General features: G+C 37.6%; 3 protein-coding genes across 5 annotated transcripts; 1 reads left to right on the top strand and 2 right to left on the bottom strand.

The window, feature by feature from the left end:
• Positions 1 to 11,120: 11,120 nt before the first annotated feature.
• Topors (TOP1 binding arginine/serine rich protein, E3 ubiquitin ligase) lies at positions 11,121 to 21,663 on the bottom strand. Of its 2 annotated transcripts, XM_015492462.2 has the most exons (3): positions 21,475 to 21,663; positions 19,848 to 20,042; positions 11,121 to 14,651 (listed from the first exon to the last, which is right to left on the bottom strand). In XM_015492462.2, exons 1-3 carry the CDS (start codon positions 21,475 to 21,477, stop codon positions 11,721 to 11,723), a joined length of 3,129 nt encoding a protein of 1,042 aa, XP_015347948.1. In that variant the 5' UTR covers positions 21,478 to 21,663; the 3' UTR covers positions 11,121 to 11,720. The 2 variants fall into 2 exon arrangements, with proteins under 2 accessions (XP_015347948.1, XP_048639476.1); XM_048783519.1 differs by lacking the exon at positions 19,848 to 20,042.
• On the top strand, positions 21,339 to 22,221 carry Smim27 (small integral membrane protein 27). Of its 2 annotated transcripts, none has more exons than XM_048783520.1 (2): positions 21,339 to 21,520; positions 21,856 to 22,221. In XM_048783520.1, the coding sequence occupies exons 1-2, from the start codon at positions 21,476 to 21,478 to the stop codon at positions 21,976 to 21,978; spliced, it is 168 nt and encodes a 55-aa protein (XP_048639477.1). In that variant the 5' UTR covers positions 21,339 to 21,475; the 3' UTR covers positions 21,979 to 22,221. The 2 variants fall into 2 exon arrangements, 1 of the variants encoding a protein (XP_048639477.1); XR_007340710.1 differs by lacking the exon at positions 21,339 to 21,520 and adding an exon at positions 21,669 to 21,765 and having other exon boundaries at positions 21,856 to 22,071.
• Positions 22,222 to 23,477: 1,256 nt separating this feature from the next.
• Positions 23,478 to 35,617, bottom strand: Ndufb6 (NADH:ubiquinone oxidoreductase subunit B6). Its single transcript, XM_015492461.2, has 4 exons — positions 35,313 to 35,617; positions 33,340 to 33,432; positions 26,821 to 26,865; positions 23,478 to 23,654 (listed from the first exon to the last, which is right to left on the bottom strand). Exons 1-4 carry the CDS (start codon positions 35,490 to 35,492, stop codon positions 23,586 to 23,588), a joined length of 387 nt encoding a protein of 128 aa, XP_015347947.1. The 5' UTR covers positions 35,493 to 35,617; the 3' UTR covers positions 23,478 to 23,585.
• Positions 35,618 to 63,547: the final 27,930 nt, after the last annotated feature.

Genomic DNA, 63,547 nt, shown 5'->3' with positions numbered 1-63,547 from the left:
GGGGGGGGCCTTAGATGAAAAGCCAAATAAATTATTCTCATATAATGCAATTCCTATATTTCAAGAGCCTAATTCCCTCCAACTTCTGCTTTTTTACTTTTCTTCAGTATCTTAAAGTGGTTGTTGTTTATATTTGTCCACATTTATAACTGTTACCCATACAAGCTATATCTGGGTTTGGATTTTTAACTGGGAAAAAGAAATCAGACCCCAAACTTCGTTTTTTAAAAAGACATGTCTCCTTCTATGTTTCCAGTGTGAAATAACATACACTTGAATGACAATGAATTTATTAAACATCACTTATAATATATATCTGAAAGAACTCAAGTCCCCAAATGGAATCATTAGGCTGATTCATAGGTAAAATTTGACAAAGGCCAGGAAAGAAGAGGGGTGTCACAGAATGGTAAGACTTAGACCTTCTCTTAACATGGGCATTAATTTATTCAATACATTTACAGAAATATCTACTATGTGTCAGATAACTGTGAAAAGCATGTAACATACAGAGATAAATGGAAAGAGTCTCTTAGGAGATTCTAGAGTGATTAAGGGATGAAGACAATAAAGATATTAAAACACATTTACTTAGGTAACTGCCAAATGTGAAGTGATATGGAGAAAACTATTTTGTATAGTGGTAAAGGAGTACCTTTCTGAGCAGGACACATTTTAACTGAGCCCTTAAGAATGAAATGGAAGCCAGGCGTGGTGGCGCAAGTCTGTAATCCCATTGGCTCAGGAGGCTGAGGTAGGAGGATCACAAATTCAAAGCCAGCCTCAGCAAAAGCAAAGCACTAAGCAACTCAGTGAGACCCTGTCTCTAAATACAAAATAGGGCTGGGGATGTGGCTCAGTGGTTGAGCGCCCCCCAAGTTCAATCCTGGGTACCAACTATCCCTGCCCCTCCAAAAAAGAGATGGAACAGGCTATTCAAAAAAAAAAAAAAAAAAACAGGGCAAGGAGGGTGCCAGACAGAGAGAGTGCCCAAATGGGTTTTTAAAAAAACGAAGAGATATCTGTATCCGGAACTTTGAGAACATGGAGTAAATGGTACACAGAGGAAATGAAAAGGTAAGCCAGGCCTTGAAGGGAAGGAATGAAGTCCAGTGGGAACACATTGCAGGGTTAAGCAAGACAGAAATCAGACTACATGTTTCAAAAGACTTCTCTGGCTCCTATCCAGAAGGAGTAGATCAGTTGGAAGGTGACTCAAAAGTAAAATATGACGAGGACATAGATAAGGACAGTGGCAGCAGGGACTATAAACAGTAAATTGTTTGCGATATATTTTAGTGATTGGATAGAAAGTAAAAGGAAAAAATACAGGATACACTCAGGTATCTGGTTTGAGAATGGTACCACCATGACTAACATGGAGATGGGTATAGAGCTTACTGTGTTCTAGTGTGGGACACAGACAGGTAGGTGTTAGATAGTAATAAGTTCAGTGAGCAGAAATAAAACAGGATAATGGAATTAGTAATAATGGAGGCTACTAGTTGGTCAGAGAAGACACAATGAAGAGGGGAAGCAAGTCTTTTGGGTAAAGAGCATTCTGCTCACAAGGAACAGAAAAGAACAAAGGCCCAGAGGCAGGAGGAAACTGGGACTGTTTAAAAAAAAAAAAAGGAGGTATGTAGGATTGCTAGAGTGGAATGAATTAGGGGAGAGAGAGAGAAGTGGCTAAGGCTGGTTACAGAGGCCTTACAGACTGTGATGAGGACTTTGGTTTTAATCCTAAATATAATGGGAAATCACTGCAGGATTTTGAGAGGAAGAACAACATGATTCGACTCATATTTTTAAAGGATCACTGTGGTGATTGGAGGAAAACAAACTCGGGTGGACAAGGGTGTAAGAAGACTGGATAAGCAGCACTTGCACCAAATGAGAGATGGTGGCATTTTGGACAAGGACGGTAGGTAGTAATGGTTATGGTGAATTTGCAAAATATGAAATCCTAAAACCCCATACAATTTATTGATCAGTTAGACAGATGTAGGATAAGAGAGAAGAGTCACAACTCCCGTTTGTTTAGCCTGAGCAGTTGTATGAGTGGTGTGATGTCATTAGCATGGGAAGAGTGGAGAGGCAGCATTGGAGGAAGAAATTGAAAATATGCACACTAGCTTGCTGATAAAAATGGTCTATAGGCAGTGCTTCTCAAGCATTAATGTGCACCATCACCTACACATCTGTTAAAGTGCAGGTGCAGATCCAGTAAGGTCTGAGACTCTATATTTCTAAGCTCCTAGTGATACTGATGCTGCCAGTCAACAGACCTCACTCTGGGAAGAAAGTCATTGAAAAATAAGGTAAAGGTGGGGGCAAAAAGAATAACTTTAAAATTGAAATGCTTACTAAATTGAGGGTAAGTGAAATTCAAATATGAAGGGATTCATTTAGAAGACTTCTCCAGCTATAGCCTATAAGCCATCAGCATCAGAACCCTGGAAACATGTTGGAAAAGTAAATTCTTGGCATCTAATATCTTCTGAACCAAAAACTCCAGGAGTGGAGACCAAAAAATATATTTCAATAAACCCATCAGTTGACTTTGAAGTAAGCTAATGTTTGAGAACCAGAGATAAAGAGAAAGAAAATTGAGTAGAGAGAAAATGGATACTGTGGTCCATCATGAAAGTAATTCTTCAGTTTTCCAATATTTATACCTTTTTATGATGTAACGTTGTAGTTCCTCATATATGCAACAGAGACTTCCCCCCACCTCTCCTTGAATCTATTCTCTTTTTTAATATTTATTTTAGTTGTAGTTGGACACTACCTTTATTTCACTTACTTTTATGTGGTGCTGAGGATCAAACTCAGGATCTTGCACGTGCAAGGCGAGTGCTCTACTACTAAGTCACAACCCCAGACCTTGAATCTATTCTCACCTCAAGACTTTACTAAAGGCAATAGAAGGTAGAAGGGAAGGTGTTTATTCTGAACCTAGGTTTCAGGAGACGTGCAATTCTGCTCTCGCGCGAGTGGACTCCTATGATCACCATGTAAAACAGCTCAGAATAATTTGCTCAAAGACGAGAAAACATGGAGACCAGTACCCCTAACTGAGGCCACCTTAGATCGGAAGACTCACACTTATCTAAAGACACTTGAGAATGTTAGTCAAGACCAACCAGACAGGGAGGTTTCTAACAAATGGGAAATATTGTTTTGTTCCCCCCGTCCTTTCTTTTTGGTACCAGAGATTGAACCCAGGGGCACATAACCATTAAGCCACATCCCTAGCCCTTTTTAATATTTTATTTAGAGATGGGGCCTCACCAAATTGCTGAGACTGGCTTTGAATTTGAGATCTTCCTGCTTCAGACTCCAAAGCCGCTGGGATTAAAGGCATGCCTGGAGAGGTACTGTTTTTGGCAAACAGGGTTTGTGTTTGAGCCTAGCACTGACCAGAAATGCCCAGCTAATTAGTGAAAGTAGGTGGTAGAAATGGGAAGTTTAATGAGGAAAAGGTGTGAAAGACCCAATATAACAACTGCAATGAGAAACAACACCTGAAAAAAACTTGCCTACTTACGTATCATACTGTAAGAGGACAAATAGATGAGGATGGTCGGAACCTGAAGTTAAGAGAATAATTCTATAAAATGAGCCCAATGTATTGAACCTCCACATGCTTTCTGTGCCAAAAAGCAATCTGCCTGCAGTCCTGCTGGGCCTGAAGGGACAAGAAATGTCACATTCTTCAACAAACTGAGGCAGGGGGAAAAGGTCTGGCAGTCAGTGTAGATAATGAATGATGGGGGTTAAGATGAGGGCCTGGTATCAAAGACAAGACAGTAGGGGTGTCTAACCTCAGGGATTGCACTTACCAGTACAAGGAGTTGCAGCTCCTTCCTGCCCTTAGGCAAGTACACAGAGAAGAAAGAGAAGGTAAAAGAGCAAGACACACCCACTCCATCAGCAGCCAGCTCTGGGCCCCCTTGACAAGGAGAAGTCTGCTACTTTGTCCCTCTCTTAAATAAAACTTGCTTCCTAAACTTGCCTCAGCATTTCTCAGGTGTTTAATTTTCAACACCACAGGAATGAAGACCTGACCCTTATCTCTAAGACCAATAGCAACAAAAAATTGAGACTGATGGCTGCTTTTATGGCAACACCAATCTACAGTTACTGATTTCCTTCAGGAACACATGGCAGGATGCACAGAGGCACAATGGGAGAGTTGGGCTCATCCAGAATAAGGCTTGCTACTTCAAGTAGCACAAGGAAACTTCAGCTTGCATGCCAAATCTAGTAAGTGGCTTGTTTTTGTACAGACCACTTCTTTATTTTTATTTATTTATTTATTGTAATAGGAATTTAACCAGAGGCACACTACCACTAAGCTACATCTCCAGCCATTATAATTTTATTTTTAAAAAATTGAAACAGGTCTTGCCCAGGCTGGCCTCAAACTTGGAATCCCCCTGCTTCAGACTCCCAAGTAGCTGGGATTAGAGGTATATACCACCACACCTCGTCTTTTGTGGCTATTTAAATTCAAACTAAATAAAATATAAAGTTCAGTTTGTCATTTTTACAAGGTATATTTCAAGTGCTCGATAGTAGTTACTATATTGGACAACACAGCTTGAGGCACCCAAGTCTCAAACTGAATCCATTTCCCTTTCCAATCTATCCCTATTCTGTATTTCCTACCTTGGATATTGATGTCTTCATGCACCAAACTCTCACCATCGTTTGGTCATCCTAGACTAACTCTTCCTCACAGCCCATGTCCAACTAAATGTCGCCCAAATCTTGTCTAATCTACCTCAGAAATCTCTTGAATCCATCTTTTTCTCTGGATCTCTATTGTCACAGGCTCTTCTGACTTCTAGTTTTGAGCTACTTCAAAGAGGTTCTTTAGTGGTCTTTTAGCAAGACTTTACTGGCTCCAAATTTTCTTCTTCATTAATGCTAGTTGTTTCTTAGGAACAAATCTAATTGTTTCACTCACACCTTTAAAATTCCTTTTGGTGGGCTGGGGCTGTAGCTCAGTGGTAGAGCACTGGCCTGGCATGTGCAAGGCCCTGGGTTTAATTTCCAGTAACATAAAATAAAATAAAATTCCCATAGGTTCCATCCTACTCACCCTTTATATCCCTAGGATTTATTATAGTCTTGGATTATAAGTACCCAATGTTTGATGAGCAAATACATTTTACAGGTAGAAAAGCAAAGACCTTCTAAGAGAGATATTTACCTATTTAAAATGAAGATGGTCATGCAGATAAGCAGCCTCCTCCAGGCAAATACTATAACATGTCTTGTTTTACTCCCTTGTGTGTATACAGAAATATATCACTCAGTGTTCTAGAGCAATCATAGATGCAGATTCTACAGGGAGGAATTTAGACAAATCTTAGTCTCACTTGAATTCCATTTACCTGTTTTATTAGTCAGATCCAATGGTATTTACCACCCCCCAATATCCTTGTAGGGAAAGCAGAAAAGAATTTACTAATTTTTGTTACATTATAACACCCAATCTTACCATACTTTTTTTTTTTTTAAAGCAAGTCTTTTTTTGGTTTGTTTTGTACCAGGGATTGAACCCAGAGGCACTTAACTACTAAGCCACATCCCCAGCCCTTTTTATTATTTATTTTGAGGCAAGGTCTTGCTAGGTTACATAAAGCCTCCCTAAATTGTGAGGATGGCTTTGAACTTGCAATCCTCCTGCCTCACCCCTCCCCTACACCGCACCTGACACTTACTGTACTTTTTAAGATAACCATATCCTGCTTGCTATTTTCCATACCTATGTGGCTCCGGTATTGACTAAAAAACCCAGGATGATTAAGTAATCGTTTATTATTACTCAATTTTAATTACTTGTGTGCACATGCCAACTGCTGTAAAGAAACACATATAAAGAATAGAATTTAATCTATGTGACTCAACTAGGTTTTTCCCCCCTCCTCTCTTGCCATCACTGAGGGTTATTCATTTAGAGGACACTTAACGACCTTGCAGATCATTACCTTCAATTCCAATCACCTTTGCCTCCACCCATTTCATCTCAGCCACACTTCCAAGTTAAGCACACTAGAGTTAAGCACGCTGAAACATTTTTTGTCATCTTATTCTTGTCCCTATACCTACTTGAATCTCACTGGAAAACAAATCCCTTGATATTTCTCTGTTCTCCAAGAATACAGGTCACCTCTTATTTCACCTCCTGCCCTATTGCAACCCAACACCAGGATGCATCAGTTCAGCTGCTCTCCACAGTATTTTCCACATCTCTTGCCCATGTGTTTACTGCTCATATCCAGCCGAACTTTACAGATAAACCCATCTCCATATGAATATGGAATGTGGACTACATCTCAAAACAATTCCTGTTTCTACTCCCAGTATTGAATATTACACCAAGCCAAGGAAAAAAAAATCTGTTTCCCAGATTTAAATATCCCCACCAGAGAAGCCTCAACACACTAATCAGCAAATCTTTCTCCATGCTCTGTAAGGGGTTTTTTATTCGTCTCAAGCCCAATTTTACTCCCCACACATCATTCATTCTTGGATGGCATTCTTCCTAATACAGAGGCTTTATGGCATATACTACCTATCTTAGTACATCTACCCACAAATATCTGTCCATTTTCACCTCCTTCTGCCATTTGAGAGTATGACTTGCCTCTGCTTCTATCCATTACTTCACTCACCCATGTTTTGGATGTTTTTCCATACAGAGCTTTGATTCATCCCTTTCTGCTCCTTTATTTTCAACATGTCTGGCTCCAGGGGTCTTTTTTCCAAAAAAAAAAAAAAAAAAAAAAGACCCATTTTAAATTTAAAACAACACAAACCTTCCTTTGAGCTTATACTCCTCTAGTTTCAACTCTATACTCTTCCTTTCTCAGCTAGGCCTCCAGGAATAGTTCTTTTTCCTCAACACTCCACTTAGTTTTGCATTCTTCTATAAAATAAACTCACTCTTCTACTGAAATTGCTCTCATGACTGACTTCCTCAGGCCAGCTGGATGATATAATAATCTGATTTCTTCATATTTCTAACTTCAACTCCCTCATTAATATTTCTGAACATACAAAAGAACTTCATGATACTCCTCTGCCCCAAATTCTTCCCTCTTACAGAATCAAATGAAATCTTTGTAGGTGCTCAATACTTTGTTTAGACTACTACTAACTTTCATCTCACATCCTATTCACACTTCATTCCAGCAATTCTTAAATATTGTATTGTCCCAACTACATCACATGTTCACAAATCTGTGGTATTGCAGAACTGTCCCCCAAGCTGGAATGTAAAATTCCTCCTCTGCCTACTGTAGGCCTTGCAATGTTCTTGAATTCAAGATCCAATGCTATTTTGCCAATTTAGACTTTGCTGCTGCCTCTGGGCAGACTTAGTTCACTATGTTGAGCTTTAATGCACTTTATAGATAAGGCCACTGATGCATCTAGCAATTCTCTGTACTTGAACTCACCAATGAGGCCAGAGTCCTATCTTATATCACTCCACAATGCCTAGCATCTATTGTGCAGTGTCTAGTATGTAGTTAAGGTTTTTATGAAATGGTTTAATAATGTAAATATATGGTTATGAAAAAACAAATATTGCAGAGAAGTGTTAGTTGATTTTGGAAAAACTTAAGACACAATTTAAGAAACTTTCTTTAAAAGTGCTGGATGGCTAGGGAGACAAAGTAATTTTCGGGTAATTACAAAAGAATGAACAAGGTGTTCAGTGGTGGAAATGAACACAGTGTAATCTAAGGAGAATAGAGGTAAAAGTTAAAAAAAATTATTTAAACAACCTTTAAAAGTCAAGCAGAGATTTGGACAGTTTTCTCTTCAAGCAAGAAGGTACACTTTAAGGATGGCAAGGTTCTTGTTAATCTAAATTGATCACTGATAACAGTATGTAGGAATTATAGTAGAGCTTTTTGAATAAATTTGGGAAACAAGATTGTCCTCAGAGGTGAACTATAAAGTCCACAAGTAATGGATAAAAGCAGAGTGCCCCTCAAGTTCCTTAAAGAAATGCTTGACTTCAGAGAAGGTAAACAATGAGACTGGAATATTCTTGTTATACCAGAAAACTGAATGCTTAAAAAATGCTGGAATATATTCAAAGTACACAGAAGCCAGTTTGAAGATGCTCTCGCTGGCTAACTACAGGAAAATTTGAGCACTGACATAAGTAAGAACAAAATAATGAATACAACCCATTGCATAAAATAAGGATCCATAGGTCCACACTAGATAAACAAAGGGAAAACTACTTACAGAAAAAAATGCCACCTAGTAAGTATAAAACAAAATGTGGAGTTAGAAAAATCACCATTTTTAAAACCATCACAGTAAAAAATTGATTCAGCCAAGAAGCATCGAGAATGGTAAAATTTAGATAAGGGTAAATTTACATAAGCAACAGCATGCTTACATGATTTCAAAGAATCTCCCTACAAATTAATTACAAAGGAAAAAAAATCTGACAGTGGAGATACTGTACAACATAACCATATGATCAAAATTAATATCACAAGGGACAAACAGGTGCCTCCAGATGATATTGATACAATACCATGTATATAGTATTCTAGCCCTAAATACACAATCTGAATGTAATTGTAAATAAAATCAGAAACTGGGGGATATTCTATAAAATCTAGTGTCAAATGTTGTATGAAAGGCAAAGGCTAAAAAAGAACTAAATTTCAGATTAAGGAAAACAAAAAATAAAATCCCAGATTGGAGCCTTCTGGGGGAGGGGCACATAAATTTCAATCTCAATGACATCTACATTATTATAGCAATTTGATCAGTTAACATTTCACCTTGATTTCGGTATAACAAACTTAGTTACAAACAGATCTTTCAATGCTCTGAATGATACCACAAAAGAATTCTACTTCCCACTCCTTACTCCGATGGTTAGAGATTGGGGCTGGGGATAATCCAAACTAGATCAAACTTGGGTTCCAGCAATCTAAGTGCCTTCTGAAAAACTTATAAAGTCCAGAGATGTGGTACTAAAGGTTTAGTGTTGTCAACACCCAAAATGACAGAGGACTGAAATTACTCTTCATAAGGGAAGAATTTCCAACAAGTCCCTGCACCTTTGTACACACTACTCCTACTAGAGAATGGATGGGCTAATGAAGCCCTTGGACTGGCTAACCCAGAGAGCTGAGGAAGTAGAACTTAAAACTAGGTAGTAACAAGTTTTTGTGTTTGTGAACTCATCATTAGTGAGTAAGCACAAAAGGCTTGGTTGCATTTCTCTTAGAACAATCAAAATGAAATCAAGTTACAAAAACTACTGAAAACCTGAGATAAAATATTAGACACCAAATTCAGATGAAAATAATATGCTACTAGGTTGAAGTTTATAGATAGTGAAGCTTCCTGAAAGTAGACAGCAGTCTTAGCCTATTTAAAAAATCTCCAGCACCTAAATAGGTAAGAGGCACACCTTGATGTCAGCCAGGAGTTAAGTTCCCAGGAGGAGAAACATGCCATGTATGAAGGTTCTGATATACAGCACAGCACCTCCACAGACCTGAACCAGGCTAGTGTGGCTTGAGGGAGGAAAGGAGGTAAGAGAAACATAATGAAGGATGGATTGGAGCTTGATCAAGCACACAGATTTATAGACCATTACCATGTTGCTGGATTTTTTTTGTCTGCTTTTAATCCTAAGAATAATGGGGAGTTACTAAAGGATTTTAAGTAGGACAATGAAAACCAAACAAAAATTTTTTTAAAGATCTCTTGAATACTTCAAGAATAGATAGGCATGGGAGGGGCTGGGTTTGTGGCTTAGAGGTAGAGCACTCGCCTAGCAAGTGTGAGACCCTGGGTTTCATCCTCAGCACCACATAAAAATAAAGAAAGGTATTGTGTCCAACTACAACTAAAAAATAAATATTAAAAAAAAAAAGGACAGGCGGTCTAGGGTTGTGGCTCAGTGGCCTAGCATGTGGAAGGCACTGGGTTTGATTCTCAGCATCACACATAAAGGTCCATTAACAACTTAAAAAATATTCATAAACTTTTTACAAAAAAGAATAGATGAGGGAAATAGGTGGGTATGGAACAAAAGTAGATACAAGGAGACCCACTATGGCAGAAATCCCTGCTGCTGAAACTGGGATGATAGACACACAATAGAAATATTTAGTAAAAAGATTTGGTGATTTGATGAGAAGGCTGAAAAAGGAATCAAAGATGAGCATTTTGAGCTCGAACACCTTAGCTACAAAGTAATTTTATAATTCAGTTTATTCCTTGATTAACTATAGTCTTCCCATTATTTATCAATGGCTGAGTTAACTAAAAACCTCAACTTAGATTTTTCTAATTTTAAACCATTTTTCCATGCCCTTTAGGATAAACAAATTCTTAACATGGTCTACAAAACCTGCTCCCAAACTGTCCTTTGGCTAACCCTGCCTTCTTTTAGTTCTTGGGATATGCTGGGCTCCTCTTCTAACTTCTGATCATTGCACAGGTTTTCCTTTGTTAACAGAAACTACTCAGTGTCTACTTGTTTTCTAGACTCCAACTATCACTTCCACCTGAGATAAGGTCCCTATTATGTACTTAGAACTTGTTGTAATTTGTAATGTTATATTTACAAATATATTGTCTTAAATCAACAATCTATTATAAGTCCCACAAAGGTAGGAGATATATATGCTTTGCTCTACCACTAAAATCTAATCAAACCCTGCCACACAGCAGACATTCCAATTTCCAATGAAGAATGAATGGCATAGAGCAAGGCAAATTGAAGGCTCAATTTAGATTTAATTCAAGTTCTACTGTTCTCTAGCAATCTTACATTAGGCTAGATGTAGAGCAGTTTTATCTTCTCTAAAACAAGATAAAAAATAACACAAAGTTTGGTTAAAAGCTTTTTTTGTTTCTCTAATAAGCTAAATCCTCCAAAAATGCATTCTGCTGAAGACGGAAAGCAAGATACTCAAAATCAGATTAAGTAACTAAAATACTCATTGAAACTGAGACATCTATAAATGCTGATCATCTATTTTCACCAATTTGACTCCAATAATATATACACACACACACATATTTTACTATTGCATAGGAAAACTCCTGAATTCTTGTTTTAAATGTTACTATTTTATTTTCTTTTGTTGAATACACGTTTTACTGGCAGTCCAGATAAACAAGTATATAAAGGATACTAAATTTTCCTTTTGGCAGAAGTCAAGATAAACTGTAGATTAAAATGCTTCAATTCAGCCTGAAGAAATGTTTTGAATCATACAAATTTTAAGAGGAAAAATAAAGACTGTCCAAAGGGACTCTCCTAGCTTATAACACATTTCCAGAATAACTTTCAAAAAAAAAATTCAAAAATACTCATTGACTACCTTAAAAATATGTCAATACCATATGGCTTTATGAAATAATTTCTAAAATTTACACTTTTTATTTAAAAAGGATCCAAAGTTTTAAATAAACCACTAGCAATATCATTTTCTTTACTTAAAAGTGCTTACCTCTGAGGGTGGGACATACATACTTTTTGAACAAATAATGATTTTTACAAATTAACACACACAAAAAAAATCACTTAAAATATTTTAAAGGGGAAGAGTTTTCACCAAAAGTCATCTTTAAATAGACTGTAATAGATAACAATGTTCCTTTCTATACCATCAAAATCCTCAATGAGATGCTTTGGCAGTTTTAAGACATCAATCTCTATGGAGAGACAATGACATTAATGATGTCCGTGGAGATGGCAATTGCCTTGATGGCTCAGTTTGAATAGATACAACACTACTGGGCTGGTTTTCCAAATCGGAGGCAAAGGTGCTCTCTTCTCTTACATCAAGAGTTTGTTCAACTGAAGTTGGCTGGGGCGGAATATTGTCCACAGTCTTATTGGCATTATTCAAGTTGTTGGTAAGTGTGGTGATATCACACTCCTTGTCCAGGACACCAAATTCATCTTCTATTGTGACTACGTCTTTAGTTTCAAATGGTTCCAAGGAAGGAGCCAAAAACTCATTTTGTAAAGGGTCTTGAGGACAATTATTGTCACATTCTTCCATATCTGCCTTCACTTCAGAATCTTTATCACTATCACTGTCAATAGTAATAACAACTGGGGAACGTGAAATATTATCGCCATGATGTTTCCTATGCTTCTTCTTATGTTTCTTCTTTTTCTTTTTATGATGTTTAGTTGTATCGGTAGCTTTCCCTTCATAGACTATCTCTACACTTAAGCTCCGGGTTCTTCTTTTTCTTTTCTTAGGTTTTGTTTCTCTCTCTGATGATCGGCTGTCTGAAAAGCTGTCACTCTCATTTTTGTAATTTCCATCCAATTTTGATGTAGATTTTTGGTAATGACTGTCCTTTACTTTAGAAGCAAAGTCACGAGATGGTTGAGCAACTTCATTAGTACCCTCCAAATGCCGTGTTTTGTATTTTCGTTTCCCTCCAGGCTTTTCGTTTCTCACCCGGTCAGGCCCTGTAGATGCAGTCCTTGACCTATTACTAGAAAGGCTCCTCGATCTGTGCCTTTCATAATAATAATACTTCCTTTCACTGTGATTATTCTTTTTCCTAGCATTTGTTCTTTCAGAAAAGGACTGAATTCTAAATTCTGGACTTGAAGATTGTCTAGAATAATGGGCTCTGGACAGAGTCCTCCTTCTGTAAGACGATTCATAACCGTCCCTGTCCTTGTTTCTACTGTAATATGTATACTCCCACTTATATCTGCTTCCATAATTATTTCTTAAATAATAGCGATCTCTATTTCTGCTCCGTGATCTTCTTTTGCCATGATCACTGCTACGAGATCTTGATCTGCTTGTGCTTTCACTACTTAGAGAAAGAGTTTGGCTTCTTCTTGACCAACTGCTATCTCTAGTTCTTGATCTCTTTTTGTCTCTTCTTCCTCTAGGTCTGCTACTCTCCCTGCTTCTGGATCGTTTGCTCTTCATTCTTTTCTTCCCATGATGCCTTCTATGATTCCTCTGATCGTGCCCACTTCTACTCTGGGAACGAGAATCCGAACTTCTGGATCTTCCCCTCTTTCTGTGTCTATGGTTATACGGGGAATATACTCTGTCTCCTCTCATAGATGAGCTCAGGTCTCTAGGAGATGACAATGATGTAGATCGTTTCTCTTCCTTCCTTGATTTGATTCTTGTACCAGAATCACAATGACTTTTATTCATTTGCTCATCTTTTCCAAGAATAGAGCGTGGAGATGAACATCTACTAACATCACTATCACCAGTACTGTAAGAGTGCTCTTGTTCTTGTGTCTTCCCTGTTTCTATTTTCTCATAAGAGCCTAACTCCTCAGAATCTGAGGACAGTTCAACAAGTTCTGGCGTCCTCTCAGCTAGTGGTTTAACAAACCCAACAATGACACAATTATCTGAAGAAGAATCACTGTCATTATTTAGGTCTTCATTGGTTTGTACTCCTTGTATCTGAGACGTGGCTCCTTCTGTGATAAGTTCTTCATCTGAACTGTCAGAAGTATTTAAAAGGGAAGACATGGCAACATGTACCTGCTCTGAGCTTGAGTAAGATGGTCCTGGAGTTTCATCATCCCAAGGTGCCTGACTAACAGTGGCTACATTAATATCCAGCTCTTGGGTCTCAGTCTCATCTGGAGATATTGTTATGACTGAAGAATCAGAATGGCTACCTTCTTCATATGATGGAGCAGGGCAATCATAATTAGCATGTTGGTCAAAAGCTGCCATGTTAAAAGGAGATCGAGCAAAACTGATAAACTCATGTATAAAATGCTCAGTTCGATTAAGTAAAAATGGTCTTAAATCAGACACAAATGCCTGACTCTCCAAGTCATAGCGAGTAACATTACTCATGATGATGTGCTGGACAATATTGACTAAAGATCCATGAGCTCCAAAAAGAACTGTAAGTTCACGTTTTAACCAAGGGACTAACCTGTGAAGACAAGCTGGATTCCTACGGAAAAATTCAGCTGAAATATCCCTATAGCGGCCACCATCTTCTATATTTCTAACTCGAGCACCAGCGCGATAGAGAGTTCGTCTAAAATTAATAATATCTTGTTCTTGAATTTTCCGCAAAGGCCTTTCATCTGCAGTAGATTGCCTTAATGAAATCTGTCTCATAAGTTGAGGAATTTCAACACCTCTAGATCTTGATGAAATGCCTAACCCTTCAAACAGCACTCCACTATCTGGTGGAGTAGTTGTTCTTCTATTCATGGTACTACTAGGTGAATAAACAGAAACATTTCTTTCCCTTGTCATTGTTGTTCGGTAGCGAAATCGTCGAACTTCAGGGGTGGCAAAAGAACCATTATATGAAGGTCTTAGGACATACTCCTTGAAGTCATCTTCTGCCCTCACAGAATGAAAAATAGAATCAAAGGGCTGTTTACATAGTGGACATTCAGCTTTGTTTTTTGACCACTCCTGAACACAGCGAAAACAGAACTTGTGTAAGCAGCGATCTAAGTAAGACACATTATCAAATCTATCCAAGCATATAGGACACTTAGAATCAGGAGATGCATCAGCTGGTACTGTCTGTTGCAATTTGCTAGTGCCAGCTTTAGGTGAAAAGTTGTCCATTTTAAATTCTTTAGCAGCTGATGCCATTATCTGTAAAAGGGAAAGAAATATATCAGTAACCAGATAAAGAGTAATGACTACAAAATAAAAACCTTGGAACATACTTCATGAAAACACTCGAGCGGCTTATTTTTATTTTACTATAAGGAGGCATTGTAGCATAATAATATAGTGCTTAAAGCACAAGCCCTGAAAAGGCAGATTTCCAGAATTGAATCCTGTGGCATACTATCAAGTGTTACTATCTCTATGCTTTAATATCATCTGTAGGTCAGTGACAACAGAATTTGCCTAATGGGTTTGTAAAGATGTAAAAGGCCATCAGAAAGGGGGCCTGGTACATAATAAGTGCTCAAAAATACTATGTAACATTTTATTATTCTTTTAAAAAATAATTTGAGAAATAGTTGACATGTACGAAAAGTACAAGAGAAAATATAACAAGTGCTCATGTATCTACTATTCAGATTTAACAACTAACATGTTTTAAAACATCCCTTCCCCTCTTACCCTTCTCTCTGGAAAATAAAAGCAAAACCACCACAGCCTTAAGCTTATTTCATTTTTATGCACAGTTTTATGGCTTTCATATACACATGCCCCTAACATTATATACTACCCATTTATTTTACTTGTGGTAATACTGTATATGTACTTTTTAAAGACAGCTTTAGTGAGCTAATTTAAATAAAATTTATCTATTTAAACTAATTCTATGATTTTCAGTGAAAGATTCACTGAAACAATCTTTTAGTAAGGATTAAGTGAAATAAATATTAAAAACACTCAAGGGCAGTGCCTGGCTCATAGTAACCGCTAAGTAAACATCAGCTGCAGTTATTATACTATCATTACTATTTTGACACTTTTGTTACTACACTATTATGTTCAGTTAATCACTGATTCCTTTCTAAGAACCCTTCCTTAGCCTTTTTTTAAACCCAAAGTCAAACCACCACAACGTATCTTGAAATCATGTTTTCAGTCCCCTTTCCTATTATCTTTGCCCACAGGGATCATAAGGATCTTAAAGATTTGTTTTCTTTAAATTCATCAGTTTATATCAATTCATAAGTTACAAAATAAATTTGCCAGTCTGAAATCTAACATGCATTAATTCTGAACTTGCTATCTATAAATCTTATTTTGCTAAATTCTGCACTTATTATTTTGCATATATTAAATATTAATTTCTTCATGTTTCCCTAGGCCTATTATTCATATTCTTCTGCTCCTCTATCATAGTAAGTTCCATCACTAGCCAAATGCTAAGTTAGTTAAATAACAGAACTGCAATTTTCTAAATAATAAAAACTCATTGCCTGTAACAACTATAAAAAAGAAAAACCTTACAACACTTGTATTAGTGAAAAATTCCACCACGTTTTTCAAGTTAAATTTGCTCATTTAGGGCATCTTTGTTTTCCCAGAATCATAACTTAAAAGGTAATCAATTAATAATGAATAAATGTTCCTTCAAGGGTTCAAATACATCTAATCTTCTATTTTCTGGATTGGAAATACAAAAATCCCTACTGTTTTTCATTATTTACCAGGTCTGGAAAAACAATTATACATATGTAATACTAATTGCGTTTGTCCATTTGTTTTTTATTTGTGGTACTGGGGACCCAGGGTCTCACTATACTAGTTAAGTGCTCAACTACTAAGCTATATCCCCAACCCTTTTCAATATTATTTGTATTCTAAACTTTTTATTGCATACATTTCTCAGCATCTCCTTCTACTTATAATGCTTTTTTAATCCACCTATTGTGGGGAGGGGCATAAAAACATGCAGGATCCAGGGATAGTGTGTATGGCTTAGAGGAAAGAAATAGGCAAAAATAGGAAGGGAACTTAAGGGGTTATCAGATGACCTGGACTAAAGACCAAGTTTCACCTAAAACTAGTTCTGTAAAACAAAGAAATTCACATTAACTCTATATTTTAATTTTACCTTCTGGGTAAGGGGATTATTATATTTGGAAAAAAAGGCTGGTGAATTTCTAATCAATACATTTTATCTTAATTTGTTTCTTTGGAGGGTAGAATTTTAGTATTTACTGAACATTTCTTGTTCACATAAAAACTGCTACCCTGGCTGGGAGGGTGGGGCAAGCCTTTAATCCCAGTGGCTCCGGAGGCTGAGGCAGGAGGATCAAGGAGGATCCCGAATTCAAAGCCAGCAAACAAAAGCAAGGTGCTAAAGCAACTCAATGAGACCCTGCCTCTAAATAAAATACAAAAAAGAGCTGGAGAAATTAGCTCAGTGGTTGAGTGCCACTGAGTTCAATCCCTTGTTACCCTCCACCCTCCAAAAAATATAGTACCCAGAATAAATTAAAGGACATTATTTTTTATTAATTTTTAGTTGTAGTTGGACACAATACCTTTATTTTAGTTATTTATTTTCTTTATGTGGTGCTGAGGATTGAACCTAGTGCCTGGCATCTACTAGGCAAGTACTCTACCATTGAGTCACAACCCCAGCCTGGACATTAATATTAAACTTGAAATTCAAATAGAACAAAATCTTTAAGCCTATCAACCACTTTGACAGCATATGACTAAAGACAGACCAACAACATCCTCCACCATAAGTAAAAAGAGTAACTTAGAGTTCTCGTATTTCTACACAGGAATATCTTTAGCTACAAGGAATGGTATTTGTCAGAAATTATGATAAATGAAGCAGATCAAATATGTCATATTTGAATCATTTCAAATCTGCTGATAATTACCTCTTCCAAATTATCACGAAAGTTAAAATGTTTGTTAAAACAAATCATATATGACCCAAGAACTCCACATCTAGATATTTACCCAAGATAAATAATACATGTCCAAATATTTGCATGTAAATATTCACAGCAGCCTTAGTCATAATAGTTCACAGGTGGAAAGTAAAATGTCCATCAACTGGATTAGAATAATAAAATGTGGTTTATATATAAAATGGATTATTTGGCAATAAAAAGAAATACTGATACATGTTACAAAATGGATGAACCTTTTTTTTATATCAAATGAAAAAAATAATCAGCCACAAAAAACCCACATATGGTATGATATCATTTATATGAAATGTCCAGAATAGGGAAATCTAAAGTGAATGAATGCTGGTAATGAGGTTTCTTTCTGGCATAGTGAAAACTTTCTACAATTAGATTATGATGATAGTTGAACAACTCTAAATAAACTAAAAACTACTGAATTACATGAATAGGCAAAGCTTATGATGGAATATAAGTTATAGCTCAACAAAGGTGTTTAAAAAATAAAATTAAGGCATAAAATTGGTATGGCTAGGACACTGGGAAGTTTGCAGGAGAGATTCTAGATTTAGGTTGTAAAGATGGACCTAATGGTAAACACACTTAAGGCTGCAGGTTTGAGAAAACACCTGTGTAAAGGTTTCTCTAGCACTTTATGAATTAGGAATGCAAATTAATTTCCCCATAGAGGAGATTAATCAGTTCTTCTGATCCCACTTCTTTAAGAGCCTCCCAAATCCAAAATAAAGTTCTCATCTTGAGGATGAACTGATTAAGCCAAACCTTTCCTTTATCAAATCTTTAAATCTGTTTGCTGGTTCTAACAAGGATAAGAACTCTTTATGTTATAATTTGAGGGAATTAAAGGTAAATCAACAGGCATGAGGTATCTAAGGAAAACAGATGGACGAAAAAAACAATTGGGAGGCTAGAATCTAAAGAAGGTCATAGATGTGCTATGAAAATGAAATAAAACTGCTCTGCAAAATTATATTTTATAAAGCCAGACTTTCTATAAAGTCATCTTCTATAGCATTCCTTAAATTATCAGTGGATATAAAACTTACTAATCTGATTACATTTGAATAATTAATGTTAATCCTAAAGCACTTGTCAATGTTGAAAATCAAACCACTTCTTACTTGTATGACATGGAGGAAGTTATTTCTCAAAACCTAAATTATAAACCTAATTTCTGAATTCTAAAATTGCAAAGTAACAGCAACCTTTTCAAACTCACTTGAAAAGGTGGTTGTGTGACGGGATATATTTCCTGTAACACTCAGCACAACTCTTGATACACAGAAAGAACCCAACACTGTTCCCCTATGTTATGTGAAAATAAAAGTTAATTTTGGTAACTGATAAGTGCTCAGAGGACAGTCTATAATAATTAAATAACCATAATATACTTAATAAGATTCACAGGTAGATGAACTAGAAAGACATCCAAAATATTAAAAACAATCTCAGTCTTACTCCTTGTTACTTAAAAAAAAAAAAAAATCTCTGCACCTTTCTGAACTGTATTATCACCAATTTCAAAAGGGTATACAAAATTATACAATTTACTGATCACATCTTACCAAATTTCATTTCAATTCCAGCAATAAAAAAGAAATGCTTGAGAAACCTTTCCCCTCTAAAGCCACTCATTCCAGATAAGCACGGTTGTCTGTGGCCAACAGCAGAGGTTTGGATTTCATGTAATAAAAACAAAGGCCCTCCAAAACAAAAAAGCCTCACCATTATTAGCTTAAGTCCTGGGGAGCTGCTTCTAATTTGTCTTAAATAACTAGGTATATTACCTACTATAAATTCTATTCATTTTTCCTCTGAAGTCATTGTGCACCTCATCTCAGCACTGTTCTCTTCTAGTCTGCGAATGAGGAAAGCTGCAACTAACTGGATTGTTGATGAAATCACAGGCAGACAAGCCCAGCCCAGAATGTGTACCACTGCACAGACAACTCCAATAGTCACCCTGATAGTGGTTTCCTTAGGTTAAGAACTGCCGCTGGCGAGGATAGAACATAGCATCATGTGTTATTACATAACCACCACGAACTAAAACAGTTATTCCCATTATACAGACGGGTTCTGCGGTTTGGGGACTTGGCCAAGGTCACACTCCCTATCAGCGGCAAAGCCACGATTCAGACTCAGCGGTTGTTTGTTTTTTCCCAGAGTCCAAGCTCTTTCCAGTACACCGCTAAGCTCGCGCCCCTCGGGAGCGCTAGTTGGAAACGCAACCCTCACCCGCCCACCCGCACCAATCCACAGGTGCGCAGCAGGAGCCGCCTGCTAGGACCCTTTACCCTGCTGAGGCCCAGACGGCCTAAGGGGCCCGAGGCCGCAACCCCTTGTGCAAGGGCCTCGCTCCAGTGGGGAGCGCCAGCTCGCCCAGCACTTCCGACCCCCGCGCCTCATTGTTCCCGATCTGGCTCACCTCGGAAGATGCCGGCGCAGGCCCGGCTGCGGCGCTGGAAGCAAGCTCCCCACGGCGGAGGAGGCTAGGTCGGTGACGGCAAGATCCACGAAGGCGTACCCGGCGACTTCTCCGCCTACCCTCCGGTGCGGGAGTAGGCGGGGGCGCTTCACCCTCCTCGCGAGACAGCGGAGACCCTGGCTGCTGCTGCGACCCCTGTGACGTAAAATGCTCATCACCAAAAGCAGCTTGGGGGCGGGGCAGAAAGCGAGACCCACTCCCCCAACCCCTGGCGCGTCAAAACACAGCAGCTTCCGTAACGCATGCGCAGTAGACAAGCGCCGGCACTGAGGGCGGGGTTTAACGCATTAAGCCCAAGACACCGCCCTTCCCCCCTGGCTCAGTTCCCCTGGGTTGAGCAACGAGACCCCCTGAGGCACAGATCTGTGTCAAACGATTGATAAATCACTCGAGGTTACTGGGTCACACAATAAATGTTCGCTCCCAGCTTACCCCAAACGCACAATAACTAAATAACATTCAAACTCCACCAAACTCTGGGAGAAGTTACTTAATGATCTCTACCATGTATAAAGGAACTAGTGTTCAACCTCCGATAGCTCAGATAGGAAGTTAACACCGGAATTCGAGTGAGATCCATAACCACAGCCCAACCAGCATTCTTAAAAGTCTTCAGAGAGCTCGATCTGTGGTTTGGGGAAAAATACTTACCCAAACTCTTCCCCAAACGACGTTTTTCTTTCAAAGAACCGCTTTTCCCTTTCCTACTCCCCCAAATCTGGCTTAAAATCCTGTTAAAATGGTATCTAAGCTATACCGTGAAAGAACGCCTGAGCTAAGGCGGCCCACTGCCAAATTCTACCACTCGGGCCTCAAACGCCACCGTCCCCAACATTCTAGAACTGAACTTAAGACTCGGTCTCGCGAGCCAAACTGCGGTACTTTGGGCCTAATAGCTCACACAAGATGTGGTTCTAAGCTCATAACAAACGTTCAACAAACACTTGTTGATTGGTTTGTATATTATGCCTGGTAACACCACATATTTCTTAGAAATACCATTTACATCAACAAGCTTGTGCATTCTCAATCTCAGAGGGTTCAGTTAACAAAGAGGCCAGCAACTCATCTGTTAAATAAAATAAAATGGTGGTATTTCTGTTTGTGTCAAAGAACAACACACGACCTTCTATATTATGTGGTAACAAAGGGGAAACGTTAATTCTTTCAGCGTAGACACCGGTGTAACATTAAAACATGGATTACTTCTCAAACTTTTAAACGCGCACAATGGCACATTTTTCTGAGTCACTACTGCACTACATCTGTAAAGGAAATCAGTTGCGGCATGCCTATCTCTGGCAGCAGAAAAGCAATTTTAAACAGATTTTTCTTCTTTATTTCACCCCCCCTCGCTGAAAGGCGGGCTAACACCGGTCACGTGACCGAGCCCAACTCCGGGCGGAAGAGGACCGCTGGGCCCTTAGGAAGCGCTCCAAGACGCGCGTGGGCGGGCGTTCGCGCCCGGTTGTAAGATGGCTGCTGCCGCCCAGCAGCCACCGCCCCGGAGTTTTCTTTAGAGCCTGAGGCTTCCGCGCATTCCCGCTTACGACCGTCGCCTCCTTACCATGAAGCCAGTGAGTCGCCGCACCCTGGACTGGATTTATTCAGTGGTAGGTCCAGTGACTGGCGGGGCCCTACAGCGTTGACTTCCTGGGCCCGCGGGAGGAAGGCCCCCTATTTCTTCAGCGCTCAGAAACTCTAAAACCCATTCCTGAATTGAGCGTCTCACTCCCTCAACTCGACTCCGCCTCTTCCTGGAGGACACGATCTTCCGCTTCTTACGTAAGAGCTGCTGGGTGTACTCGCCTAGAACTCCCATTTATTAGATTGTTACTATAATTCCCGTTTTCACCTGGTACGTGGTAACTTGACCGGAGCGGGAGTACTACGCTCATTTATATAAATATTTTGCTTTTACTTCCTCTTGTTTTTTTTTTTTTTTCAGTTGCTGCTTGCAGTCGTTTTACTCTCCTGGGGATATGTCATCTATGCCTCAACAGTAGCTGCTCAACGACAGCTAAGGAAAGAATACCCAGACAAAATCTTCGGGATGAATGAAAACTTGTAGTTCTTTTGGATTTAATTCTCTGCAATACAGTTCTTTTCTTCATGCTTATCTGACACCTATGTAGATTTAAAAGTAAAATCCACACTTCCCAGATTTATTTTTGTATAGTTTTTTATAATAAGCACAAACAGGATAATTTTTCAAATAGATCTTATAGCTTTTGAGTGTCAGACCAGAGATTCTCAGGATGGGCAAGAGTGCGACATCTGCATTCGAGGGGAGAAATAAAGAATGTCCATGCGCTTCTGCCTTTTTCAATGCTTTATTCACTCAAATCATTCAATTTCACTCTATAGATTCTTAATCAAGAAAATGACAGTCTTTAATGATGGGTACTGCAATAGACATATAACCAAAGCAAACGATTCTAAGTTAATTCTAAGCACTGCAAACATATGTAATCATGACAGACTTTAATTAAAGACATTCCCCCTGCATGCTAAGCTTAAAATCTCAAGCCTTAGGCCTTAAGTCCAGCAGATGCACACTCACTCAGACTGCAGTGATTAGGTCAGGAACCTCTAAAGTCTTCTCCTGGGGTGAAGCTGACATCTGGTTGAGAGGGTCTTAAGGAGAAGTCAACATTCTCACCAGGGTCAAGATGTGGCTGTAGAATTTGAGCGCAGTGAGGCCCATGCAGAAGATCAGGCAGATAAGGGTTGGGATGTCTGAGTCCTCATCAGGCTCTCTGGCATGTGGGAATATTTGTACATTTGCTCCATCATTTATACTAAATTTGGGGGCTTTTGCTCGTCTTTTGAGTCCCAATCGGCTGATACCAGGTTTCTTAGTGACTTTTTCATTCCAGTGTCAGGACATACAATTTGGTGGTTCCCATCCAATTGACTCTTATCAGGGTGAAGACAAATGATAGTGACTTACAGTTTTATCAGGGTTGTGGAAACTGACTTGTCTTTATCAGGCTATGCCTGACAACAATATTGGAGGGCTCTGTAGGCTGGTGCCTGGTGGGACTTTAGGTTTTTTTTAAATGAAGTTAAAATGGAATTGCTTAGGCTAAGGCCATCCTTACAGAGATAGAATGAGAAGTTTTTCAATCTAGTTTCTAAAATTCTTAATTAAAAATACTCTAGGGGCTGGGTTTGTAGCTCAGTAGCAGAGCTCTTGCTTTTAGCACATGTGAGGCACTGGGTTCCATCCTTAGCACCACATAAAAATAAAATAAAACAGCATGCTGTCCATCTACAACTACAAATTTTTTTTAATCTCTAAAACAAAAATGTGGAATTTGTCTTTATATTTTCTTATTGCAATATTTTACTCTGTTGCATACCCTCACCAAAACTGGAGTAAAGACTATGTAAGGGGGGAAAATCAGTGACTAACTACTTTTCTACATCCTGTTTCTCAAGTCAAAATGGCCAGAAAAAGTAGGTGGAGGCCCAGATTACTTTTTGACATTTCTGGGTTTTACTTATTGTTAAAATTATTCAAAGAATTGCAAGTTGTACAATGTTTTATAAGAAATATGAGGATACTTTTCTGAGAATAAACTTTATTAGTTACTTTTCCAGGAAGTATATTCAGTAAATATGACAATAGGAACAAACTTGGGCTCATAAACCTTTGAAAGTTTTAAGTAGTCATCAGTGATGTTGATCAGGATATTCTTTCATTGGTGGAATTACTTCTCCAGTCTCCAGAATTGTATCACCCTGGGAAAATGAAGAAGCATTTATTAGAAAAATCTAAAGTCTGCAGAAGTGGTAGTTTTATTCTAGTCTATGTTCAGACCTTGCATGGAAAAATTAGCATTCACATTATCTGGTCAAAGAGCACGGGCTTTGAAGTGAGAACCAAGTATGAAGAATCTTGGACCCTCCGTTAACAAGCTGTATAATTTTCAGCAAATTACTTAGCTTCAATTTCAGGTATATGTTTTAGATAACAGATTCTCTTTCAGTCTGACAGTTCCCAAGTGATTGAGTAGAGTAGAATTGTCCCATTCCTCACTCCCACCCTGCCATTTCCTGAGCTGGTGCTGCTCAGAACTGTCATCTGATGAAGAAACAATCTAGTTTTATATTTAAGCCACATATGTTTTGATTACAATTTGTTAGCACAGTAGCACAAAAAATTGGGGCCTTGAGGTCATTTAATGCTGCTATAATGAAAGTCGAGCCACAGTGCACTGGTTTGGCCATTTGGTGCCAAATGCACAGGCACTCAAAGCTAAAAAGATGGAAACAAAAGGCAAGGGCAAACTACTTAGCAAAACATCTCCTATAATAACTTGGAAGCAAAGTGCCTAATGAACTTGAGGTTCTAGGAGAACTTCTTTTCAGAAAAAAGAATATATATATGTATTTGGATACTACTGGCTGCCGTGGGCATGTACTTTAAGAAACATGGGCTTGGGAAAGAAGTGGATGATTTGAGAGGAGAAATAAAGGAGAGAATCTAAAAATTCAGGATCTTGTAGTACTAGAAAATCAAATTGCTTTGGAATTCCTAAATAGTAATGGTTAACAGATTTTGAGCAACAGATGCCATTAAAACTTAGGAAGCAGAGAGATTCAGTCCCATGGCAAAGACCAGAGTGAAGTGAAAATAGCCTTTGAACCATTCTATTTCAGATGACCTCCATATAGAAGCAAACAGATGAGATCTACCAGGTATTTTTCTATGCTTGCTGAATGTTAAGGGAAATGCATGGCCAAAGATGCCAAACATACAGACTACAGAGCCTATGAATGTTTGAAAATAAAACCACCTCTGGCACTCAACCAGCAAGCAGGAGGCATATTTTAAAGGCTCTACAACTGCTAAGGAGGGTGTGCTTCCCAATATCCATTTACAGATGGTCTAGGTTGATAATAAAGAACCCCATGGTTAAAGCCAGGGACCAGGAAAAACAAGGAACAAAGGTGTTCCATCTAGAAGACAAAATCAGTACCTATTCAAGTAACTTAGCACACAGAGGAGCATCTGACTTCTAAGATTTTGGAACCGCCACACCTAGTGACTGCTGTGCTACCCACAATCTACCACTGAACAATGGGTGTGGTTAGGGCAGGAAAGGGATACTTGCCTTTTGGGTTCACTGATCCTCAAATCAAGAAAAATCACATCTGAACCTAACAGATACTTCTGAGAATTATCTGGAGATCATGAATTTGTGCTGGCTACCATGATGGAATAGGACTTTGGGATTTCTCCCTAGGAACTGAGTATGCTGTATATATGTGGAGAAGAAAGTAAAAAGCTATCTGATGACTGCAAGTACAGACTGTGGCAAAGATTCCACCATGTATGAGAGTCAGGGAAATGGCAAAAAAGAAACAAAAATTAATTAAATTAAAAACTACATAGACACTCAGGACAATGGGAATTCTTTCTGGCCAGTAGGATTTGAGAAGTAATGTAAGCTACTTCCAAACTTTTACTTTAAAAATCATCCCCTTAGATATCCAGTGCTTTCTTCCCCTACCACAATCTTGGACATCTCTTTTCCAGAGGCAGAGCTATAAGACTGAGGTGGATTGCCTGATCCACACTCATTTGTGATGACAAGAAATAAACTTGTTAAGCCAAAAATTTATAAGATTGCTACTGCCTATCCTATTCTAAAACATGTACAAATAGGCAGTCTTCAGGTTCTCAAAAAGGGAGATTCTTAGGGAGTCAACAGTACAGACACAGTAAAGAACCACAACAAAGGGAAGAAAAAAAAAATCCCCAAAATAAAGAAATGCTACAGAATCATTGATGTGGTCTTCTGAACACAGCTCACCTTTTGAATAGAAATGGCAAAATAAAAAATAAGCAAACATAAGAATAAATATAACTTACCCAACTGATGAAAGCAGCAAGATATTTTACTATTTTGAAACAACATAGGCCCTAACACACATCAAATATGCATAAGAAAGTAAAAGAAGAAATCCTCTTCTTTTCTAAAGCAGAGTTACAACTAGGACAGTTAGCCAATTGTGGTGATTTTCCCTTAAATTCCCTTGATGTAATAGATAATGATTTATTATGAAATACATCAATGAATTTTGAGTTTCATGATTAGATTTTACAGTTAATGATAGTTTATTCATTATCTGTTGACTAGAAATGGACATGAACATAACATGAATTATTTTCCTATACTAAACAATAACCTTACCAACAGCTAATAAAAATACCAGCTGACCAGTGAGTAGTCTTTTATGTTGAATTAACTCATTTTAGAAAATTCTTCCCTTTTAGTGGTATTGGAGAATCAAATCCAGGACATTACACATGCTAGGCAAGCACTCTACCACTGAGCTACATTCTCTAGCCCCTGAAATGACTTATTTTAAATTAGTAAGCCTTACATATTAATAGCATAAATTTAAAGCACATTAATGGATTTTAAATTCACAGAGAGCTTCAGGTCAAACCTTGAAAATGAGGCCAAAAAAAAAAAAAAAAAATCCCACAAGAAAATTAGAGTTTGAAAAAAATAGAAATGCAGTTACTGTCACTGTGCTCAGATGCCTGCTCAGCCTTATGCCCTAAGTCCCTCATCCAACATGAAACAGTACCAGTGAAAATCTGTTGATACCTTCAACTCACTTTAGGAAGATCAGGTCATAAAACGAGTGTTGAAAATTAGTGTGTCCGCTTCCCATTTTCAACTGTAGTTGCTACCTCATACTAATTTAACACACACACACACACACACACACACACAGAGAGAGAGAGAGAGAGAGAGAGAGAGAGAGAGAGAGAGAGAACACACACTTAAAACTGACAGAGGAAAAGAACATTTTAGTCTAATGATCAGTGGAAGTGGGGCACAGATAATGACTAAAAGAAAATTCAGAGTTTAAGAGTTTAGAGACTTACTGGGAAGATTCTGGGCTTCCTTTCAACAATGGCATATGGTTTTTTCTGTAATGAAAGTAACTGTGTTAATTATGGTGTTGAGTTTGTTTGAAATATAAAATAAATCATATCCAAAGCTTTAACCTAAGCCCCAAACTTTCATAGAACTCTAGACTCATACATACATCCAACTTTTTATTCAACATCTCCATTTGGCTATCAATAGGCATCTCAAATTCAACCAGTCCCAACCATTAACTTCCCCATCTCCAAACTGTCCCACCCCATGTTCCCTATCTTAGTAAATGACACTTCTCATTCCAAAGACCAACAGACTTGACCCCTCAGCAAATCCTTTTGGTTTACCTTGATAATGTACCTTATATCCAATTGCTTCTCATCATTTCTAGTAATACCACCCTGATCAAACTTCTATTATTTTTTTCACCTGGACTATTTCAATAGCACCTACTAACCTTTCTGCTTCCACTCTGTATCCTCTACAATGCAGGCAGAGCAGAGTGACACTTTTAAGATGTACCATATCTCTGCTCAAAGTTTCATAATTCTTAGAGAAAAATTCAAAGTCATTTCTGTGATCTCTGAGACTCGACATGACCCAGCCCTTGGCTACCTGTCTGATCTCTTACCACTCATCTCCCTCCCTCACTGTACTGTAGCCTCCGTGGCTCCCTAGCTATTAGTCCAATCAGTCAAGCCTGCTTATGCCTCAGAGCCTTATACTTATTGCTTACTCTACCTGAAATGTTCTCCTACATATCTGCTTGGCTCATGACCTCATTTCATTTATTTCTTTTCAAATATCACTTTCTCAAATTAAAACACTGGCCCCTGTTTTTTTGTTGTTGTTTGTACTGGGGATTGAACCTAGGCCTCATGCATGCTAGGAAAGCACTCTACCACTGAGTTATATTCCCCCTCCTCCTTCTCTCCCCCATCATTCTCTAATCTTTTACCCTGCTTAATTTTTATTATAGAGATTTGATCACCTTCTGTAACTTTCATTACATGTCTCTTTGTTCATGTATTTACTGCCAGTCTCCAAAATGGGAATAAGCATTTAGTGGGGGCAGGTATGCAATCTGCTTTGTTCACTGCTGTATCCCTGTGTTTAAAACAGTGCCTTGCTGGGCACAGTGGCACAGGCCTCTAATCCCAAGGCTTAGGAGGCTAAGGCATGGGGATCTCAAGTTCAAAGCCAGCCTCAGCAACTTAGGGAGGCCCTGTCTCTAAATAAATATAAAAAAAGGGCTGGGAATGTGGCTCAGTGGTTGAGCATCTCTGTATTCAATCCCTAGTACCAAAATAATAAATAAATAAATAAGTTTGTTAATTAATTAATAATAAATACAACAGTGCCTTGCACACAGGAGGTGCTAAGTAACTGTTGAATAAATGTACTTACAAATCATGTACATCTGTACAAGATACACCACCAGACTATTTAAAGGTCATTGGCATACATAGGCCATGGATATAAGACATGAGGAACTAGAGTATGAGAGAATACATGTGAAGACTAAAATCTTTTAAGAACTGTGGCCAAAATCAAGAAGACATTGAAATTTCTTCAGAGAGATGTAGAATTCAGGTAGGCAGCAAAAAAATTAGCTGAAGAAAACTGGTTACAATCTTATTGAAGACACAGACCTGTGCTTACCCAAATCAAGAGAAAGAATAAGGTGAATGGCCTTGGGACCTCTATTGGCACAAAACGATTAATTAAATGTCTAACACTGGCTAAGAAAAAAAATCACCTGAAAGTGTTAATCCCTCAGATAAGCAAGCATATTAATGTACTGTATTATCAACCTAGTAACCGCAGCTTGTTAAATTTGCTTCTCCTAGAGGATAAGATCTTTTAAATCCTAAATTTAGTTATAGATATATAAAGTAAATTAAACCCAAAGTATAAATAGATAAATGTCAACTTTTAAAAGTTCTGAAAACATGGGACAATCCATATAATATCTTTTTGATTAGTGAATGTGCTTGTGTAAGATAATGTGGCTATTAAACGATTCAACAGACTAGGTTTAGGATTCTAATTAAAACGCATAATTGATTTAGACTTGTGATCATAAATTTTAAAAAAAATTTTGTCTCTTAGGGTTATGAATTTACTCTATAAATACTTAAAAATAAAATTGAATATATAAAATCTATAAAAGCATTTAAAGCCTATAAGAGAATTTGATATTTACTTGTAAGTGGAATTGTTTTAGGAGAGTTCAACACCAATTAATCCAAAGATGGTGAGAACAAAGAAAGCAGACTGTTCTTATTTTATTAGCTGTATAAAGAATTTAACAGAATTTTAAAAATGGATTTTATAAGAATTAAGAAAAAATAGATTTTTAAAATTTAAAACTAACTTAATATTAGATTATATTCCTAGTAACTGTAACCAATTCTTTCTGTATATAAAAGTCACTTTTGGATATTAGAAAAACATCATAAAGGGGCTAGGGTTGTAGCTCAGCAGTAGAGTGCTCGCCTTGCACGTGCGAGGCCCTGGGTTCAATCCTCAGCACTACATAAAAATAAATAAATAAGATAAAGATATTGTGTTCAACTACAATTAAAAAACAAATATTAAAAAAATCATAAAGTAATATCTTTCTCTTCTAGGGTCTTACATGCTAAAATAGTAAAAAAGTAAATAAAATAGAAATATAATGATATGAAATGGTCTATAGATTTATAGGTAAATATAAAAACATTTTAAAACCCTTCAACAATAGAAATATAAACTATTACCTGACCTGTGAAGATATAAATTGTTATCTCCCTTTATTGGTTGCATAAAGATTTTATATTGGTTTTACCAGACCCAAATAATCTCACATTTTAACACATAAAACAGACCATGTCCACTTGGATATCTCCAAAAATTGCTATGGCAGAACATGATCCTAAACAAATTAACTTTCTTCTTATCACCAGAAAGCACTCTCTTCTAGATTCTCCACTTATAAACTCCAAGGCTAGAAATTTTACAGTCATAAAGGACATAACTTTGCCTTTATACTTAACCCAATCAGCTGCCAAACTTCAGATGTTTCTTTCTTCAAAAATGTCTCCTGGCTTCACTTTTCTTTTTTCATTCCTGCTGTCTTCACACTAACCAGATTCCTATCACTTTACCACCTACTAAACTGCAACAGCCTCCACCTGATGTACCTGATGTCAGACTTTCCTCCCTTCAATTCACCCTAGACAGCAATGTTTTTTCTTACATTCATCAAGTCATTCTCCCACTTAAAAATGGAGAGCTTCCCAAAGCCTAACACATACAAATCAACTTCTTCTGCCAAGTTTTTTAAGACCTCCCATGAATTGATCATAGCCTACCAAATCAACAGAAACCTTCCATTCTAGTCATCTTCTCAGTCTTGGGAACATTTTCATGTTCATTACTGACTCCATATCTTTCCTTCTACCTGGAATAACTTTTCTCCTCCATACTGTTACCTAAATCATATGTATTGTCTAACATCATACACATTTAAAGTCAGGAATTTACTCCCGTATTTTTTTTCTTCAGCAATAAAGAAAGAGGACGTACTAAGCACTCTATATTATTTATCAAGGAATGTAACTTCCTTAGTGAAAAGAACAAAGATGACATCATCAATCAAAGATTCTACAAAATCAACAGAGAACAAATCATGTTAAGAGATGATTTTTGGAGAACTCAAACAGATTTCCTTATTTATTTCACACCTCTTTCAACAGGCTAAGAGAAAGCAAATCTCAACAAGATTATATATAACTTGTTAGGCAGACCCTCACTTTTGTTTTGATTTTATTCTGAAATAACTTTAAACTTATGAAAAGTTGCAAGATTGACAAAAATAAATTTTTTCTTGAATCATTTTTTTGGGGGGGTACAAGGGATTGAACTCAGGGGCACTCAACCATTGAGCCACATCCCCAACCATTTTTGTATTTTTTATTTATAGATAGAGTCTCACTGAGTTGCTTAGTGCCTCACTGTTGCTGAGGCTGGCTTTAAACTTGAGATACTCCCAAGCAGCTGGGATTACAGGCATGAGCCACTGCAATGGGCTTCTTGAATCACTTTATAGTAAATTGCCTGACTGGTTAGTAACTCTATTATATATTTCCTACAGGCAATATTCTTAAAATAATTACAATACAGCCATCAAATCAGGAAATTGACATTAATATATCACTTCATCTATTTGATTTAAAGAACCCACCCAATTTCAATTATTGTTCCAATAATTATTTGGACTTTTCAGAAAACCCCTTACATGACTTGTTCTCCACTGATTATGTAGGCTCTTTAAAATTCTGACTGCCAATGTCACCTTTGTTCTTTTGACTAAGGAGATTATGCCCATTAATCAAGAATTCCATTTAGTTGGCAGTCTCACTTTAGTCTTCTTCAGTCTGGAACAATTTTTAAGATATTCATGAAACCAGATATTCAAGGTCTCATGACCCAGACACTTTTGAAGGAAACAAGCAATAAATATGCAGAAGAGTCCCTCAATATGGGTTTGTTGTTTCCTCCTGAGTGAATTCAGATTATGCACTTCTGGTAGAAATATCCCAAAATTCATGCTGTTTTCTTCTATCACATCCTTTCAAGAATTACATAATTTCAGTTTGTCCCATTACTGACAACATTATGGTATTGCCTGCTGGATTTCGTCACTACAAAGTTATTCTTTTTTCCTTTATAACAAGTAAGTATTTTGATGATTAAGGTTAATTTTAACATAGTAATTAAATATTACTATGATTATTCTCAAATGGTGACTTTTCTATCATTTCTCATCCATTTATTATTTAGCAATCTATTGCAAAAAGTTTTTGTTTTCTACCATTAAGTAATTTATTTATATGAGTATGAACTCACAGATTTTCATTTTATTTATTCAGATGATTCCATTATTATTTATTTTTTGATGTTCAAATTGTTCCAGGAAGAGTGCTTTCAACCTGACTCAGTGTCTTTTTCATATATCCCTATTATTCTTTGAGCACTTCTTTACTTTCTGACCCATTTTGTACTCTCTGCTCTGGCCCTGGAATCAAGCCATTTCTCCAAGAAGCTCTACAGCTTTTCAACTGGGAAATGCATTTAGAAAATATGACGTGGTTGGTAGGCATCCTAATAACTAAGGGGCCTTAGTTAGGCCTTCTCAGTAGACAGAGCTAGGAAATGAAAACACACAGGCATACACACCTTTATATCCAATATTTATTTCTATATCTATTTAAGAATACATAGTAAAAGTGGTGAGTTCATACCAATATTTCCAATTCTCTCTTTTCATATATGTAAATTCTTTTTCCAACAGTGAGAATTCTGAGTTCTAGTATCATCAATATGTTTACTTATTTGATCAATCATCCTAGGGGTAACAAATCTACTGTTACCATTACCATACCCCCAATATTATAACCTCAAATCATTGGGTTCTTCATCTTACTCTGGGTTGCCACTTCCATCACTGTCTCATACCACCTTTCCTCCAGATGTCCTCCTTCCTCTACTAAGTTCCACTTCCTACAACAGATTATTCCCACTGCTGCTCCCCAAAGAGCTGTGCTCAGCCTTCTCCCCTACAATCCACTTAGGATCTAACCCCTCACTCAGTTACAAGAATGCCCTCCCCAATGTTTGTGTTCCAGCATTCCACACACCGCAGCCACTGTTGCTCCCCCTTCCGTGCCATTCCAGAAATTACATCCCCCCCTCATCTCGCCTTGATCCAATACCATGCACCTGATTGTGCTATCCCTATCCTTTAAAATATGGCAACTGGCTCCATTTAATCAGTCCACATAAGAACTTTCACTTAACAAGTTCAAGCTAATGGCTATCCTGGATTCTAAAGAAAGAGAATTATGAAAAATCAGACAAAAATGAAGGAAATGAAAACGGGATCATGACAAAGATAACCTTTGCCTATTTTGAATTTTACATTAGATCTATGCTCAAAACATTCTATTATTTTATTTCCTCTCCAGCTCAGAATTCTCAGTATACACTAGTATCATTAGGTCAGTCACATTCTAATCATTTAAACACTATTTCTACCAGGAAATGGATTTTTAAGTTGTAGACTACTCTAAAGAATAACCCCCACACATACCCCATCATACTGGGGATTGAACCCAGAGGATTTCTACCACTAAGCATACACCCAGCCTTTTTATTTTGAGATGAGGTCTTACTAAATTGCCCCAGCTGGCCTTGGACTTGCGATTCTGCTTCAGCCTCCAGAGTTGCTGGGATTATAGGCTTTTATCACTGTGCCCGGCTAAAGACTAATTTTTTTTTTTGAAAAACCATACTTAATTACTTATAATCTTCATTAAACCTTTTAATTAAAAGGATTCAAAGTACTTCAAAATCAGCTATTAAGTGGCAGATTATTTCCACTATATGAATAGGGAGTACAGCATACCCACATAGGAGTCTGTTTTGCATAATATTAAAAATAAATTCTGAAAAGCACATGCTTAAAACATACTTACCGACACATGATATTTGACGTAATAATGAACAATCCAGGTGGGTATAAGTACACAAGTAACAGCAAAGATACTGGTCCTGTATACCTTATAGATCTGAGGAGAAAAAAATATATACAAAATAAACACATATCTCATTTTATGTTTGTGGTTAAAAAAATAAAACAAAAAACAAAAATTGCTATAACAATGTCATGACTATTATACAAATCTCTAACTGGGGCATATTTTATTACAGTCTGCTGCTAATCTTACTCAAATATTTTTACTAAATGTAGGCCTGCTATAGGATTATGAACAGAGTCCAGAGCAAATAAGGCTTAAGACAAATAGCATTTTACAAGACTATAATAAGACATTTATAGATTTGTTTTTTAAAGATTTCTAAAAACATTATAAACTTGTTAAAGATAAATCAGGGCATAAATAATGAAAGAATAAGTTTAATGGATTTAGTCCGAGTTATCAACCTACAGAATTTTTCAAGTAAAGTCATCTCTCTAATCTATCAATTTTAGTACTGACAACCAATATTACTTGCATTATTCTAGGAGAAAGGCAAACAACCTTGAGTACACCAGTGCTGGAAAAAGAACATTTTACATACTGAGATAGGGGTATTCCAAACTCACTGTGAGATGCCTTCTGACATACCGTTGTAAAACAAAGACAAAAGAGACCTGAACTCAATTATTTGACGGCAGCCAGTTTGACTGAAACACACCTATCCTTTCAAGGAAAGGACAATCTAGAGTCTAAGTATTATAACACTTATAACTATAGAAGAAATGATCCACTCAAAGTAAGCAGAGATGGAATTCAACAAATGATTATTTACTTTCTTAAATCTCTGGCTGATGGGTGAGATATCACCTTTCAACTAGTGACTGCTAAAATCAATATGGAATACTGCGAAGGTATGAATTAAACAGTTTAATTTTACCACTATAAATATATCACTTTCTCAGAAAAATTTACACCAATTCTGTTGCACTAAACTTTGTAGTACAGTAAGATGGTAGATACATGTGGATTTCAACAACTCCTTCAATTAGCTCTGTGACCACAGGTAAATCATTGAATTTTTGTAGGCCTCAGTTTCCTCATATTAAAAAGAGGATTAGGAACAGTTTCTATCCGATAGGAGTAAAGAAAAAAGGGAACATATGTAAAAACAATCAAAAGCAAAAAAACCCTCAGCAGACTGCTAGGCACACACATAGCAAGCACCCAATGTTGCTTACAAGCATTATTACTATTATTTAGCCAGTGCTGCACCTAACTGAAAGTAATTCCGACATAATATTTTAAAGACTTCTAAAAATATCACATTGATATGACTTAACAAGACTGCAAGAAAATACCCAAGCATCCTGAAAATAAAGACCATTCTTTAAATGAGTAATTTTCTGCCTAGCGAAGTCCAGGAATATAACAACAATAAACGGTGTGTTAGAAGTACATAATTGTGGTTTAGAAAGGGGGCTTGCAAATATGACTCACTAAGCGTACCAACAAGACCTTGCCTTTGTACAATCATATATGGCTGTACTACCAGCCCGGGGGTCATTGTGCCTTCTGGTAGTTGGGTACAGTGTTTGTCTCTATAACCTCAACTTTAAAAGGCAGACAAGTACGCTCAAATACTAAAATCGCAGAACCTTCATGTCCGTGAATCCTTGGCTGTCATTCCGAGAGATTTCTACCGTCCAAAGAACCACACGTGCAGCGTCCTATAAAAACCTGATTCGCCGCCTCCTCACTACACTTGACAGCCGAAGGGCGCGATTCTCCCAAGGCTATATACGTGCTCCCTGCCCAAACCTCTAGAGGAGCGAGCAACCTGGATAAACCTGAGACTTCACACCCGGTTCTCCCTTGGGGAACTACCGGGACTCGCTGGCTCAGAACAGTGTCAGTCCTCCGTGTGGCCGCTGCGGGCTATGCTTAGAGGGACGGGGAGGTCCGTAACTCACCACATTCTTCCAAGGGGCCCTATCCTGCAAAAACTTATTCCAGAATGCCTCCACAGGCCACATCCTCTGGGGAGGTAGGACAGGCTCCCGGGGGCTCAGCTCCTGGTCCTTCAGCCATCGTCGCCTCAGCTCTCGCAACTGCTGGAGCCGCAGTTTTTCATCCGGCGTGTACCCCGTCATGTCGCCGCGGGTAGTAAAGCAAAGGGACGCAGCGCGCCCCCGAAACAGGGTCTTGTCCCGCGCGCTCCCGCTCCTCAGAGCGACCTTGCGAGGACGCCTGGGAAGGGCGCGCTGTTTTGACGTCACAACCTGGTCCCGCCTCTGCAGTAGCGCCAAATTCCTCTGAAGGAAAGCAGCGTGTGCGCATGCGCGCGAGGGGCTGGTCCCTGAGTTTTGGATTAGAGTGGAGCGGCCCAGCAGAGACTATGAGAGGTCAGAGGAAGAACAACTAGTGTCCCGCGAGCTGGAAAGATGAGCGTATGTGTTTCAGTGAATGTCTGTCCAGATGCAAAATTCTGGGCTTTTCTCTCCTACCTTAGAACTGCTTTCTCCATGACCTAGAGAGTCAGCAGATAGTTACACCAAGTTCAACTCCCAGCCATAAAAGTAACTGGTAAAGGGACCTTGGGCTACTGTCTGACTGTTCCTCCATCTGCACAGCGGGAAGCAAAAAGAGTAACTTAATATCTGGCAGGATTTTATAGGTGCCTCTGAACCAGCAATCCCATTGTAAGACTGTCCCAAAGATGTGGTAAAAATATTAAAAGATGAGCATGAGCACTTACTGTAGCACGATTTATGATAGTACGATACAAGAAGTTATTCCCCAGATTCCTTAATAGCGGACTGTTTGAATAAAATTGTGCCACGAAGTTATAAAGTGCTGCTACTGTCAGTGGTCAAAAGTATTAAAGAAGGACTCAATATACCGCTGTGGAATGATCTCCAGATATATTATTAAGTGAAAAAAGCAAAATGGAGAGAAGTGCATATTGTATAAATACACACACTACATACACGCATACGTAATACATATTACTTAAATTTTAAAAATAATGGAAATGAAAACAACTGATATTTTAAACAATGTTGCCTATAGGGAGAGGAAAGGAACAGAATAAATCAGGAATGGAAACTACACTTTTCTGAATGTATCTTATTTCATACATTTGATCTTAAAGCCAAGAAACTATTTCACATCATTATAACACAAAATTAAATTAACAAAAGACAGACCCTTAAAATCAAACGTAAAATAAAACACATTAGTTTAACTGATCTAAATGTGACAATCTTTTTTCTAAATTTTTATTTTTTAGTTGCAGTTGGACACAATACCTTTATGTTATTTATTTTTATGTGGTGCTGAGGATCCAACCCAGGGCCTCAAACATGCTAGGTGAGTGCTCTACTGCTGAGCCACAACCCCAGCCCTAAATGTGACACAATCTTAAAAGACACAATTCCAAAAGAATTTAAACCATCAATTTCTGTACATCCATAAAGGGATAAACCTCAACAACAAAAGAACTGTAATATCTATATCTATATAGATATAGATATATAGATATAGATATAGATATAGATATTTTACACTGTTTTAAGCAATACACTGTTGGAAGTGGTCTTGGTATTGTTAACATGACACTGAAAATAAATTTAGTTAGTATTGTAAAGAACTGTTATTTTTCGTATAGGAGAAAGGATATGAATACATACATTGTACGCTATGTAAAAAACCCATAGTACTGGATTCTGAATAGGCAGAAACAGTATGAATTTATGAAGTATTATCTTTTAAAATAGACAACATTTTATCTTAGGTCTGCTGGTTGATAATGACTTCAAATTAATGGCTAACCCCATGTTATGGTTTGGATGTGAAATGTCCCCAAAAGCTCACATGTGAAACAATGCAAGAAGATTTAGAGGAGAAATGAATGGGTTGTGACAGTCTTAACCCAGTCAGTGAATTAATCCCCAGATAGTAAATAATTTGAGTGGCTATTAAAGTGGTAATGTGTGGCTGAAGGAGGTGGGGCTTTAGGGGCATGGCTTTGGGGTATACATTTATATCTGACAAGTGGAGACCTCTCTCTGCTTACTGATCATCATTTGACCTATTTCCCTCTGCCACACTCTTCTGGCCATGATGTCCTGCCTCACCTCCAGCCCCAAGGAATAGAGCCTGCTGTCTGTGGATTGAGACCTTTGAAACCATGAGCCCCTAAATAAACACTTCCTCCTCTACAGTTGCTCTGGTTCAGTCTTTCAGTTGCACCAGTGAAAAAACTGACTAAAACACCCAATAATCACAAGCATCCCTAGCGCCTAGATCAGGCCTTGGGTGTGCTAGGCAAGCACTGTATCACAGAGCTACACCTCCAGTGCTCGCATTTACCATCAAAAAGAAAAGACTCTTGGAAGCAGCAGTTCACAAATGTGTTGCTCCAGACATTTCTTTTTATATATTTCTATATTTTTAATTGTTGATGGAACTTTACTTTATTCATTTGCTGTGCTGAGAATCGAACCCAGGCAAACGTTCTACCACTGAGCCACAACCACAGTCCCAGACACTTCTTTAAACTCTTAAACATTGTTGAAAACTCCAAAGAGCTTTATCTATGTGGATATCTATTGATGTATACTGCATTTGAAATTAAACCATTTAAAATAACAATATACCCATTAAAAGCTATTTAGTGGGGCTTGGGTTGTGGCTCAGAGGTAGAGTGCTCACCTACCTTGCGTGAGGCACCGGGTTTGATCCTCAGTACCACATAAAAATAAAATAAAGATATTGTGTCCACCTATAACTAAAAAATAAATATTTAAAAAAAGTTATTTAGTAAGAGGAATTCTATTGTTTTATATTTTTGTAAATGCTTTTAATATCGATAAATTACAGCATAATTTCTATAATTACTGTTGTATTCAGTCATAATATCACACACTATGTACCCTCTGGAATATTCCCTAAAAAACTGTGAGAGAAGGAGAGTTTAAAAGGGAAAGTAGCATCTTTGTATTATCATGAAAATAATTTTGATCTCACAGGCTCCATAAAAGGATCACAGGTACTCCCATGACTCCTCACAACATACTTTGAGAACCACGGCCTTGGAAAAATAGGGGATTCTAGGTCTGGGTTAGGAAACATAAAATAAAATTAGGAACTTGTTGCCATTCCATAAAGGAGGGAAGTTTTTAAAGACTAGTAGGTTCATGTCAAAAGGATTCAGGAGCCAACTTGAATAGGTTCCCACAGGTCAAAGATGGAAATTTTTGAGCATCAATAAATATGGCTTCAGTGAATTTTAAAATATCAAATATGTACACATACAAGAATTCAAAATGGTTTTTAAAATTTTAATTTGTTATTTTTGGATGACATTAGGAAACCAACTCATTATTTTGAAATCAGAAAAATGTCAAGCGTATATTTTCTATTCATTCTATACAAATTGTATCTTAAAGTAACAAAATGGTTGAAGAGAGAAAATTTCTTCAGAGAATCATTAAAGAACTAACAAAAGAAGAAGGTGTGGCAGAATTCGAATTATTATCTTTTATAATCCTTAGTTCATTAATGAATCAATCAGTGCAGTGATCATTCAATAGTTATACAGGTCTCAAAAAGAAAGTAATTGCGCCCCCTCGTGGAAATCGGCCTCACTGCCTATGAAGTAGCCTTGCCAAACAAATTGAACCTGAGTCTGATTGTGTTTCTAGATCATAGTAGACAGGCGCTTCTTATAGACCACCAATATGTTACATGTAGATAAATTCGGATTGTAGGGACTACATGCCACTGACTTCATTTATTAAACAAAAATATATTGAGGGGAAAAAGAGACACAGGGAGAATCCAGAAAATAAAAGAGGCAGAGGGAATTTTGAATACTACCTCACTATTTTATGATATTAAAGGATTATTGTTATTTTTTTGTATGTGATGTTATTGTGGTTATATCTTAAAAGAGAGCTCTGATATTTTAAAGATACATTCTATAATAATTATAGATGAAAGGATATAGAATTTATTTCTAAATAATTGTGAAGGAGGAAGGAGGAATGGAGGAAATAAGATTAGTAATGAGTTGGCAATTGTTGAAGCTATTTGATAGGCAAATGGGTGCTCATTATATTCTTCTTCCATGTACTGTTTTGTATATATTTGAAATTCTATCATATATAAAAAAATTATATCTATGGCTTGAAGTATTGAGTAAGCTATATCTTTAAGCAACTATTAATCTGAATTCTGTCCCATGACAGCTACAGTTTGTTCTAAAATGTTTGCAGCCTATTGAGGCTAGAGCCCTCCACTCTGTTATGATGAGACCCAAACTACTGATATTCCAGTGAAAGTAAATCCCTGAGTGCTTTCCTATCCTAAGAAGGACTATATTTAGTTCTCCAAGGAGGCATTTGATAACCCAAATAAATATTTCCTTTGTGAGTGGAATTAAGCACATCTAATAATTTCTTGAATTTGGGATCAGCATTCTGGCTTACTCTGGGAAATTACTACACTCTCCCTCTCCCTACCCCTACCACATTTGAAAAAGAGAGAAAGAAATGAAATCATGATTGTTTAGAAAGATATATTCTTGTACTATGGACTACTGCCACCCTTTCCCATTTACCTAAGGCTGTTAAACTCACAAAGCTGAGTTGAATAAAAATTAATCAGTGAAAGAACATTCATCTTAGCAAGACTGGGAAGTATGGACTCACAGATCCAGATGAGCTGTAGTACCTGGAAGACTACTAGACATCACCACAAGAGGACACTCTCGTTTGCTGAAAAATTATAAATACAATAAAACTGGTTTTACATAAGGACTCAATAACCAGTCCACAAAACTGGAAAGGATCTAAAGCTTAGTGGGCTGGGAAAGACAGGGCCAGGAGATACATTGGGGAAATATTTTTTGTCAGTAAAACTTACCTTTATAACTTTGGATCTGTCTAGTAAAGGTCTATCCTTCCAGCTATGTTTATAAAACCAGTAGGGGGTTTGGTTTGGCTCCTGGCAGTGTGCTAGTTGGGACCAACAAGAGACTGAGACCATGGATTTCATGTGGTTTGAACAGAAAGCTGATCTGAGCACAGAACCTGACCACCAGACTGAGTCTGTCACCAGGAATTGAGACAGGAGTTCCACATCAAAGTTCCCCTTTTCTCTTTTAAGAGCCTTTATGGTGTCTTCTCTTTAAATACTGCTTAAGCCAAATAATTGAAAAATTTTTTTTAATTTCTCTGGAAATTCCTTTATCTCCCTACTAGATTATTTTATTCTTTTCTTAATAATATTTTTTATTTGTAGATGGATACAATATCTTTATTTATTTATTTTTATGTAGTACTGAGGATAGAACCCAGTGCTTTACAGTGCAAGGCAAGTGCTCGACCACTGAGCTACAGCCCTAGCCCTCTTTTATCTTATTCTTTAGCTTCAAAAACTTTTGTATTACCCTCCAAATAAGCCATCATTATTTGCAAGATGACAAAGAGGAAATTTGCCTGTGTTGATCTGAAAACAAATCTGTGAAGTTGTGCAAGACAGGGCATTCTCCTTCAAATCCCTATTTTGAAAGAGTCTTGGAGACATAACCAGTATAACCAACAACTTCATGGGGAAGTTCAGTATTGATAGAGGCAGAAGGTCACATACTCTGTGTACCAGAAGTGAAATTCTGAGCTGTACCCTTAGTTAAATTTTAGTTTCCATCTAGGGAGCACAGTTGTCATGACTACCACTGTTTTAGTATCATTGCAAGATTAGAACAGAATAACTCATCTGATGTCTTCAGCCTTTAGGAGTCCAAGGTAATGTTCATTTACTCAAGTTTTTACTTCAAATTGGATCCCTGCACTTTCAGTGGTAAGTGATATTAATCAGTCCTCTAGAAAGAGTAACTAGTTAGGCTGGGTGCAGTGGTGCATGCCTATAATCCCAGCAGCTTGGGAGGCTGATGCAGGAGGATCACAAGTTCAAAGCAGGCCTCAGCAACTTATTGGTAAAGTACCCCAGCGTTATATCCCCAGTACCAATACCAAAAGAGTGATTGATTAAAATCACTAACACAGAAGCAACTTTCATATTTTGTTTTAATTTCAATAATAAAGTTTAACATTTAGTGTGATATTATCCAGATTACTTATAGCCAAATCCCCAAATTTGCATGTGTGTTTATAATCCCAAGGGATCCAGTTGGAGGCAGTGTGAAGTTCTGGCACATTTTTTGAATAAATGTTTTGCAATCATTCAAATGTTAGGAATAGTGGATTCCAACTTTGTGTACACCCACTAACAACAGTTCAAAAAGTAGGTGAGGTGATAAATAGGGAAAATAGAAACTTTTTCTTTATGCTTTTTTATTATTAAATGTGTGTTGCTATAGCCAAGGGTGGTGGCACATGCCCATAATTTCAGTGACTTGGGAGGCTGTGGCACAAAGATTGAAATGTTCAAGACCAGCCTTAGCAAGTTAGTGAGACCACCCCAAAAACTTAGTGATACTATGTTTCAAAAACAAAAATAAATGAGGATATAGTTCAGTGGTAAAGCACCTCTGGGTTCAGTCCACAGTACCACTACCACATTTGAGAAAAAAAATAAAAATAAAAAGAGAAAGAAATGAAATCATGATTGTTTAGAAAGATATATTCTTATACCATGGGCTACTGCCACCCTTTCCAATTTACCTAAGGCTGTGAAACGCACAAAGCTGAGTTGAATAAAAATAAATCTGGGAAAGAATATTCAGCTTACCAAGACTGGGAAGTGTGGATCTACATGGGCTGTAATACCTGGAAGACTACTAGACATCGCCACAAGAGGACATTCTTGTTTGCTGAAAAATTATAGAATTAATAGAATTATTACCTCCAAATTATATATGCCCCCCAAAATTATATATGCACATGGGTGCACATGCTCAATGATTCAATTGATGTTATAGCATGTTAAAACTCAAGGCAATGGGCTGGGGTTGCTGCTCAGTGGTAGAGCGCTCGTCTAGCACATGGGAGGTCCTGGGTTCAATCCTCAGTACCACATAAATAAATAAATAAAGGTATAAGTTTTTTTTAACAAAAACTCTTAAGGCAATTCACAATAAAACAAAATACCTAAAGGCTTCTCTCCATTGCTTTTGTTTTATTAAAACATGTCCATTACTTTTATTTGTTTTATGCTTTTATTTGCAATTGATTTGTAACTTAATTTCAGTTTCATAAATGAAACAAACTCTTCAAAGCAAGTTTATATGTAACTTGATAGGTGTGAATATATAAGCAAAGATATAATTAAAATAATTTAACACAGTGGATATACAAGAATTTGTTTTCCCTCCTTTAAAAGGGCTTATCACATTACTTAAGCATTTGAAAAATGCTGTCATAACATTACACAGGATTGTTTCTTTAGAGTTACTGATAACCAAAAGGGAATAAGGTAAGGAAATGTAGAGTAGGCATATTATTATAAATACTGCATTGCCTTTTTGGGCCAGAGAGACAACTTTGTAAGATCTAGTATTTTATTTTTTTAAAATTATTAATTTATTTTTAGTTGACATAATAATTTATGTATTAAGGAGTTCAATATGATATTTTGAATACAATATGGAATGATCAAATCAAGCTAACATTCATCACCTCACTTATTTTTTGGTAAGAAACTAGAAATGTACTCTTAGCAGTTTTCAAATATAGAATATATTGTTATTGACTGTAATCACCATTAGGTATGATAGAACTCTTGAATTTATTCCTGTTGTCTAACTGAAATGTATCCTTTGTTGAGTCCAACAATTCCCCAATCCCTTGAAATTCCTCTCCCCTATCCCCCTAGTAACCAGAATTCTTTTCTCTGAGTTCAACTTTTTAACTTTACATGTGAGATTGTACAGTATTTGTCTTTCTGTGCCTCCTTATTTCACTTAGCATTATGTCCTCCAGGGTCATTCATGTTGCCCCAGATAAGACTTCCTTCTTTTTTAAGGCTGTATGGTATTCCATTGTGTATACAAACCATTGAATTTTCTTTGTCCATTCATTCATTGATGGACACTTAGGGTGACTGCATATCTTGGTTATTGTGAATAATGTTTCAATGAACATGAAGAGTGCAATCAGTTTGTTGACATACTAATTTCATTTCCTTTGGATATGTATTCAGAAGTGGGATTGCTGCATCATATGACAATTCTATTTTTATTTTGTTACCTTTATTTCTAGTATTTTGAAAAACAATCTAGTATTCCTAAATGTCAGAGGCTGCCAACTGTAGTGGTTCACACCTGTAATCCCAGCTCCTTGGGAGGCTGAGGTAGGAGGACTTGCGAGTTTGAGATCTGCCTGGATAACTTAGTGAGACCCTGTCTTAAAATAAAAATTTTTTAAAGGGCTGGGGATGTAGGTCAGTCATGGAGCATTTGCCTACCATATGTGAGGCCCAGGGTTCAGTCTCCAGTAAAACACACACACACACACACACACACACACACACACACACACAAGAGATCATTCTTCAATTTCAACCTGGTATATTACATTTCATAGGATGTATACCTCACAAGATATTAAGGATAAAGTGTTTAAACCCCAAAATTTCTTAAATCTTTCAGAAGGATAATTTTTTTCTTTCTTTCCTTTCTTTACTTCACACCACCCCATTTAGCAACTAATTCTGTCTCTTTCTTCCTTAGCTTTAGTTGACTTTCTTGGGTGAACAATGGTTTTTGGAGGGAGAAGGAGCAGAATCTGAATCATCTCCACTGGTTTTGATGCAAATTTACATAATAACTGATTAAATTTGCCTTCATTTTTTATTTAGATGTGATGTAGGTGTCTTAAAGTCCTTACTGTTAGTAAGAAGGAAATGAATTGCTTAAAAAATTTAATTAACATTACAACTCTTCATTGTATAAATGTAGCTGTCTTTTGTTTGTGCTTCTGAAATAATGTTATATTTCTTTACTGCTAATAATTTATCTTCGATCTTCACATATCTGCTTTGAAGGATGCATGGGTTTCTATAATGACATGAGTAATGAGAATATTTGGAAGGTTTCTTTGTTCTCTTATCTTTACTCAGGCATTTCATTAGCATGATGAAGCAGTGGTCACAAGCTGAAAGAGTTCTTCTCCCAGCTTCTTTGCTCATGTTCTCTCTCTCTCTCTCTCTCTCTCTCTCTCTCTCTCTCTCTCTCTGGCATGAATAAACTATACCTACTTCAGGTAACACCATGGCCACTATCATCATTTTATCTACCTGGAAAATGTGAAGCACTGTCTAGACTGAAACAAAGAAAATGGAGAGTTGAGTCACAAATCTAGATAAAATTCTTTCCTTAATATTTATTTTAGTCAAAATTATACCAATGCTTATTAACATGGCTCAGTTCATTGAATGTTTCTTGAATGTTCTATCTGTATCTCGGGGGGAAGGAATATTTCCCATACTGATTATGCAGATATTTATTCAGGAAAAGCAATGTGCAGACATTTTGTGGATAAACCTTGATTATGGTATCTATGATTGACATGGAACTTTCTGGTTTATACAGTACTTTCATGAAGATATTTTGTTGGTGCTCATTATAACCTTTTGAGCCTGCATTTTTGTTGACTCTTAAGTTTTTTAGAGAAGTCAGGGTAAGAAGAAGTAGTCTTTTTCGCTTCCTCCCAAGGCACTCATGAGCAAATGGGAAATGCTCTTAATACTAGGACTTATAAAGTGGGTAGAGGAAAGAAGCCTGTGTATTTATTTACTTTCTTAGAGGATCAAGAATGAAAAGAAACCATATATCCAGACACTTTCTATTGGTCTTGGATGTGGATGGATATAAATGCAAGGTCAGTGACTTCACTTGCTGGAAGATGGTAACCAAGTCACATTGGATCTCAAAGTATCTTATGATCTAATGGAATGTAGCCCACAATAGTCCTTGCCACAGGAGGGCTCAGCATGGCTACTCCTGTCTATCAGATGGAAGTGGGCTCCTCCCTGGTCCAAGTATCCCCCAAGTGTACCATATCAGAAACAGTGGCTCACTTTTATTGGCCTATTAATTCACAAGTGTACTCGGAGAAGGAAGAGACTAATTATAATGGGCTCAATTTGATTTATCTTATTCAGGAAGGAAAGGTTTCAGTATCAAACCCCTAACATTCCTGTGGCCAGTGCAAAGTTCCCCATAACTTGTTGATCTCAAATGGTATATCATAATCATCATCCAAATCCTACCAAACTTCTAATTCTAAGTTTGCCTCTTACCATGTGTGGATACGTAAGCCCTTTTCTAGCAACAATCTAGTCACATTAATATAGGTTTTCACTTGTTGCTTTCCTTCCAAGATCACATATCATCAAATCAAATCCTGGTAATTTGTGAGTGCTTATAGCAGGAACCATTTGGCTTCATGTTTTATGTATGCTAAACAACTGAACTATGCTGAGAATAAATTTATGAATAAGACTCAAGGGGTCTTATCTAATAAAGGAAGACATATAGATAAGTAATGTATATAACAATTCTGGTGATGTGAATGGAACTCTAACCTTTCTAATTTTTAGAGGAAAATGAATTATATACTTTTCATTTATTCACTCATTCATGCATTTATCATATACTATTCTGCTACTTACCAGACAGCAGGACTTGTCCTCAGTGTTCACACATGGCATTAAAAAGTCCCCACCTCAGTGAATATACAGGATAATGTGGGACCCAGATAATACTTTCAATAAGCAGGAAATACAGAGGCATATATCTAGTACTCTGGCTGCTTGGAGAGAGAGTTATCAACCACCTAGGTGAGGCTTCAGGACAGAGAAGACAGCATAGAACTAAGATGCAGAAAGAGGAGACATTGTTATCAGACAGAGGAGGAGCAAGGATATGCAAGGAGGAAGCATGGACAAGTGATCTTCATTCTCTCTGACTGTTCAGAGTTAGGATCAAGGTAGGCAAATCTTCTCTCACCTTGAAAGGACCATGAGTATGCCATTGGGGAAAACTAAATGACAGGGCTGGGGCTGTAGCTCTGCAGCAGAGCAGTTGCCTAGCACATGTGAGGCACTGGGTTTGATCCCTAGCACCACATAAAAATAAACAAATAAATTTAAGGCATGCTGTCCATCTACAACTACCCCCCCCAAAAAAAAAAAAAAAAAAAAAACTAAACTAAATGACAGCAGCTACCAGGGCAAATGACTGGATAAGTCCAGCTGGTCTATTGATTTGATTGATCTGAGAGCTTTGGCTTGTAGTTCTGAATCCAAATTTTAGTGATGCTTTTCAAAGCTCTCATTGTTCTCCTTATATACTGTTCAATTTTCCCCTCTTCCTCTACCCCAATCTTACACTACAAGACCAACAGTCTCTTGATCCAGTAATGTCACCTCAATCTCTTCTCTCTTTGCCTTCTGCTCCCAGTCATGCTTGCTGTCTTTCTCTCTGCCAATATGGTTTTACCTGTGGCACAGTTATTTCTGTTTTTTCTGTCCATCTAAAGTCCTCCTTATGCGTTAAACCTGTGCCAAGTCTGGTTTCTGCAAGTGGGTACAGTGAAAATATCCTACTTTGAAAACCTGAATATACCTGAACATCAGTTACATGGAAACAGGCACATATCATTTCTTGCAGAGCATCTGGGAGGAGTTTATTTAAAAGTTTAATCAACACGCAAGAAGATATAACACCAGTAAACGTCTGGCTCAGCTGACAAGGGCCTGTTCCCAAATTGCCCATCCTGTAGACATTTTCACACTGCACTCATCATGGCTAGAGCTGTGGGAAGTGTCTCCATCTAAGCATCATCCTCTCCATTCATAGCCTGCCTTTCTGACTCCACAAGCTTGAACTCTGTCAGAAAGCACTTTGTGGTTCTATTTCCGCTGTTCTGCTGGAGGTTCTCAATATTTGCCCTTCATGTGCACACTCTGAAATGTGCAGGAAAGAGTCAGCATGCTCACACAGCTCTCTGAAAGTATAGCCTCTTCTTCTTATCATCCTCTTTCCTTTCTTGCAGTTTCTTCTCTCCTGTATTCATCAGGGTAATTAACAAACAACTCCAAAATCTCATTGGCTTAAAATGATGAAGTATATTTCACATCCACAACATACTTCATTTTAGGTTGATGGAACACATCAAACCCAGGCCACCAGAGGCTCCCATGGCCTGCCCAGGAAATGATATACACCACATGGGGGTCGGGAGGGAGCAAAGAAATCCTGATGATGTAGGATATTTCAGGAGCCAGGACTGCAAGGAGTATGTAACTCCTCTACCAATATTCCATTTGCCAGAACCCCATCACAGGGCCCCCACCTAACTGCAAGGGATGCTGGGAAATGGAATTTAGCTGTTTCCAGTAAGGTAATAAAATGAATTTGGTGGTCAGTGTCTCACCTCTTTTGGCTAATAGATTTACATATACTCCTTCTCAGAGGTCTGTTCTCTCCAACCAGTCTATGGAAAAACACTTTGACACCTCACATGATGCCAACCATGCCTCTGATGGGTCATATATAGCCCGGTTACTTCTGTAACATATTGATTCTTTATCATATATGATTTTTTTTTTGGTACTAGCGATTAAACCCAGGGTGTTTAACCACTGAACCACATGGCCAGCTGTTTTTAATTTTGAGACAGGGTTTCACTAAGTTGCTTAGGGCCTCACTAAGTTGCTGAGGCTGGCCTTGAACTTATGATCCTCCTGCCTCAGCTTCACTGGGATTATAGGCATGTGCCACCATGCCTGGCTATCATATACCATTCTATATAACTCTAATATTGTCTTATATTAACATTCCTTAATACAGCGATGATATTTCATAATTGAAGGGGTGATAGTACCAGAGACAGGCTAGAAAGACTATTTTCCATAGGAGGGGGAAAAGTAAACAACTTAGAACTTTTGGAAACTTAATTGAATATGAATCCACAGAACGTGGTATTACCCCATTAGTCAGTGAAGTGGAAATATATTTATTTATGAGAAGGCTTATTTGTATCAGGGACAGTTAACTTGGGTTTAGAGGGATTAAAATGCTATTTTAAAAACTCAAAAGTAGGTCTTAGAAGGTGAGCTCATGGTTTCACAGTTAGGGGATTCCACTAGATGGCCCTGTTTTAAAACATTACAAAGCTAGAGATAAGCTGCTTTCTGATTACTGCAACTCAGACTTTTTCAAGTATTTAGGGCACTTCATTACCAATTGTAGCTGCGTTTCCTAAAATACTATTGATGTGGCAAATTTCATCTTTTAATATGACATGGAAAATGTTTTGGTAAAATAATTTAGTCCAAAGTTTTCTTAACAGAGAGTATTTCGATTTGAACAAATCATTTAAAATGAAAGACCTGCACCAAAATGACAGCCTGTTCCCCAAAATGCAGCATCAGCAGTAGTGTTCCAAGAGTTCAGAAAGCAGCCCAAGCTGTAATTTTCCCTTGCTCCAAGTGGATTTTTAAAGCCAACACAGATTCTACCTCTATTTTTCCCAACTCTATTTTGAGACACACATTTTAAAATCCCTAAGGTTATTCTGCTATGTTATGTGAATTCTGACAACTCCAAATAAGTCCAAACCACCCAATTAAAATATTCTCTGAAATGGAAATGAGATGATTATAATAAAAAGCTTCAAACCTAATATTTAGTACCCAGATCCTGGTGTTTGCCATTATAAGGCATTTACAGAATTGCTGATGAGACAAAACAGAGGACGCTACTGTCTCTTTTCCCCTATCCATGCATCCATTAATACTGCCATTTTTTGTATCAGGTTGTTGACCCTCATAGCATAAAGTGAGTTCATCTGATTACAGGTAAAGAAAGTCAAGGAAATGAACTGTGGACCCTACTTTTCATTTCTTCCTTTTCCCAACCCTTGTTCCTACTCAAAGGAGATCAATGGTGAGACCACCAACAACTTCTGCTTTCATCCTCCCTCCAGCAAGTTGATAGTATAATATTTGTTTATTCCCAGAAACAAAGAAAGCCAACACAAGAATTTCTATCCCTTGGGGCTGAGGTTGTGTTTCAGTGGTAGAACACTTGCCTAGCACATGTGAGGTACTGGGTTTGATTCTCAGCACCACATAAAAACAAAATAAATAAGATAAAGGTATTGTGTCTATCTACAGCTAAATATTAAAAAAACAAAAGGTGATTGACCATTTTAAAAAAAGAAGAAAGAACTTCTACTCCTACTATCCCTCAGGATTCTTCTTGTATTTTATTTATTTATTTATTTATTTATTTAGTTGTAGTTGGACACAATACCTTTATTTTATTTATTTATTTTATGTTGTGTTGAGGATCGAATCCAGCACCTTGCACGTGCTAGGCCAGCGCTCTACTGCTGAGTCACAACCCCAGCCCCTCTTCTTGTATTTTAAATGGAGCTCTCACACTACACTCAACATTACTGAATAGTTCTAATCACACAATTGTAAATGAAAAATTAGAGCTCTACACTCAGGCAAGGATACTCTCCCACCAGTATTATGGCCATCTGAATTATCTCAGGTATTACATTGAAAACACTTTCCATCCCAACTCTTCCAAATGTATGGCAGCCATATACTTCCTTATCCACTAAAACATAAATCAAAGAAATATTGTACAATTCTGTGTGCTTTTGTCTGTGTGGGGAGTAAAAGTAAGGAGCCCAGAGTCAAAGGATTAGAGTTGGCTGGGGTATTGTGTTTGTAACTCCACCACTGGCCAGGATGAAATGTCAGGGATAGGATTTACCTTTCCTTCTGAAACAACTAGAAAAATCAGACAAAATATACGAAGCAATGGTTTTAAGATACTGGAAGACAGGCAATGTGGGATTGTGATCTCTGATAGAAAGTAAATAAGTGAGGTAAGCTCCACAGTTGTCGCAGTTCTCTGCTAGAGGAAATTTCTAGGTTGCAGTACATGAAAAGAAATCCTAAGCAGAACAAGGAAATCTCACTACGTTGAGGAGAGATAGATTGAAGTTTGAGGAGGCCAAAGCAGTGAGAATCTCTGAGAGAGGAGGGCAATACATAGAGAGAGCTCTGAAGTCTTCAGCTCAGTAATGATCTGGGCATGTGTAAGAGAAAAATTCTCGAGGTTGGAGAAAAAAGGTCTAAGAAATCAGTACACCAGCCAAGGCTAGGCATGCAGAAGACTAGTGGAAAAGGCCAATCGATAGAGATAAAGAAAAATGACAAACAATGGAATTAATAGACAAATAGTTTAAAAAGCTATTATAAATATGCCCCATCTAGTCAAGAGGTTAGAGGAAAACATAATTACGATCAGGAGAGAGATGAATGACAAAAAAGAGGTACATGGAACTTCTGTAAAATAAGAATATGATCTCTGAAATCAATAATACAATTATTGATATTAGTTACAGCTTGAATACTATAGAATAAACATCAGTGAACTTGAGAAAGAACAATAGAAACTATTCTAAGTGAAAAGCACAGAAAGAAAAGACTGAAAAAAAGAGACAAACACAGTATCAGTGACTTGGGGAAGAATATCAAGACATGAAGTTGGAGTCTCAGAAACAAATATACTGTGAATTCAAAGATACAGATAGGTTAAAACTAAAAGGATAAAAAATATATATCATTCAAACATTATTTTCAGGCAAAGTACATTTCAAGAACAAAGAACACTACTAGGGACAGAAGGACACTGGTAATCATAATTGTGTATGTACATAATAACAGAGCTTCTGATGTATGAAGAAAAAAAATCATAGAAATAAAAAGAAAAAATAGATGAATCTACAATTACAGTTGAAGACTTCAAAATTCTCAGTAATTGATAGAATACAAAGAAAAAAATAATATAAGAGATTAAATAACACTACGAACTTACTTGATCTAATTGATGTTTATAAGATATATCGCACAAGAGCAGCAGAAGATGCATTCTTCTCAAATGCACTCAGAACATTCACCAAGATAACCACATTCTTGGTAATAAAAATAAGCCCCAAGTTTAAGAATATCAAAATAATATAAATACATTGTTTAACCACAATAAAGTTAAACTGATTAACAACAGAAGAGAGATATTGGATATTAAGCAGCACACATCCAAATTTCTCATGGGTCAAAAAAGAAACCATAAGAAAAATTAGAAAATATTCTTAGCTGATACTAAAATAAAAACAAAACACATTGAACCTTGTGGTTAAGTAAAAGCAGGGCTCAAAGGGAAAGTGATAGCATTAAATAATAGTGTTGAAAAAAGAAGAAGGTAGAGGAGGACCTCAAATCAATGATTTAAACTTCCACTTTAAGAAACTAAAAAGGCAACAGCAAACGAAATGTAATAATAAGGGAAGGAAAAGTGAGGAGCAGAAATCAATGCAATTGGTTCTTTGAAAAGATAAAAAAGTACATCATAAATGTATAGCCAGATTATTTCAAGAGCAATGGGAAACCATTAGTATGTTAAAGCAGGGGGCAACATAACGGTATCATATATGTCAAAAAGACCATTCTGCTCTGGAGGGCACAATTTGGAAGGAGCTAGAAATGGAAGCACAAGGATCAGTTACTTGGCAAAAGTTAAATCGTAGCTTTGACTAAAGTGGTGGCAGTGAAAATGGAGAGACAAGAACACAGTCAAGAACTATTTTGAAGGCACATAGTCCAGGCAGTGAGAATAGTCAGCTGTGGGAGGTGAGCGAGAGGTGGATATAGGACAACTCCTAAGTCACTATTTTGTTATTCCCTGTTTCTCTTAATGGTATCACCAACCACCTGGTCATTCAGGCTACAATCCAACACTGTTGCTTTGACTACTTGTGATTTAGCATCCAAGAACTATGGAGGCAAAATACACCTCATAAGACCAGAGTATGACCTTCTTATAGAATAATTTTAACTTGGGCTCAACTGTGTCTAATGATCTACCTGTGTGATTTTTTTTTTGACTCACACTTTGTGAACAATTAATACAACACCTCCCCACACCCTGCTTTTGTTTTGAGTTATGGTTCTCTCACTTACTTGATATTGTCTTTTGGCTGTTCCAAGTTCCTTTAAATTACATAGGTCAAATACTACTATTCAAGACCTCTGCCAAACTGGGCTTCTGGTGTTTCCCATCCCAGTGATTGGCACCACCACTGCTCCAATTGTGCTAGTCAGAAACTTCAGGGAGGTGACCTCTTGTATTAGATGTGTGTGTTTACTATTTTCCTTCCTTTTCCCCACCTTCCCTCCCTTCTATGTCAGTTTCCCCCATTTTTGTTATCTTTTGTGTGCTTTAAAATGTCTGTCTTTTGCCTTCCAACTTGACTATTAACAGGGTTTGTATAATATCACTGGGTCCCACTTTCTTTTCCATAGAGATTTGTAGATACTGCTCATCCATCTTCTGTGGAAGGCAGTATAACCATGGTCCACTTCAAGTTTTGAATATAGAGTGCTACTTATTTTTAAAATGGACATGCTTCTTTCTCCTCTTCTCTCCCCCTCCTTCATAATCTCTCCCTTTCCCTAATCTCAAGGGAAACAGGATTACCTTTCTTCCCCATCCTAGGAAGAGTTATCTGTCCCTGAGTACACACCCACCATAGGAACAAAGTAATCCAGAAGATCTCAGAAATGACTATCTCCCAAATTAATGAGTGAACTACAACTCCAAGAAAGAACACGTGGAATGTAGTCTCTGAATCATCTCTTAAAAAACCCCCTGTGTCTACTGATGGGCAGAATCACAGCCTTTGGGACAGGAGTCCTCTTTGTTTCTCCTTTGCTAGCAAAACAATAAACTTTCTTCTTCCTTTTTCTCAAAACTGTGTCCTTGTTATTGGATTGGCATGGGGACAAGGACTAAGCTTTCAGCAACAAAAGGATGCCAGCCTCATCTTTCCCCCTTGTAGGTGGCTAGCTTTGTCTGCTTGGATGATTCAGAAAATCTTTCTTTATCCCTAAAGTTAAGTACATTAATCAATGTCTATTATTTTATATCAAACATGTTCTAGGAATACAGTACATTTTTTTTCAGTGACAGATTTTGTTTTTCACTTTGTGGAAACTTTTCTTCATTACATTTCTGAATATTTGTTATTCTTCTGTTGTTGAGTATGCTAGTTCAGGGGTAATAATTGTATTTTGTATCATCTGGATCTGAACACTTTATTTGGTCTCTTATTGTTTTAATTTCTTTGTAATTATCTGCTGTGCTCATAGTGATGTTTTTAAGCCTTTCTTCGATGCCAGTAAGTCTTTATCTGTATCTAGGCTGTTCTTTTGCTTCTAATTTATTTGCTGATATGTAAGAATTTGATTTTGGTTCTGATTGGTTTCTTCACACTGGCAATTTTTCTTTCTTCACTTTCTGTTGTTTTGGCATTTTTCTTTGAGCTCTAATTTTATTGATAACATATCTTTATTAATTTTTCATTTTACACAAGGCAATCTGGGGGAGTTGTGTTCTGTCTTTTGGATTTTGTTTTCTTTTTGTTTAATTACTTTTATTATTTACTTACTTTTTGTTTTCTTGATATACAGCTGTTTTTTCCTCTTGATTATAAGATCTTTTTTATTGGTACATAATAATACTGAATAGCAGGTTTCATTGTAGCACATTTGTACATGCATAAAGCATAACTGATCAGTTTCACATCTCCCATAACTCCCTTACCCTTCCTCCTCCCTCCCCCAACTTCCTTCTTCTACTTAGTGGTCTCACTTCTGCTCAGATTATTTTCTGGCTGTCTGCTGTCCTCTCTCTTCTCCTCTCCTCCTCCTCCTCCTCCTCCTTCTTCTTCTTCTTCTTCTTCTTCTTCTTCTTCCTCTCTCTCTCTCTCTCTTCCATCCCCTTCTCCCCTCCATGGCACATTTACAAGGTTGACATAATATTTATTTTCATTTTTCTTAAGCTAAACTTGGGCAGTTCTTTATAACTCTTCAGTTTCCCTATTTTCCTATAGTTCTTTTTGATTCTCTTCCCTATAAGCTATTTATTGCCCCTGTGGAAAATAATATGAGGGCTGAGAATTATTTTTATTTACTTTTCTGTAGCCTAAGGACTTGAGCGAGGGAAGAAGGAGAGCTCTTCTGGAGCTACCTTCAGTTCTTGCTGGGATCCTGACTATATGTTTTCTTCTGAGCAATATCCTTTATAGGGACCAGACTTCCCAGTGTGGGGCAGGTATGTCCTTTAGATGGTTTCCCTAGCTGAGAATTCATATCAAGGTGAATTGAAGAAAAGTATCAGTATTTTGTTGACAGCTTTCTTCAGTTCTCTTTCTGGAAAGCAGGAGTGGTAAGCAAGGTTAGGAGCTGCCTTTCAAACTTTCTTACCTGAAGTTTTCTCTTTTTATTTTCATCTGCTGATGATGAATTTTTGGCCTTCTAAAACACAATATATTTGGTCCATTTCATTAGATAGTGAAGGAGGAATGCTCTCTGATCTGATTTTCTTTACCTCAAACTTTCAGAACAATGTTTATTGAACACTGCTGGTGACTCCAGGCAGGTGGTTCCTGGGACACACTTAGGAAAAACAGAACATGAAATTCAGTGTCAGGGTAAAATAAAAATTAATGATGGATTGAAAAAATGGAGAGCCTTCTAATTGACTGAAGGATTAAGATGGTTTCTAATTTTGTATTTACTTTAATCATATATTTGTTTCCAAGAGCTTTTTAAAAAGGGTCCAAACTGAAGTTTTTACCTTTCCCAACATTAAAAAGCACTAACAATAGATAGTTGCAGGGTGAAAATCTCATATAACAGACTTTAGAAAGAAGAACTACCAAATCATCCTCATAATCACACAAGATATCAGAGTGGCATTAAAATGTGTTCCAAGTACACAATATCCTCTCCCCAAGATGTGTCCTAGAAGCAGCTGAGCTGAACATCTCTGACATTACCGTACTTCACATTTATTTATCTTACAAAGTGAAAATAATTCTTTCATTACTTTTAGAGATTAATTCTGTGTGCTGACTTCAACAAAACTTGATGTTTTCCACTAGTGCTTAGCCATATTTTAAACAACACCCTAGGAGACAGAGTCAGTACTGTGAATGGGGATTTAACCGTACAGTTCACATTGAGATCAGCAAAAGGGTGGATAAATCCCTAGGTGCAGGTTTAATTTTGTTGCCAGAAAAAGAAAAACCCAGCCAGGGTTCAGAGTCCATCAGGCTCAGCTTCTCTGATCTGTCTCTGCAAAGAGCAATGGGCAGGAAATCGCACATCTTGGAGCCTGAGCCCCCCCCCCCCCTTAACCTCAGCTGCTTGCCAAAGTTCAGGAGACTTGGTCCTTGGAGTCCAGTGATCACGCTGTGCTGTATTGCTGGGTCACAGGTTCTTGAGGGCTGCTTATCTTCTTTTCAGCACTTGGCAGGTGTGCTTCACATTAGCTTGATTCTGCCTGTGTTCCTTGGATGATTCACAATGATTGCTCCACATGTCACCTTAACCCAGAGAGCAAATTACAAAGAGTTGTGGATTCATTTTGAAGCACAGTACTCTCTCCTAGTTACAATGGCTGAAGAGGCTGCATGGTTAATAGCCATTACTTCTGATTCTTTGGTAGTTGAGTAGGGCACCGTGTTTAAGCTCCCATACTCTGGGCTCAGGATTTTAAATCCAGGCTCTACTACTATCTGCATGACAGGGCAAGGTATTTAACCTCATGAAACCACAAGTTCCCTATTTTTAAAATGAAGATAATACTGGAATCCACTGGGAGGATTTAAAAATTTAATACATGGAGAATTCTTAGCCTCATGTGCAAATGTTCTCAATGAAGAAGCTGCTGAAGACAATTAGCATCTTATTATTTTATTTAAAAAGGATGATACTGAAGGTTCACTTTTATATACTTTATATACTTTAAATTTTTATTGAGTTGTTTTTTTCAATAGATATTAATATAATGAAGTATTTCTGCAACCGTGTGTTTTTTATTTGCAAATTTTAAAAATATTTTGTTTACTTGCAAAATCACTTCATTTTATGACTGAGGAACAGAGAAATAGACAAGAGATTAGTCTAAAGTCACAAATCTGAAGAGAGGTAAATTAATACTAAAACTTCCGTGTCTTTATTTGAGTCCAGACTCTATTTCCTTGCCCTGCCTTTCCTGATATGATCAGATTTAATACTTGAGACCCACATTGTAGTAATCTTACAGAGCCATTCTAGACGTTAGTAATTTTGCATTTTGGCTGTTACAACAGAACACCTCAAAACAACTCTGGGTTAAACAAGGTATTTATTTCTCGTGTTAAAGTCCAGGTTACAAATCTAGGGCTGATATTGAGGCCCTGCAATCACCAAAGGCCCAGGCCTCCTCTCTCTTGATGCCCTGCATATCTCAACACTTGGCATCTATCTTTGGTCTAAAGATGGTTACTCTGGCTTTTTCCATCATTTCCACTTTCCAGTAGGTAAAGGTGTGGAGAGAAGTAAAAGTCTGGTTCATGTATTTTGCTTTAAAGCACAAAACGCTTTTGCTCACATCCCATTCATTTGAATAGTCATCGTATAGCTACATCTAGCTGCAAAGGTTGCTGGGAAATATTCTCATTGGCTGTGTCCACCTAAAATTTCTACTTATATATAAGAAGGGGAGACTGGATATTGGAGTATAATTAATATTTTCTGGCACACACACAAGGCTTCAAATAGAGTGATATTGTTACGAAAGTAGAAGAGTTTTAGATTTTAATACAGTAGCCAAAAGGTACATGCAAGTTCTAAGCTTGTATAAAGGATAACTAATCTGCTTCTTGATGTGTGGTTTAGGATATGTATGTAAGGATTTACAAAGGCAGTGTGGAGTTCTACATAGTCTTTACAATATTTAAAAACCAGTGGATAAAAGATGATAACAAGTGTTGGCCAAGATGTGGAAACTAATTCTTGTACTCTGCTAGTGAGAACAAAAAATGATGCAGCCACTTTGTGAAATATTTGGCTTCTTAAATCATTAGAGTTATCATAGAGCCAACCAATTCCACTCCTACTTATCTACCCAAGAGCAATGAAAGCCTATATTCACACAAAGACTTTTATATAAATGTGCACAGAAACATTATCCATAATATCCCCAAAGTGGAAATAAGTCAAATGTTCATTAACTGGTGAATGGATAAACAAAAATATGGTATATCCATAAATGGAGTATTTTTCCAGCAATAATATGTGTTTCAATATGATTGCCTTTCAAAAATATTGTTAAGTGAAAGAAAATAGACAGGAAATACCATATACCATACAATTCCATGTATATGAAATATCCACCATAGGAAACTCATCATAGATGGTTATATCTAGAAGCAGCTTTGGAACATCTGGTGACACCCATCCCATTAACTTTGTAGATAGAAGTAACAGCTGAGCTGATAGCAGGAGCAAGAGTCAGAAAATAAGTTAGTGGTTGCTCAGGGATGAAGCTGGGAAGGGGGAGTGACTGCAAATGAGCATAAAGTTTCCTTTTGGGGTGATGGAAATGTTTGAAAGTTGATTGTGGTAATAGTTACAAAAATCTGTAAACTTACTGAGAATTATTGAATTTACACATTAAAGGATCAATGGAAGCAGCACATATATCCTAACTTTGCAGGGATGGGGAAGTATAGGTACTGGAGGTACCAGAGATGAATGTGTTTGTTTATCTGCTTGCAAAGAGCTCACATCTTGGAGATCATCAAGGAAAATTTCTCTGAAGGACTTTTTGGATCCAGGTAGTGAATTAGAAAAATTAAATAGAACATTTAAGTTCTCAAGACTTCAAATGTTCAACATACATCCCACTGTTATTTATTCTACTTCATTTTTTACTTCTCATTTATCCATTCCCATAGTTTAACTGGTTTTTCATCTGATAATTTTTCCTCAAAGAGTGTCTTTTGTTTTCTGATAACCACATCCATGTCTCTTGAACATACATTTAGATGAATCTTGCTCCTGCCATCAGCTCAGTAGTTCCTTCAACCTACAAAATGAATGGGATGGGTATCACCAGATGTTCCAATGCTTCTTCTAGACATAACCTTTTATGAGTCTAAGTTTGTTTTTCCTTTGCCTTGTACACTGAGAACATCTAAAATGTGAGGACACATAGTGATTAGTTGATGTGGAAATAAACTAGTTTTAAAAAGTATTGCCTGTACAATGTTCAGACTTCCAGAACCTTGTGCATGCACGGCAAGCACTCTACCAATTGAGCTATACCCTCAGCCTTGAGTACAATGCTCATATGGGAAATGTTGAATGAAGAGAGTGAAAGAAAGCAAGGGAAAGAGAAAAACCAAGAGGAGAGTCAATCAGCCTGGAGCCTTGCATTGAGAGTCAACAAGTGATGACTTAAGAGGTGTGGAGGGGGGTGAGACAAGCACATAACAAGGCAATGCCAACAATGAGTTCCCAAGGTCCCCTCCTACAGTTTCCATGAGACCAAACCACAACATGAGAAATGATTCTCCTAATTCATTCATTTATTCTTCACATCACCAACAAATATTTTTTGAACATTCCTATTGCCAGGATTAAGGATGCTCCAAGGAGCCATACTTGGCATCTTGCTCTGTCTTAACTGCTTGTTTAAACCCTGGTCTCATCTCAGTATTTTATAAGTGTCTGCTTTCATTTTTTTTATTTCAAAGAACCTATTTTTTTAATTTTATGAAAATAATTAAGATTAGGTCTAAAATTTTCTTCTTGTGACTACCACAAATCTTTCCAGAAGTATTACCTTCTTTTTTTGTTTGATTATGTTTTTCTTCCTTAACAAAGGCCTTTACCAAGGTCATACACATAGCCACAACATACAACTTTAGATTTAATGTGGAAAAACATCTCATTGTGGGTAAACCCTATCAACTATTAAAAAAAAATGATTGTCCTCTTTTCCAAACTGTTTCAAAGTTAAAGATGAGAAACTTAGTTAATTATAAAAAACAAACCAGAAACTTAAGATAACCTCATCACCAAAAGTTAAAAACAACATTAAACATCAAACCAGTCTTATGTATCAATATAGATGCAAAGCTCTTAGGTGATATACTTAAATTAAAGAACATATTTAGGGCTTTACACTACATCCTAGTAGGAGTTCCTTGAGAAATGGGAAGATTTAATATCAACATTGGTGACAGACTAAAAATAGGGACAAATTCTTTGCCACTTCTCCCAATGAGAGTTGGGCCTAATGACCGTTACCTTGAATCGGGATGACCTGTAACTGCTTTGACTAATTTAGGATGGTGGAAGTTACACTATGCCTGCTCTGAATTTACCCTTTCGGAGGTCTGGCAGCTTTTACTTTAGGTTCTTGAAGCCTTGAGCCGCTTCTCAGAAGTTGGACTATGCTGCTAGAGAGAGGCTCTGAGACTACATTGAAAAGGACCAGAACACCTCAGTGCACCCTTCTAGCTATCCCACCCAGATGCCAAGCAGGTGAATAAGACCATTGTGAACCCCTGGATGATCTCAGGTGCCAACTCCACACCATCCCAAAATGCCATTCAACATCATGTGGAATGAAGAATCACCTGGCTGAGTCCTGTCCTAATTTCTAACCCACAAAACCATATGATATAGTAAAATGGTTGCTGTTTTATTTGTGGTAGTTTGTTACACAGCAATAGAAAACCATAGCTATTGTCAACACCATGTGAACTGACAAATCACTTTAAAAAGAAAATATCTAATACACACACACACACACACATCTTCAATCTTGCTAGCACAGCAGAAGGAAACTGACATCCTGATATTATTGTTGGTTGCAGAGTTTGTGCAACTTTTCTGGAAGGTAATTTTGGCAATATGCTTAAAATATTAAATTTGCAGACATAATGATTCAGAAATTTCACCTTTAGGCATTCCTCTGAAGGAGATGTTCCACTAAGGTCACATGATCTATGTGTCAAGATATTTTTTGTAGAGTATATTAAAGAGAAAAAAAATAGCAATCTAAATGCTCATCAACATAGGAATGATTAAATACAATACATGCATCCCACCAATGACATTGCAGCTGCAGTGTTTATCTCTGAGGTCTAGAATTATGAGGGACTTTTGCTTTCTGCTTTACATGTTCTTCTTCCTCTTATCATGTCTTGTGAACTTGTTTCTTTGTGTTACCCAGAAAAATTGAACACAATTGGGAGAGAGACTTAGCATGGCCAAGGCATGTTCAGATAAAAAATCCCTGGGCTTCCAGGACCTCCAATCATGTCAAAGCTCCTTTCCAAATCTTGCTGAAACCCATTCCAGACCATTCTTGCTCAGAAATGAACAGTAGTCATGGTAACAACCGACTGTTGGTGATGATTAGAAGTCTTATTTGAAGAAAAACACTTTTATTGTCAAGGTATCGTGTGTGCCTTCTTATTTATTTGAATCAATTATTTACCCCATGATTAAATGGAGCTTCCTCTCAAACTGCATGATACTTGTTTTTATAAGACCTGGAATATTAACAGCGGGAGGGGAAAGCAATGCTCCCAGGTGATGCTGGAAGCTTTGAAAAATAGATGGGTGAGAAGCTGATAACCTTTGATGACATTTTTTTCTGGAGGAGACTAGTAAGAAAGGGAGTTTACTCAGTATTTTGATCTTAAGAAATGATCAAGAAAGCTCTTTTCTTTATAAAAATAGAAATATCTTAATTTTCCCTGAAAACACATACTTACTGACAAAATTTAAAGAATACAAAGGCATTAACTGCCCCTTCCCCATTCTTGTTTATAATCCCAAACCCCCAGAGATGAGCACTGTTAACCAGTTTGTTACTTACAGATAATTTTATGCACACATATGTAGTTTAAGCATGTACATCTTATGGTGTACATATTTAATTCTTAAATACGGATGAGGTCTGTATTAGTTAGGATTAGACTTGGCTGCTTATATAGAGATTTAAAATATGACCTGAACAGGATCAGTGTTTACTTCTCTCTCCCAAAATAAAAACAAGTGGTTCTTCCATTGCATTCCTAGTAGATTCCTAGTAGGCTGAAGACAGGAAATAAGGATGCCGGCGCGCCCCCCCCCCTTTGGTATTTTGGTAACATGGATTGAACCTAGGAGCGCTCAACCACTGAGACACATCCCCAGACCTTTTTATATTTTTTATTTAGAGACAGGGTCTCACTAGGTTGCTTAGGGCCTCACTAAGCTACTGAGGCTGGCTTTAAACTTGGGATCCTCCTGCCTCAGACTCCTAAGTCTGGGATTACAGGCGTGTGCCACTGCACCCTGCTTCCCCTTTTCTTTTTAAGGCAACTTCTGATTATACCCAATTAATCAGCATTTACACATTGCTTTCCCCACCAACACAACTCGACTGCACTCCCATTTTTTGTGCCCTCCTCCCTCTCTGAGCCACAGGGCCTGGGCTGAGCCAAGGGTGAATAGGAGCCCATTGGTAAGGGCACTTTAACACAGGGGTTTGTTGCATGTGTTCATATTTATTCTACATTGTGTTTTCTTAATATTAGTATGTTGGGTTTTAAAAAATAATAATAAAATTAGAAAAACCAGAAGGAACATTGGACATGAACCATAAGCTATGGTTGAAACCACTTTGTTCATAATAAAAAAGAAAAATAAAGGATGCCTATTTCAGAGCTACCACTGAGGGCATCAGGGTTGCCCCAAGATAGCAACGAAGACACTGACAAAAAGACTTTAGGGATCTTAACTGGAGGATCTCAAGCTTCTTAAATGGCAACTGATATAGAAAGGACATCATTGGACTTTTCAAAATAAAATAATGGGAACATTTATTGATTCAAATACCATCATCCAAAGATTAGCCATGTCCCAAACTTGCCAGTTACAATCTCCACTTCCTACTGGATATCAAGAAATAGGGAAATCAGAAGTCTTAACATGATTCCTGGGCTTGTCCAAAAGACACAGAGAACTGGAAATAGGATTTCTAGAAGGTGTCAGACTGGACTCTAGCTATCAAAAGCCCCTATACACAGCCACTTCAGAGTGACACCAACAGGCTGGCCACTCTGCCTTTGTGGTTAGCAGTCTGTAGAAATTGTATGTATGAGCAATAGGAATGTATAAGAAATACTTCACACTGGAACAACTCAGGAAGAAGTCAGACAGGAGATGTGGCTTGGCAACTCATAGGCATGTGTTGAAAATTAGGATCTGCCGCAGTCTGGCTGGGCACAATCAGGAGCCACTTGTCAAAAGAAACTAACTTTATTTTTAGAATCACACACGCCAAACAAAACAGCCTCTCAGGAAAAATCCTCAGAGCCTCAACTGCCACCACCGGCTTTCCACAAGCCTCTCTCTCCCACACAAGCCTCTCTCCACCTCCCACAATCCTCCTGCTCTTGAGGCCGATTGGCTGGGTCACGTGGGCGGAGCCAAAAAAAGTCCCCCAATGAGCAGCTCCGTGGTCTGAAAGGGCAGGGAAACAGTCCAATGAGCATCACCGCAGAGGAGCCAATCAGCTAGATGTTGCTGGGGCCGAGGAGCCAATCAGCTAGATGTTGCTGGGGCCGCTGTGAGCCAATCATCAGCCGGCAGCTGGAAGTTTGCTGGCAGCTGGAAGTTTGCTGGGGCCCCTTTGGCTGTGGCTCTCAACATCTCCCCCTCTCTGTTTAAACAACAAGCATGTGGCTTAGGGACCGTGTCTGTTAGGCAGTCCAATTCAACATATGGTCCTTACCCGTCATCGGATGAACTGACCTCTAGGCGTCAGCCTCCTGTCTTAGGTTGGTACCACTGCAATTGGATCATACCCGTCACTGACTACCGGTCCAGCATACAGCTATACTTGTGGATAGGCCTTTGCACCAGTGGGGGGGTGAGGTTCTTTGCCTCACCTCTGTTGGCCCCCAAATTTTAGACCATCACTAGTAGAGGAGGATGCAAAATGCCATGACATTAAGCCAATTGAGGGCTCCTTTGAAAAATTGTACCACCGGTGACATCATCAGCAAAAATACCCCAACACTACCACAAGTCGCTGCACCAACAGATAGTTCACAATGCATACAGGTGAGCTCACAATGTGTCCAGGCAAGTTCTGCAAGCAGTTCAGTGATGGCTATTGTAGAAGCTGTAGATTGGTTTTATCTTTGACTTCACCAGCACTGGGATGAAGATAGGAATTCTGGCAATAATGGCTAAAGAAAAAATTATGTAACATTACAGAAGGCACTAAAAGAAAACAATTTTCTTAACAATTTACATT

The sequence above is a fragment of the Marmota marmota genome, unplaced genomic scaffold, assembly GCF_001458135.2.
Source record: "Marmota marmota marmota unplaced genomic scaffold, marMar, whole genome shotgun sequence".
Lineage (NCBI taxonomy): Eukaryota > Metazoa > Chordata > Mammalia > Rodentia > Sciuridae > Marmota > Marmota marmota.
The sequence above is the reverse complement of the archived record's forward strand: the minus strand, read 5'-3'. Positions and strand labels throughout refer to the sequence as shown.

Coding starts and splice junctions, on each gene's coding strand:
- Topors (XM_015492462.2), bottom strand. Junction 14,652..19,847: donor CTGCGCCGGCATCTTCCGAG/GTGAGCCAGATC, acceptor TCCCTTTTACAG/ATAATGGCATCAGCTGCTAA.
- Smim27 (XM_048783520.1), top strand. CDS start 21,476: ATGAAGCCAGTGAGTCGCCGCACCCTGGACTGGATTTATTCAGTG. Junction 21,521..21,855: donor TGGACTGGATTTATTCAGTG/GTAGGTCCAGTG, acceptor TTTTTTTTTCAG/TTGCTGCTTGCAGTCGTTTT.
- Ndufb6 (XM_015492461.2), bottom strand. CDS start 35,492: ATGACGGGGTACACGCCGGATGAAAAACTGCGGCTCCAGCAGTTGCGA. Junction 33,433..35,312: donor GGGCCCCTTGGAAGAATGTG/GTGAGTTACGGA, acceptor TTTTCTCCTCAG/ATCTATAAGGTATACAGGAC. Junction 26,866..33,339: donor ACGTCAAATATCATGTGTCG/GTAAGTATGTTT, acceptor CTTTCATTACAG/AAAAAACCATATGCCATTGT.